The sequence below is a fragment of the Lycorma delicatula genome, chromosome 5, assembly GCF_047948215.1.
Source record: "Lycorma delicatula isolate Av1 chromosome 5, ASM4794821v1, whole genome shotgun sequence".
NCBI lineage: Eukaryota > Metazoa > Arthropoda > Insecta > Hemiptera > Fulgoridae > Lycorma > Lycorma delicatula.
Window position 1 is genome coordinate 98,519,986 of NC_134459.1, and position 72,089 is coordinate 98,592,074.

The 72,089-nt window shown below is 28.3% G+C and overlaps 2 protein-coding genes across 2 annotated transcripts; both read right to left on the reverse strand.

Moving 5' to 3' along the window:
- Positions 1 to 441: 441 nt before the first annotated feature.
- Positions 442 to 38,225, reverse strand: LOC142324487 (trypsin-like). Its single transcript, XM_075365312.1, has 6 exons — positions 38,138 to 38,225; positions 23,591 to 23,721; positions 17,394 to 17,482; positions 13,184 to 13,418; positions 3,902 to 4,048; positions 442 to 883 (listed from the first exon to the last, which is right to left on the reverse strand). The coding sequence occupies exons 1-6, from the start codon at positions 38,178 to 38,180 to the stop codon at positions 719 to 721; spliced, it is 810 nt and encodes a 269-aa protein (XP_075221427.1). The 5' UTR covers positions 38,181 to 38,225; the 3' UTR covers positions 442 to 718.
- Positions 38,226 to 40,870: 2,645 nt separating this feature from the next.
- Positions 40,871 to 57,974, reverse strand: LOC142324486 (trypsin delta-like). Its single transcript, XM_075365310.1, has 6 exons — positions 57,846 to 57,974; positions 54,658 to 54,788; positions 51,600 to 51,688; positions 48,722 to 48,959; positions 43,196 to 43,345; positions 40,871 to 41,260 (listed from the first exon to the last, which is right to left on the reverse strand). The coding sequence occupies exons 1-6, from the start codon at positions 57,889 to 57,891 to the stop codon at positions 41,099 to 41,101; spliced, it is 816 nt and encodes a 271-aa protein (XP_075221425.1). The 5' UTR covers positions 57,892 to 57,974; the 3' UTR covers positions 40,871 to 41,098.
- Between the last annotated feature and the right edge of the window lie 14,115 nt (positions 57,975 to 72,089).

Here is a 72,089-nt window from a genome sequence, read left to right on the forward strand (position 1 = left end):
TTCAGGGGAAGTAATGTAAATAATTTTGAAAATAAACTGCTAAAAAGATCACAAAATAGGGGAAAAAAATTGAAATAGTTAAATAGAAACTAAAGAAATGAAGGAAGAGTTGAACAACTAAAATAGTACAGGTCCTTTGGAGCATTTTCATCATAGGATGGGAAAGTATAAGTGAAAAAAAAACTCAGAATATTAACGGCTAAAGAAGTATTAAATAGTGAAAAATATATCATTGGTGATGTAAAAATCAAAGGTTAGTTGAAAATAGAAGTATGGTACAAGAGACAGTCTCAGATCAGTTAACGTTAATTAAAAAATTTCACAGGGAAAGCTATTTTTTTCTAAAAGCTTGTCTATTTTTTCTATATTTAACTTACCTAGTCATTTTTTAATCAATAATTTATTTATGTGCACGTTAACAATAAATTCATGAGTAAATGCAGCTGTAAATAATTATATTTTTTATTGAGATTTAATAACATATTTTTAAATAAAGAAGCAAATTAATATACATCATTAAATTATATGTGTATTTTTATACAGCTTTTATATTATATTTGGAACTCTTTGTTTTTTTTTATATACCAATTTAATCAGATATTCTTTTCCTTGTTATTTTTGTTATATTTTTCTTTAAGTAAAAATCAAGATTTCAAGATATTTATTAATTTCAAGATATTTTGATATCATTTTCTCTTTTCCATATTTGTTACTTTTACTATGGTGTAAATCTGATCGTTTTCTTGATCCAGTCTATGAATTTTGTAACATCTGTATATACTGGTGGGTTATTCCCAGAAACTTCAGATCCTGAGCATGCATAAATTGTAGATAATACTCCAATTAATCGATTATTATAAACCAAAGGACTACCCCAGTCATACTGAAACAAATATGAAGAATAAATAAATAATTATCACAGTAAACAATTTGTTAGTCTATTAATTAAACTTGAAAATAGAGTTTTAACAAATGAAATGGTTTGACCTATGAAGAAGAATAAGACAAGGAATAGAGTCTTATCTTCTACTTTTTTAAATATATATGTTGAAGATATGATAAAAGTAATAAAGAAGATGAAGATTTAGCACAGGAAGATAAAAAATCATTTGTTTAAGACTCATAGATTATATGGTGATCTTAGGAAGCAAAAAAATTAAATAGATGATTTCAAAATTAGAATACATGAAAAAATTGAAATGAAAGTGAAGTATATAAAACAATCAGTAAAAATCTACACCAAAGTAGGAATAATTGAAAAGGAAAATTAAACAGGTACTTGAGTACCATGTCAACAGAAAATTTACAAATGAAAATAAAACAAAATTAGAATAGCAGTGGCTGATGTTTTTTTTTTTTTATAAAGAATTATATAGTTAGAGGGAAGTCTGTATTTGAGGAAGCATATTGTGAAATATTATGTTTGGAGTACACTTTTGTATATACATTAGACATGGAAACTAAGGAAAAGGGAAAAAGAAAGATTTTTAAAATATGGATATGTAGGAGACTGAAAAAGATTAAATGGACAGACTGAGTAAAAGATGAAGAAATAACAATAAGAATGAACGAGAAGAAACGCTTCATCAGAATAGGAATATTAGTCTAATAGGGTTTGTCATGAAGGTGCAGAGTATAGAGGCTGGAAAAAATTTAAAGTTTTGGCAAAAACTTTTAAATGGGCAATTTAAAATGAGATGGGAGGTACACACCAGAGTTTACCTGGAAATAGTACAAAGGACCTACCCAAGATAACAATATGAAAATGATAATTTAAATATGACAAATACGTGTAAACTAGCTTTAATTTTTATTTATTTTTTTCTGTCATTAAAAGTTTTAATGAGTTTCTTCACTATTTTTTTCGAACTTGAGCCAATCATAACTTTATTTCCTTCTCTTCACTTTTCTTCTCAGAACCTCTTCATCTGTTCACTATGTTTTTTCTTCCTCTCCTACATCCATCTTCTTCCTATCATTTCTCTTTTTTGTTCTTATTCAATTTTCTTGTTCCTAATTTCATCCCTAAATTTCTCTCCTTGATTTGTTCTTCTGAGATGTTGAGACATTCCAGGTTGTCTTGTGTTTCTTTCATCCAAATAGACTTTAATTTACTTGCCTTAACGATGTTGAAAATTTTCTTAGTGAGACTATCACTCATCCTGCATAAGAGTCCATAGAATAGTAGATGTCTTTACCTAAACTTGTCGGTGATGGTGTCTTGTTTTCATATAATTCCTTTGTGGGTCATTTGATCCAGGTTCCGTCTCTGAGGACTGCACGAGGATTTTCCATTCTTGCTTCTCTATTTCATGACTTTTGGTCATTCTTCTGATTATTGTGGTTTCTGCTCCACACAAGGCCTCTGGCAATATATTTTTGTTGCAATGTTGTAGTATCGCATTCCAAGACACTGCTTTTTTGTTATAATGATTCCATATAAGCTTGTATGCCTTTTGCAGTTTGAGTATTATTTCTGTGTTGGATACTGCATTCACTTTCGTGGATTTGATGGTTTCTTCCAGATACTTGAAATGGAGAACTTGTGAGATTTTGCCTTACTGTATTTACAGCGGGAATTTTCCAGTTTGTTTGGTGTTCATATACTGCATCTTTTCATAAGAAATTTGGAGTCTGGTTATACAGGATATTTCATGCAGTTTCTCCAGTGCAAAAATGGCTTTAACTGCTGATTCAAAATGGCTTATAAAATTGCTCTTCAAAAATTTTTAAATCTTCATTTTTAGTAGTTTTTTTTTTTTATAAAAGCATTGTCTTTTGTGATGAAATTGCCTGTTCTACCTGTAAATAAGTATATAGTTTGTTAAATCATATATATATTTTAAAATTTAATCGGTGAACTTCATGTTATTGTTAAATATTACCAGTGATTTGGAATATAATGTGGAAATTCTGAAGGCTTATATCATGAAAAGATTAAGAAATATTTTTCATAGAATAATCCAAATTTTTACTTTCTGTTAAACACGATAAATAAAACCTCCATGAGAAATGATTACAGATTCATACTCGTCTTATTTCACCCTTTTAGGGATGGTTAAAATTCCCCAATCTTTTCCCAATGGTAGTTGGAGTTACTTTCTGAGACTACCTCTAGCTTTTAATACTATTGGATTGGAAATATGTAGCGGAAATGTGAAACCAGCCTTCACCAAGCTTTAATTTGTATAGGGTGATTTTAAGGAAAAATTGAATTGTTTTTATAGAACATTATAGTTACCATTTTTGCAGAATTTCAGTCTTATATCAACATAGGTTTTAATGATGTATTTTGTTTGAGGGAGAGATATAACTTCGGATCCATTTAATTTACTTTCCAAGAGTGGTTTTTAAGAATAATTCCTTAACAGTATTTATATTAATCTGAATATTGGAGTAAAATTTTTACTTATATTATTCCCTTAGGTATCAATTAGAAAACAAATAAACGAAAATTTTATCTTAAAAAAATTTCTTATAAAATATTGTCTTTGTTTTCGTTAGGAGTTTTTAATTTTTTTTCTTCTTTTGCATAAATAATAACTTTAGGATAAACCTTCTTATGAATGATGACGTCAAATGTCTGTTTCTTTACAATTTTTTGAAGTTGAAGAATATTAAAAATGACTCATAATATAAAAGATAAAATAGTCACACAAAACGTTTTAAATATAAATTTTATTGATTAGCCTTTTCAAATTATTTAAAAGGGTAAAAATTTAAATTTTTCTTAAATTAATTTCATTCTGTAATTTGAAAACAGTAAATTATGAAGATTATATTTATTTGTGACTATATTAACTTCTTATATCATTTAGTTTTTATTAAAAATCAAACAATTCAATAGAAAATATTTTTTTTTATTTCAAGATATGCTATTAATAAAAAAAAAGTTACTTACAGCACATGGTCCTTCTCTATTGAGTATATAAGTGCAAAAACTATTCTGTGTAAAATTAGAATCCCAATTATAATATCCTTTGCAAGTATCGTAATCCATGTATTGTAGGAATAATCCTTTCAAAAAGCCCCCATCTCTATTTGGCCCCTGTAAATTATTTTTTACTTTCTTAGAATAGATAAAAAAAATAAATAATTAAAAAACTTACCTTTTATAACATTACATTTTATTTTTCCATGTGTAAATTTATCTAATTTTACAAATATACGTGATATCAAATATACTCGTACATATCATCCAGTGTTAGATGGTTTTTTGCTCAGAATTCTTTCGGACAAAACTGATTGACTTGAAAGTTGGACAGCAATTAGGGTGTAGCTCAAGGAACAAAAGTTTTATTTTGCCGATGTGTGCTTTCACCCTAGAGGTGGAAACCATCTCTTCTCGGGAGTGGAAATTATTACATTAAAAATAACCGCAGAAATCGATTGAGAAATAAATTCTTAGAAAAAAATATTCGATAAAAATTTTTTGTGAAGTCAATACTTTTTGAGTTATTCGTGATTGAATATTGATTTTTCATTAAACAATTGAGCAGTTCTTCACGAATAACTCAAAAACCGTATGTATTATTGAAAAAATTACTATAAGAATAAATATAGTTTATAAAATAACTAGGATACTGAGTTTTTTTTTATTTCTGCAGATGCAATACGAACAGAGTTATGTCTCGTTGAAGATAACTTTTTGTTCACCGAAAACTGAAGTCGAACATTTCAACGTTAAGTAACGGAAAAACGAAAACTTATTCGAGGAAAACTTATATATAATTTTTCAAAATAATAAAATGAACTTTAGAATTATCTTTAGCAAAAGTCATTAGCATAAAAACTAACGGAGTTGTGGTAAGAATAAGATGGTTGTCTCGCTTCCGCAAGAATTGGAATTACATGTAATCCTTTTACAATTTATTTAAGTTCTAAAAATACTTTCTAGAACTTTGAGCGGTTTATAATGCCTAGATTTGAAAAAAGATTGATTCAAGTTTGAAACGTTGCAAGAAATCATAAATTATATTATAAAGAGTAAAGGGATTTTAATTAATTATAAATGCACAATTAAAACATTTCAAACTGTTGAAAACTAATTTTTTTTTAATTTCGTGATAAGGGGTGGTTATAAGGGTGAAACGTAGTAAAACATCATAAATTGTATTCCAAAACATAAAAGAATGTTTATTCGACATATTTAAACGTGGTTTCAATGTATGAAAAAAGTTTTTGAATTTTTTTTAATAAGGGGTGGTTTTCACCCCCAAAAACAAAAAGTACTCATAGAAACGTATAACTTTTGAAGCAAAGGGTTAAATAAGCTTAATTACAAATTTTCATAAAAATCGATGTTGTCCGAAAGAATTCTGAGGTAATACCCTATTTTTACCGTCAAACACTGGACTAATACAGGAGGTGTCCTGCAAGGTATTAGACAAACTAAGGGACTGATTCAGGGAATCAAAATAAACAAAACAGTTCATATGGAAAAATACCCTATCTCACTTTATTTTTCTTCTGTTTACCATTTTGTGGTTTTTTTTTTCAATAAAAAGTTCTTAAGAAGAGATGGAGGAATTTTAATAAAATTTTATGTTCAAGTACCAAAAAACAAATACAAAATATAAAAGTTTGAAAATTTTACTTAAGTTTTGTAAGTTTATTAACTTCAATCATATCTCTGCTGTTTATCAACTGAATTGAACAAAAGAGATATCATTTTATTCACAATAAAAAGCCTTAAAATTTTATCTAATAAAACATAATTTAATAAAACTAATATTTATAGAGCTATTAGTGAGAAAAAAATTAATCATTACCAACTTGAATCAGCCTCTTAATTTTGATCAACTCATCCTGGAAGAACTGTATACATATATATTTTTTTTTTAATTTGTGAATATTTTGGTTTTTTTTCATTAATTTTTTTTTTTTTTTAAAGAATAGTTAAACCAGTAAAATAAATATATATGTGTGTATTTTATATTGCTGCAATAAAAATGTAGTGTGCGTAACATATTTCTATTTTTATATTTAAAATTAAATCAAGTTTTGAATACATACTTTCCTTTCCGTAGATATCGGGATGCACAAGCAGAAATAGGAATGAGATGAACTTTTAAAATTCAGTTATTTCTTTAATACGATTATTACTTTTTAATTCACTGTTATGATATCATACAAAACAACAAAAAATTTATAATGTTTGAGAAAGATTATCAGAAGAGACTTTTTTTGGATAAATAGATTGTTAGTATTAAATCGGTAAAAATAATTCTTTCAAATGTCTGTTGCTTGTTTAGTACTGTATTTAGTTATATATCAAGTGTAGGAAATGCAAAAACATTTACTTAGATAACTTCATTATTTGGAGACATATTCTTTATAAATAATGAATTATTTGAAGATTTATTTGTCGAGTATAATCAGTGTGTATAACCTATTGTTTCACATCAGAAAGGGTTGAAATAATTTGTTTCTTTACATTATCTCTTCCTCCTTAACTTTCATATGCTTCTGATGTTTATAAAGCAGTCCATGATATGAAAGAAGCACCATGTTCAGAGGAGAGCGATGTTGTTCAGTTAATCATTGTGTGAATAGACTGAAGGTGTAACTTCAAGGCTTGAATATCATCTGTGTTATGTTGCTAGCAGTAATTACATCCAACAGTATATCAAGCTCAATGGGAAAAATACAGCAGGAAAATACATTATCTAGAAACCCTGGAATGGGATGCTTGCTGTTCTTGATGATGGTTGTGTCACTTTTGGAGTGAATATGATTAAGCAAAGTCGCCTAAAACCGTTACAGTTACAGCATTTATTATTCTTACTTTCTTATAACATATAAATTTATTTTTTATCCACAAATACACTACAACGAACAATCGGTTTTAAAAAAGTAATTTTCTTCAGTATTTGTTTTATAACTAAACTATGTTTTATATAAATTTTAACTAAAATTACGAGGTTCTGCTGATAAATTTTTCACATTAGCGTGCTACACGGAGACAAAAGGTATTATCGAGTTGGGCGTGGGAGCACATGATATCTAAAATCCCCCTCTACAAACCTGTGATAATGCGTTGAAATCCGTTTACAGGTTTTTTCTTTTTCAGTAACAGTTAAAATGGAGTCGAGTACGGCAATATGACAACACGGTTAAAACTGCGCGCAGTGACGAATTTTGAATATCAGAAAATGTGAATCCTACGAATATTTTTCATTGTTTAAAAGCGGTTTACGGTAGTGAAACTGTTGACAGGAGTACTGTGACAGAGCAATTTCGCTTATATGAAGCTGGTAAAACGACAATTGAGTACGCGGACGTAGAAATTTCGCGAATGTGAAGCTGGTAAAGCGACAATTGAGAACGCACCTCGCAGCAGACGACCAGTTCCTGTGACTGATGAGAAACATTAAAAGCAGGTGGACGATTTGCTTCAAACTGACCGGCGAATCACCCAGCAACGCATCGCTATTCAGTTAGGCATATCTAAAGAACGGACATATTATCGAGCCATTTGGTTAACGTAAAATCTGTGTACGATGGGTACCGCTCAAACGCCCTGATGGCTCTCCGCAAGATGAAGTTTGAGCCTATTCCGCATCCGCCATACTCGCCGGATTTAGCTCCCTGCAACATCCACTTCTTTCCTTATTTCAAGAGGAATTTCACAGGTAATCATTACACCACCGACGATGAGGTGAAGGAAGTTGTGGCCACTTGGATCCGAGAAAGACCGCCAGAATTTTTCAGTGACAGAATGCAAAACTTGTCACACGTTGGGAAAAGTGTATCAACGGGGATTATATTGAAAAATACATACTGCATTTTGTAGCTAAGGTATTATACTTTTATTCATTTTTTATTTCATTCCAATATCTCTTTTCATTCCCATTCTACGCATAAAGGGTTGAAACCCTTTTATGCGTAAATAAAAGGGTTGATAAATGCAAAATTTATCAGCCGAGCCTCGTATATACATAGATATGCACTTTTATGAATATAATCACACATTACACACTGGATGTGTGATATGTTATTAAGTACAGTAAAACTGTTAAGTTTTACTGTAGTTAGACATGAAAATAATTTAGATTAAAAAAACTCCTTGAATTAATAATTCCATATCTGTTCAATTTGTAAATAACATCTTCGGTGAGAAAGTAATTAAGGGTTAAAAATCGAAGACAGTCGATAAAAGTAAAAAAAAAAAAAATATATATATATATATATATATATACACACATACAAGAATATACTTGTATATATGAAGGATTCACACATATCTAATACATACTAGCTTTGACATTTAATAAATAAATAAATCTTTCGTTTTGATAGGTTCATAATAGTGCATTATGTAAATAATGACAGGAATGAGTAAATATTATAATCCAGGATAAAAAAGGTAACTGCCGTTGATCAAACGAAACTGTAGTAAACCTGTGATCAGAGTAGCACCACAAAATATATAATTAATTAAAAATAAAAATTTGATGGAATTATATACATATTAATATTATTTAACATATAAATATCTCCTTTTCGATCTCCGTGCCGGAATGGTAGCGTATTGGCCTTTCATCTGGAGGTCTCGGGTTAGAATTCCAATCAAGAATGACATTTTTCATACGCTACAAATTTCCATTTTCATATTCTCACTTACAAGTCTCTTTGTAAGCTTCTGTGCTGAAATAATTCAATAAAAATATTTAAAAAAATTTTAAATAAAGTTAAGATGAAAATACCCATAGTTAATTTTTAAGTACACTTTGAAAGGCAAGCAGAAAATTCAGTGTTTCTTTCTTTAATGTTTAAATTAGTATTATTTAAAGATCATGGCATAGGAATCCTGTTTCTATAAAAGAAAATCGTTTAATTATGTTTAAAATTGATCTAAATTTGTGAGAAAATTTTAAGTTGTTCAGTAATTTATTAAAAATAAAGAATATTACAAGGCGCTTTCTCATAAGTATTGCGTTTAATTACACGTGAGCAGTTGGTTTCTGGTCTGGTAGCGGTGGATATTTTATTTTGTAGGAATAAGTAATTTTTTTTTTTTTTTTTTTAGTAAAGACATATCCATAAAGATATTAATTTTCAAAATATCGATCTACATGGTTCATAGTTATCGGCGTTACACAATGATAGAAAGCCCATATTTGTACTTTGAGAATTCGTTCTGGCTTTTTAAGGGAGCTTCTAAAGATATACTTCAGACGAGAGCATACGTGAACATAATAAATATTTAATCTGTCATACTTAAATCTAATCAATGTAATGATATGATGTGATTCCTCGAGTACAAACATGTAACCGCGGCGTCGCACGCGAACTATGATTATTGTAGTAATTGTCGAATTTATAAATCGCTAACTGTACGTGTAAAATAGTTATTTTTGTGATTTATGAATATCCAAAGTATGAAGTAATGTATTCATGTGTCCTCGGTACATAAAAACAGTATTTGATAATTTTAAGATAAACATGTAGCAACACGATTCATAATAATATAGATGTAATCTTTACTTTTATAGAATAATCCAAACTATGTTTTTATATTCACATTTTTACACCAGCACCTCGTTATAAACTAATTTTTTTGGTTCTTCCGTTATCACAGCAAATAAAGACCTTAACTGCTCTTGCTTACTTGAGAACTGTCACATACAATTGCCGGTAAGAAAAGCAAGCAATTCGTAAATTTACACCAGTTCTACGTAAAGTTTAACATTGTGACTTATTGATGATCATTGCAAAACATACGTTAACTGGAAACTAGAGTTTTTTAAATTGAAGTGAAAGTAATTGACTCAATGAGTCCATAAAATTTTTCGATCTACTCCGCTAATGAGAAAACTGTACGTCATAATGATGGTGACTGAGAGGCGGAGCGAGTAATGCGTCACACTTTTGGACTAACTTACGAGCGTGTAAAGAAGTAACTGTATAAAATTTGTAATAACTCCGGTTCTTTTTAACAAATCGATATCAAAGTGGTAAATCTTCTGCTCAGCGCCGCTATGAGCTTGCCATATTTCATTGAAATCGGTTCTCTAGATTCTGAGATTAGCGTAGACAAAAACCAACAGATTTATTATATATATATATATATATATATATATATATATATATATATATATATATATATATATATCTGTGTGTTCCTGAGGGGGAAGATGATTTGCTTAATGTCAAACTTCGATTAAATTTTAAGTTGAAAAAATGAAAAAGGATTTCTAATCAACTATTGATTAAATTTCGTGTTTTAAAAACAATCTTCATTAGGCTAATTTGTTTAATAAATAATTATAATATTTTTCATGAAAAATATTCACGGTTAGCTTACATGGATTTTTCAGTTTTTAATAATTTCTTTTGTTAGTATTTCTAAATGATTTTCATTAATTTTCAGAAACTATTTCTTTAATTTTTTTTTTACTTTCAATAAAATTATTTTACCACCAAAAAAGTGTATCAATAAGAAAAATTTATATTTATTTTTTAATATAATGTAATTCTTTCTACTACTTATAAAATTACATTAATTTTAAGTCAATTTTTTATGTTAAAAAGACTTCATTATATTATTACTTTTTTAAAGTTAATTAGGGTATATTTCTTTATAAATAAGAAAGATGTAACATATTTGTCGATACGTATAAATAAGTACAATAATTTTAATTTTTCAGTAATGTATTAAAATGAATGTGTTACACCTAATATATAAAATAGCGTGAGACTCAAATTGCTGCACAATAAATCAATAAAAATATAAAATTAATTACTTCTAGCGGCATATTTACATTAGTTTATATAAAGTTTTACTATTTTTTACTTCCTTGTACGAAGTAAAGGAAGTATTGTGATCGCGAAAAGTTTCGGTTTTCAGACTTCAACGGAAATATCCATTTTGACCATCCCTGAATCCATTTTGACTAGTTTCGGCGTGACGTCTGTACGTACGTATCTCGCATAACTCAAAAAAGATTAGCCGTAGGATGTTGAAATTTTGGATTTAGGACTGTTGTAACTTCTAGTTGTGCACCTTCCCTTTTGATTGCAATCGACTTGACCAAAATTGTCCAAAAAACCCCAAAATCCAAAACATTTGGATTTTGGATTTTTTCTTAACTGCAGTAATAGACCCTCATTGATATCTTTTCAACTATGTATCATAAGTGGTACTTACTTTCACTGGTTCCAAAATTATACCCAAATAAAATTTTAATTAATGAAATATTTGGAACTTACAATGGAAAGCCACATCGGTTCAAATTTGACATAATTCATTTTTTTTTTTTTTTAACTTTTTTTTTTAATTTAAATATATTGATTTAATAATAATTATTAACCTGTGATCGTAAAAAAGTTTTACAATAAATAATAATTCAATAATAACAACAAAACAAAAAAAAATATGAAAAAAAATCAAAAGTTATTAGTGAAATAAAATTTTATGTTCTTTTAAAAATGTTTGTATGTAATTTAATAGGCGTACAAGGAAGTTACGTGGTGTCCACATCATATTTTTACTATTGCTGATAATGCAAATTTTATAGCAACATATTTTAAACGTAAATTAATTCATAGTAGCCATAATAATCTTAATGAATTTAATATTGATAATTCAATAAATTAGAAATGATGGACGGTTACATATTCAATTAGAAGGAATAATCAATATTAATATTTCCATTAATAATATCCTGTCGAAAAGAGAGCCCTCAGACAACCTTAACGCTTAGAATAGTGTTGTGTGTAATATCCTTGTACTGTAAAAACAGGCGATCAATTGATCAGCCATAAAAAATAAACTGTTATTACACTTTTTTCTTTAATTACATGACAACAGTGTCCTTCTTTTTCTTCTTCTCCATTTTTAAGTATCAAGTCCTTTATTGAATTGGTGTTCATCCGGGCAATTAAAAATTTTCATGCAACTAAAACGGAATAAAGAGCTGGTTGGCCTAGGAAATACCCTGCCTTTAATTCTTCAACTATTAAAAATCCGAGTTTAAAATCATAGCTTCCCATAATTTTCTCTTGAAGTGCAAGACATAGAATCCGATACATCTCTAGATGTCTAAACATATATAAAAAGTACTTCTTCCTTCTTAACAATCTAACTACCGTAGGTTAGCATCCAGTCCTTCGAATACTCCCTCATTGCAAATTTAGCTCTCCCTAATCTTATCCAGTAGTTGGTCGACACACATCTCAATTCTCTTTGCTTTTGATAAAAACTAAGATTTAACAGTGTACAGTAGCGCAGAGGAAGGTAGAAAATTAATTCTTCTATTCCTCAGACTTAAAATTAAATCGTGGATGCATAGATATTCTCATTGAGAGAAAAAACTGATCTGGATTTTTTTTCTCGGAAATGTCACATTTTTCAGAAATTGACTCAGAAGAAACGTCCAAAGAACATACAATATGATACCAGTCCAAAAGAAGAGTGTTAGCAGTGAAAATATTATTATCATGTGTTCTCAGGCAAAAAAGGTCAGTGGTTCCCGGATAAAAAAGGTCGGTTGAACGTAAATATATGCGAAGCAGAAGGCAGAATCTCACCATTTTTTCTCATGGTCACTCTGTGGCATTGAGTCACTCCTTGACTCCCATCCACCGACGTACACGGACAACTTACTACATGATTGCCATCGCGGGAAAATGTAAAAAACGAAACTCTGTTACATCTGCAATCACATTGACCCTGACCTCCACATCGCCAGCTCTGAAGGTAGTAAAGTCCATTTCCGGAAACCTTTTCAAATGCACGTGATCTGCAGATGGCCGAAAAATCCAGTCTGTACACCCGACCTGAAGAATGAAAACTAGGTCATGATACCATTCCAAGGAAAATACTCGAAGCCCCGTTTGCCAGGTATATATATTATACTTATGTACAGCTGTTACGGAGCTGGACGTGGAGTGTAGATGGAATTTTCCGTACGTGGAGATTGTCTACCTTAAATTATTAATATTATTATTAATAATAAAATTAATGACTCTTAATAATAATAATTTATTTATTTAAACAGGACTGACAAGCTTACACCCACTTACAGTTACCGATTGATGATAAATGAAGTTTTTAGAATGCCATCCCTGATCGGGATTCGAACTCGAGACCTCCGGATGAATGGCCAAACTATATCATTCCGCCACGGAAAACGGCGAAGATAATGTAATAAAATTTTTACGGTGATAAATTACTTACAATGTTACCAAATCCAGTAATTAATGCGGTTTCTTTGTTTTTGGGTAGCCATAAAGCAATACTTATTGGTCTGATTTTTATGGAATACGTTAAACTATTTATTAATTTTATTAAAGCAATATCATACTCTTTGTCTGTAGTATAATCAGGATGAACAAGAAACTTGTCTATTTTCATACGGATACCTTCATCGTAATTGTAATTGCTGCCAGCTCTTACGTAGGTTGGATTTAACCTGACAAATAAAAAACAATTTTATAGTTTAATTTTTTTTTCTATTTGTTCAAAAGAGCTAATTAAAAAATGTACAAGTAATTTTGAATTTAAGTTATAATTCTTACAAAACAAATTTAAATTCTTAACTTAAATTTTTGATTCATAAAGCTGGATAATGAGAAATTAAACACGAATATACCAGAAGTTAGGGAGTAAAGTTAAAAAGGTTGAAAGAATTAAGAGATCTGCATAATCAAGGGGAGATTTTATGCATAGAATAAATTTGGTACTATAAAAAATGATGATCATAGAATTAAAAACAAGTTCTCAAAAGTATTTTTATGGAGTATAACAATTTATATATCGAAATATTGACAATAGGTAAAGCAGAAACTAAATGATGAGAATCCTTTGAAATGTGTAATAGAAGGTTGTTTAAAATTAGTTGGATTGATAAAATACGAAATGAAGAATTCTCAAAGCAAATACAAGAGGAATGAAATTTGTGGTAGAATATTGTAGAAGTAAACTAGGTCGATGGGTCATGACAACCAGGTTTAGTTAAACTATATTAGAAAAATGTGTAAAATTTGTCGAAAAAATTAAAAACAACAAGTCCTCTGTCTAAATATTAGTTAAACTTGGGACTATTAATACTATACAAGATAATTTCTCATCATAAAAATTATGAATGTCTGGGTAGCTATAATTATTAATCAGTCTGTAGTTGAAATTATTCTATTTCATGCCGATTATTTAACTTACATTTTTAACATAGATAATATAAAATAAATGTTTAAATACCACTTTAATTATTCACCTATATGCTTAATCAATTATTAAATATACTCATAAAGAATTTAATGGTTATTAAGTTGATAGCTGACCTACCCAAATTGACACGTAACCTCGGATGTCACTTTAATTTTAATAAATAATCAAATTGAATAATTTTAATGTCATTATTTAGTAAATATAGTTGTTTCGAAGCTTCTTTTTTTTTTTTATTCTTTTGTTGAATTAAAAATTATCGGTAAATTATTTATTTGTAAAAAAGAAATTACAGATTAACAATTATGAAATTTAAGATATGTAACAAAATAGTAATTAAAGTCCAAAATCTGAGAATTATTTCAAGAAAATCCTAATTAAACAGTTACATCAAATTTATTTTCTAAGATTGCCTAAAAAATTACACGATTTAATACTACAGTAATATTAACTAAGGTTCTGGCTTTAAACAATTTGAGAAGTGTTGAAGTGGGTAACAAATTAAATTGTGAATTATAAAGTGTACTTCAAAGATACAATAGTGAAGTGAATTCTCATCGGTATATAACATTGCACTGTTTGTAAGATGTTTTGATTAGGTTGTAGTTTCAATCATGGTAACTGTTTATGAACAAACTCCTACATTTGATTGTTACAATAATTAATTATAAACTAAATAACTAGCATCAATATAGCGTTAAAAACATAAATGGTCTAGTTGTTTTCCCTGTTTTTATTTAGTTTCCTATCTAATTAAAAAAATAAATAAATAAACAACGTGTAAGTTAAGATTATTTTGCACCACTATTTAATCCAACTAGATTTTATGCTCATGTGAGTTGGAGGATAAAATATTCTAGCCTTGCGTCCAGTTTACTGCTTAATAATTTCTTACGGCTATCCCACAATTTAGGTATTTTTAGACGATGGTTTTCCAGTTAACGAACTGGTTATTAACTGGTTGTTAATTGTTGCTATTAACACAGTCTGTAACTTCAAAACTATTTTTATTTTTTTTAATTCCAAAAATAATTAAAACTAATCATTACATTAACTAGTTTCCCCTTACTAATCCACAGCCTTATTATTACAAAATAATATTATTTTTATTTTTTTTTTGTCTTCAGTCATTTGACTGGTTTGATGCAGCTCTCCAAGATTCCCTCTCTAGTTCTAGTCGTTTCATTTCGGAATACGCCCTACATCCTACATCAATAACATTTTGTTTTACATAGTAATATTATATATTTTAAATAATCGGCTAAAAACCTCTTCCATTAAATGGAACAGGGTAAAGTTTACAAGTCTCATTCCCCAAACCCTTTGTTTTTTCTTTCCTTTCCTACCACAGGTAGAATGTGTGCTCAAAACCTATTTCCAGTCCATCCAAACGTTCTAATGGACGGATCGGAGTTTTTTTATTCTAATCAAGATGACCAGCAGATATGTCATCAAGCCTAGACGGAACTTCAAAATTATGTACTTGTGAATAACCTCAGAAAGTTCCTCAGTTAAGTAAAAATGAAAATATGTTAAAGAATTCGCACAGGAGACTCAAGTTTGGGGTCTGATGACGTTTGATGACTTATCTGTGGATCATTCTGATCAGAAAAAAAGTCAGCCCGATCCATCCTGTAGAATGCCAACACGGACTGGGAATAGGTTATCCCCCAATTTTTTAGAAATATAATAATGTTTCTGTAGGAGAAAGTCTTGTAAAGATTTCATTACTAATTGTATAAATATATTATTACTTTCCCGGTGATTCATTTACACTGTGTAAAAGAAAGTGTATGCGACTCGAGTTAAAAGTTTGCATATCAGGATTTTTAAAGATCTTGACCTTTCATGATCTTCTAAAATAATTTAAAAACAATTGTCACAGAAAAATTTCGGAAGAATGTGTCTACGTACTTAATTTTTTAGCTTGGTATCTCCAGATTGGATAGTCCAGTTTGGATGTAATTTCGCTCGATTATTTCTGTATATGAGGCATTGATGGGATTTAATTTTGTTTGAACGTTTGATTAAGGGAACAGGAGATACGAACCGCATAGTAATTCGATGATTCTTAATGAACTAAGACAGTTTCTGTTGACATTTAGTCTTATTCAAATATCCATGAAGAGGAGGGACAAAAATCCATTTTTTCTCTTCTCTGATTAGACGATTCCGTTACAATTGTATGTCCCTTCGGCTATCTATTCTGGCAATTCATTCAGAAATGGAGTATAATAATACTTTTTTTTTCTCAGTTAGCGTTTTGATTGATATCTTCAGACTGGATTAAGGGTGTGGCTGGATATCCCCGTTTATGAGGAGTGCGATGCTGAGGTGTCGCACTTCCGATGAGTGAACGGGGACTCTTGGGGTGAGTAGGAAGAGAAACTGTAAAGACCGAGTCCCGATTGAAGGTCCTCTGTTTGGGGTACTTCTGATTTGAGGCAGGCAAATAAAGACCGAGACCCGGTTACGGGACCCCCTTGGGGGACCCCTGATTTGAAGCAGGCAATTAAGCCCGGCATGGGGTACCACCCGCCTGACCGGGTGGTACCCCATGCCGGGGACGGCATAGCCGGCTTCGGCATGGTCGCCCGGAAGGTTAAAGGCAATGGCACCCCTAGGACCGAGTGTGCTTCCGCGGCGGATCTGAGCCTAGGAGGATAAAAAAAAAATGGATTAAGCGATGTTTATGAAATTTTGTTCTTTTGGGTATAATTCATTGATCTTATTTAATTTGGGTAAATGGTCACCACATCGTTCCCATATTTAAAAAATTTACTAAAAGATTAGAATAATTTTTTTAAAAATAATTCTATACTTGCATTCATAATTTAATGTTCTTCTAACGCCCAAATTGAACGAGAGTAATGAAAAATAATTGGTAAAATGCTGTTGGTAAGATATATTTTTAGATTTTATTGATTCTTTTAATTTATTTTGTTTTCTTTTATCTCTTTAAAGGCGACTTTAAAGCACATTATTGAATAAAATTATCATAAGTGCCATATATTTGGTTTTATTAAGAAAAAGGTTATTAATTAATGTCCTCCCTCTCTCGACTTAATTCATATACTTTTGTTATTGCTTTCTTTTCAGTTATCGAAAAACATCTGACTTATGATTAAATTAGGAAATGTTATTTGTGGTTTGTAGGTAGGATTATATACAAAATATTAAAATTAAGTCTAAACCAAAAGTTAACTTAATTTTGTTTACTTACCATTCAAAAGATGCAGTTGTGACTAGCCACAGACTGTTCAATATTGTTGCTGATCCGAGTGGCCCTCCTGTGTTATCTAATACTGAAGCCTGAAATTAAAGAAAAAAATACTAAAAAACAGTCGTATAGTAAATTATAACTGTAATTATTTGATTTCTTTAATTAAAATATTAGTTACGTTTTTTTTTTTAAATATAGGTGTACAAGTTAATAATCTAAGACATACACGTACGTAACGTTTGATGTAATACACGTAAAATAAATTTATATTTGAGGTATACGAAAACTTTAATTTCTTCACTTATTTATAAATGTAAGCTACAACGTACAAATTATAAGAAAGTAAATTTATTAGGGTCTATGTACGCATGTATGTTTAATTTTGTTTTATTTAAATGTTAACTTTCTCTAGTTTGTTTAAGTGTTTTAACCAACCAGTATATCCTAGTTATATTTTATTTAAAATGAAATTTCAGCCGTCTTTATTTCAGTAATATACGTAGATAATAAAATTGTTATTTTCTTACTATTATTATTAGCTTGTGCTTAGTTACAATAAGTAGGCCTTTTTAGTTATATACCTACTTTTCTGTTCTTTTTAATTATGAACAAACAAAAATAGAACGTGTTCATTCATTATTGTGTGCGCATACGCACATATGGTTGTGTAAGATACTCTGTATATTAAAGTGAATAACACCAATTCTTTTACTGTAAATAATTTTAGTGTTGAAAACATGTCTATATGTTTCATTAAAAGTAAGATAATTTTCTTTGTCCGATGAATAAATTGGTTTTTAAATAATTAAGCGTAATAAATTTTCAGGTTTTCCAGTATTGTTACAGTTCTTCAGCAAGTCATCTTTAACTCAGTTGAAAGGTAATCCCCGAGTTTAATAATTTATAATTTTATCGTTTTTATTTTAAACACTTGTTTTTTATTTTAAACACTGTGTTTGTTTAATGTGTTTATTTTAAACACATTATACAGGTTTTAATTTAACACCTTACTTATAATTGTTATTTTACTGATAAAAACATTTCACAAAAATATAAACAACTATAAATACTTAGTTTTTAAAATTTTTTTTTAACTTTTTGCTGTTCACATATCACTATGCAATCTGTATCTATGTTTTCATCTTATTAAAAAGATTATATTTATAACGTTAACACGGCTACGTCAAGAAAATTAGACTTTGTCCTCAAAAACACTCAAGGTAAAACTATCCCGTCGAATAGTTTTACGTAAGTTTATAAAGGCAATTATTGAAATTTTGAGTTCTTAGGGAGAACTACAAAAAATATTAGTACATTAAATAAAAAAAGCTCATTATAAATATAAAAGATCAGAGAAATCGAATGCGGCACAGTATTGCCTGAAAGCCGATCGCAAAATTAATTTATTTGAAATGATAATTTTAAAAATGCACCTAACTGGAATAACAAATTAGAAACTAAAACTATCAACGGTAGAATCACTAAAATTGTTAATGAGATCATTGTTGATAACCATGTTACTGACGCACCTATCATTGCTGATAAGATTCAATTTTAAACTTGTAAAAGATCCGTGTATGATAGTTTTCAATGGTAATGTCATTAAACTTACTCTTTTCCTTATAAATTTATATTCATTAATCTTTTTGATTGGTTTAATGTGCATGCTTTTTTTATATTTTTGAGCGAAGAATTTGTACAAATTATATCAACCAATAAAAGAGAGAATCACTAAAAATCTGGTTAGCAACCTAGAAAGAATTTTTAAATAGTTAATTTTTTTTTAACTAGACTTTATGGTTTTTATTGGGTTTGGCTAAAACGACAACATTGTTAGATTTTACCTTTTCAACATATAGTAAACATCGTTTTTTAGTAACCTCCAACCGATTATTTTAGGTCATTATAACCAATGGTCACAATAATCGATGTTTAGGTAGCTTAGTGGTACTACTTTAATAAACCATCTACACGGGTATTGTAATATAATAATAACAATATTTAAAAATAATTTATTTCCGCAAAAATATTAAAAAAAAAAAAAAACAAACTATGCAATAATAAATACAAATACGTTAAGAGTAAAAGAAGATAGAGAAAAATTGTAAAAATTACTTTTTCTGCAAAAAGTCGGTTATTTTGCTTTATATCATTATGTTTTTTGGCCGTAATTTTTTTTCTAAATTTTTTCACGGTTCTTCCACATCACCGATATTGTCGAATGACCTACGTCTAATTCTTGGGCGATATCCTTATTAGTTTCGTCATTCTTTAACCTCCTGATAATGTGTGCCTTTTCCTCTATTGAACGTTTATCGTGAAATCATAATTAAATTACCATTAAATGAATTATACACAGGATACATAAAATAAAATACTGCACCCTCACGATACGCTCACAGCAAAAGTTTAACAACTGAATATGACTACTTCAGTTTACAATAATCTGGTACACAAAGAAGTTTAAAAAAATAACTACATCATATATGTAAGAAAAAAAGAACCGTTAAAAGTAATTTAACCGAAAGTATTTACGTAGTTACAATTTAGATATACTGAACTACGTTACTGATGAGTCACTTCTATCCGTCATTATAAACAATAAAATGTTCATTGTAGGAGAAAAAATAATTCATAATAACCGATATGTCACTACAACCGATTTCATTATAAACAATGTACATCCTGTGTTTATGTATTAACAGCATACCAAACTAACCAAGAAACAAGATTTTGGTTATTATATTCGATGTCACTATAAACGGTACTTCCTGTATGCAGGTTAAAAGGAAAAGGTGACTCAATTTAACCGTCAAAATATTTATGTAGCTACCATGTAGATATACAGTAAAATCTCCTTCTTCGCGGGTTTAGAGATTGTAAAAAAGCCGTGAATACAGAAAACCGCGAATGTAGAACGGAACTAATAATCGTTTAAGGAAGAATGGTTATAAGTTCTTTGTAAAATGTAAAAACGTCATGCGTACTTACTTAGGGCAATGTTATTGATGAAATACAGGCGGCACCATTAATTATAAGCACTGATTTAGTACAGTACATAGGTACACCACACAAAAATATTTAATAAAATACAGTATATTTGCTGGTAAACACTTACCGAACTGTTTAATTTAATAACTCACTACAGTTCGTATAGTATGTACTGTATTAGAAAACTATTAAATGTTCAAATCTTACTCGGTAATTGCCTAAAAAGTCAAGAACCAGCACTACAGTACTACTTGCATTAAAACTAAAATTACTGTAAAGGTAATTTACAAAACTAACCTACAGTATTTTGGATTGCATTTACGAAAATTTGAAATTTTCTTTGTCTCGCTCGTGTTTTTAAATTCGTATGAAATTCTGTGTATTCTTGCATGGCATCTTCAGTTTTGCGCTTAAAAATTAAGCTTCTATTCGAAGATGGATCTGCATTTAAAAAAAAAACTGGATACGATCATAAGATAGTGTAATTCCTTCGGTAAGCGTTTTGACATTTAAATGTTTTCCAGGGATCGTATCTTCTACCTCTTCACGTTCATACTCCACCTGCGCCATATATTTTTTTAAGATTTTTATTTTTTAATGTCACTAAATAATGTAATGTACGCGAATACGAAAATCTTTAGCCGCGAATATAGAAAAGACATCGCAAAATATTTCACCGCGAATACGGGAACGCGAATAAGGAGATTTCAGTGTATTACGTTACTGACAAGTCACTTCCGTCCGTCATTATAAGCGATAAAATGTTGCATTGCAGTAGAAAAAATAAGTCATAATAACCGATGTAATTATAAACGATATGCATACTGTATTTATATATTAACAGCATACCAAACCAACCAAGAAACTAATTTTTGGTCGCTATACCGATATGTCATTATATCCAATGTAACTAACTATAAACGATACTTAACTGTATTTATACTATAATGGTATATAGTACAATAAATAAAGCTAAGTACACTGATCGATTTAAATATTGAATGTGTGAGTTTTCCAGATTTGAGGTTTCATGATATCCTCTAACAAAAAAAAAAAAAACAGAATTTTAATTTCCAGATATTCCAGAAGAATATATAATCTCTTATATAAAAGAGAATGTCCTGACTGATTCACTGACTAATAATCAATGTACAACCAAAACTATTATAGGTAGAGACTTGAAATTTTCAGAGAACTTTCGTATCTTTAAGTGGGCGTGCACTAAAAAAGGATTTTGCGAAATTTTGATTTTAAGGAGTTCAAATCGATAAAAATTAATTTCCTGTTAACAGCGCTATCTGCTGGACGTAAAAGCAACATACGCTAAACCAAATATTTTACGATTCCATTGCAGTGTTTCTGATATGTGTGTCCGCTGTAGATTAAAAAACTACTGGAGCGATTTATGCGCGGGGAAGAAGGGAGAAAGGGAAAAATCGGAAAAGGTAAAAGGGAAGAAGGGAAAATGGAAAAAAGAAAACAGGGTAAAACGGGAAAAGGAAATGGAAAGGGAAAGAAAAAAGAAAAGAGGAAAGACGAAGGGGGAAAAGGAAATGGGGGAAGAGGAAAGGGATTAAATAAATTTAAATAAAATTAAATAAAATAAATAAATAATTAAATTAAAATGGAATTAAAAAATTAGAATATGTAAAGCAAATAATTGAAGATGTCTTTTATATTGAACTATTTTAATTCATTCATAAAATGGATTGGTTCTACAAATATTGTTCAATTATCTTATCTTCCTTTTTTTTTTATTTTTCTTTACTTAAGTTTTGGGCAATAATTCATTGTTTATCGTATATTCTTCAGTATTTTTCATAAAAATTTTATTTACCGTTTTATAAGGATTTAGTGAAAATTTAAATATAATATTGCTGATTAAATATTTTTTTTATTTATAAAATAATAAGTTTGCTTTTAAAAAAGCATTGCGAGTGAAGCTACATCTGTATTGTGAGCAAAGTCGCGACGGGGTACGCTAGTACCTATATAAATACATGTATATATATATATATATATATGTATATGTTACTTGATATCTCCAGGCTGGATGGTCCGATTTGGATGGAATTTTGTTTGATGATTTCTGTATAAAGAGCATTGATATCAATTAAATTTATACACAATCGATCAAGGGAACAGAAATTTATGGTTCTTTATCTCAAAATTTTGCTCAAAGAGAGCAACATTTTTTACATAATTTGAAGATCCTTAATTATGCAAGAAACTTTTTTATTGTGTTTGGTCAAATTCAAACTTCCATAAAAGAAAGGAGCAAAAAACTCTTCTTTTTTTTTGTCGTTTCTAGACATGAAGTTATATTCTTTAACTAATTAGATGATTGTAATATAGCTAGTTTACTACTTTGATTATTAATTTGGGCAATTCCATTCAACGAATTATAGACCTAATGTTTTTATATTTTTGTAAGTTGTTTAACTGGCTTACCGATATTTTATGAAATTTTGTGTGATGACTTCTGAATATGACTCATTGATACCATTTAATCTTGGTTACAATTGGTCAATGAGTAGGAATAAAATGACTCTCAAAGTTTTACATGAAAAATAAAATATTTTGTTTTACATAATTTTTTACTTGTATTACTTCCATACTTTAATGTTCAACTTAATTTTCCACCTCTGGTAGTTTGGATTCAATGATGAGCCCTTGGCAGCTGGAATAATTTTGCAACTTTGGTCAACTGCGGTTTTTATTCTTATTTTAATAATACTTGTTTTATTGTGTTTTGTAAATAACTCTTATTTATCTGTTAATGTTCTTTATTTCTTTGTTTTTCCTCATTTTCTTTTCACATATTTTTTTATTTATACCTTTCCTTAGTGTCTACTGATTATGATTGTATAACAACTGAAATGACTCTCTAGATTTAAGTTTTTTATAAATGGTTTTTGAAGCATAATCCTGTTTTTCAGTTTAAGGAGAAAAATATTGAAGACAATTTGATTTTTGTTTCAATATGTTCTTGTTATATAAAATTAATGATAATTTTTTTAATGTCAAATTTTCATATAATGTTGTACATTTCACTACACATATACATGCATATTATTATATGTGTAGTGAAATGTAAGCATATTTGCTTATATATATATATATATATATATATATATATATATATATATAAATTTTAACTTTTTAACCATTAATTTGATATTATATCATAATTTTATGAAACTTACTATATATTTAATGTCCTCAATTTTCCTCTCATACCCTCCAACTATTTTTAGTGGTCCCTGTAAATTAGTTACTTCAGAGGAGTAAACTTCTGTATCAGTTTGATTAGCATCAGCTGAAAGGAGTGTAAAAACTGTAAAAAAAAAGAAAATTATAAGATAAATTCAGAATATCCAAAAATAAAAACAATATTATTTTTTAATTTTAGCACGGGTCATATTAAATAGTATTATTTTTTGTTTAATTTCTCGATTTATTGTCTTACATGAGTAGATACAAAGCATATTCCCTGTTTAGATTAGTATATACAATGTTTTTATGTAAAATTGAAACTTTTGGTGTGCAGGTTGTATCTGATATGATTGACTTGTATTAAGTGCTTGAATGTGATTGGAGAGATTCCCAGTATCTAGAATGATTGGTGAATATTCTTTGGTATGATTCTAATGATCAAGGTAATGGAGGATACATTACTTTTGCATTCTGCTGTCCTAAATTTTGTTTTATTTTTTACATTAGTTGTAAATATATTTCTACATTCTCCCACTTTTTTGTTTTCTCTTTGTTTCCGTTTCTGAGGTGTATAATTTTATGAATTAAGTGGTATAGATTAATACATATATGAGGGTAACCCTGATTTTGTTACGTGAAGTTTTCTCTATGATGATGCTATTGTAGTTTAATACTGTTGTTTTCTAACACGATCTCTTGAAAACATTTGAAGACACATGTTCATTTAACTTTTAATTAACTTGTTCTGTATGGCCAGTTCTTGATACTCGTTTAGTTTTATTGTTGTGTCTCCTAGTGTATTGTGTATGCTAGCATATTACATATTCTTGTTACATGTAGCCTATTAATTCGATTTGTTTTTTATATTATCTAGATTTAAAGTTTTCTGTCTAATGAATTTTTATTACAGTGCCTTGTACTGATTGTTTTACCTTAATTATAATCTTATCTCAGTGCTGTTTCATTTGCTGGCACTCATAATCATGTAGGCTGATTAAAAATGTTAACATAAACTTGCGTTAATCATCATTAATTATGATGGCTTTATAATAACTGAAATGGCAATTATCGGCAAAGAGAATTGCATATTCTGTTATGAATGTACAATATTTTCTAAAGAGAATACTTTTTTCCACTCTACCCCTCGGGCTGGATCCACAACAAAGCAAAACAGCCCAGAAGGTTGGTTGGCCACTCAAACAGGCCTTCCTGTCCACTGGCCATAAGTCTAGGCTAACAGGTAAGCCCGTAATAGAGAATAGCTACTTATTCATAAAAAATTATACCTCCACCTATATAAAACCATAACAGAACTGTTTTCATGTAATTCATCATAATCCTTCGGCTTATAAAAACTGGTATTATTATTGCTTCCATTGATCTTTTTGATAAATTACTGAAGCATTAAAAAAAATTGTTCCTACCAATTTATTTAAAATCCAGTTAAAATATTTTCTTTTACAGAAAATTGTTATTCTGATAATACATTTAAAATAATATTACCAAAAAAAAGTTTTAAAATACTCTTAATTTTTTGCAACTGTTCAACATGTAGGTACATTAATGTGTGCTCAGATAATTTTTATTTAAGCCTTATGAATTTGAATCATTTTATAATTATTTTTCAGATTTAATATCATCATATATTTTTACCTTAATATTATTTCATGTATTTTAAACAATTAGCATGCACTTTAATCACATTTTATTTCATAATTAAATGAATATTTTATGATACTGCTCTGATCTTATTTTTATCATGGTTTTCCTTTATCTATCCATGCAAGGTATTTTTCCATTTTTTATGTGTCGACTAGCTTATTTACCCATTCCGGACACAATCTGTTAATATATTATTATGTTAATATATTATCTGAATATATTCACATAAAAATCTTAATAAAATTTTAATCTTAATAAAATTTATTTATTTTTTGTTTTTAGCATAATGTTTGATACTTATTTCTTTACATACGAATAGACATTGATATTTTGTATGTTTTCTTGTTTCCATTTGCTTCTCTTTACTTCTGATTTTACTATACTTTCTTTTAGAAAATATATCTTGTATCTGCGTCAGACTGTGGCTGTTGGGTCACCAAGTATTTATAAATCAGTTGCTTTCTGTTTTTCTTATCTACTACATTTTTAGATTGTCTACTGATTGTAATTCATGCTTTTGTTGTTATGAATATTATTTCTTCTTCTGTACTGAATTGGTGGTATTACGAATACACTTATATTGTATTTATTTCTTTATGTTGTTGTTTAATTTGTGTATGTTATTGATTTTGTTTTCAATATTATTTGAAGATATTTGATATTTCTGTTTCAATTATTGTTCCGTGTGCTACTTCTATTCTGTGTTACAGTCTAATTATTTATAATAATCCAAGGTATCCATCATTCCTTTTATGATTTTGGTATCTTCTAATAAATAATATTCTTGCTTCTTTTGTATTCTTTTGGTTATGTGGTTAAACTTACTTTTATCTATTCAAAAAAAAAAAAAATTTGTCTATACACTGAACATTTATTTTAGTTTGAGTAGATGATTCAATAGTTGGTTTGTTAATGTAAGAATTCTGAGATTACCCACATAAACCAGATGTGTTATTTTAAATGAGTGAAGGCCTGTAAATTAAGTACAGGTGAGAAAGAACCTGAGAGCATTTGAGGAGTCTCCTTGGAAAATTCTTGATCTGAGCTTATATCTGATATAGCTTTGGTGTTAGGGTGTCTGAGGCTGCATAAATTGATTTCCAGTTTCGTGTGTGTTGCCAAAGAAACTGAATTAATTGAGAAGAGATTTTGTATATTTGTAGTATTGGCGAGGAATTGGGCACACTTCATAAGACATTTAATATTTTGTGTGTACAAGGTAATGAGATTATTGGTTTATTCTATCTTGCTTCATTATTTCCACATCTATAATTAGTTGGTTCTTGTACATTTTTATTTTTTCCACTATGTGATAGTTGGTAAGCAGCTGATTGGCCAATATTTAGTGAATTTACTGTGTCATTTTATTTAGTATAGCAGGAATGGTAAATTAGAAATCTAATTTTTAAAGATTGTGACAAATACAGTGTTAATGGATGTTAGGAACTTTTTTTACTTTTCTATAATTGTTCTTTCTACTTATACGTAGAGGCAATTAGTATTTTTTTTAAGATGTGTTGATCCTTTTTCGGGTCTTTGTTTTATTGTGCCACTCCTCTGTAGTTTTGTTCAAACTGGGGGTAATTTTCTCTAGTGTTATAGGGATATGAAACACTTCATATATCCATACATGTTACTTTAGAACATTCAGTCTTTTCCATGTTTGGTGGAATATCGATTGTTATGTGTTTTTCATTTTCCAGTAGAATTTCTTTTAATATATAATTTTTTCTACCATTTTCAAATACTGTTTGTAATGTCAAATGCTGTTTTTGTTAATGCTTATAACTTTTTTTGGTGTCAAGGTGTTCTGTTGTTTCCTTGGTTATTTTTTTAATGCTTTTCTTTTTTTCCAATGGTTTGAATTGTGAATATTATCTATGTCCTATTTCTTTATAAATATAAAAACATATGTATTTTTAATTATTAAATTCAACAAATTTGTTATAACCAAAATAGAAAATAACAAGGATAAAAAACAAAGTAAAGCAGCATATGATAAAATATTATAATTATTCAATTTTTTTAAGAATCATATTTTAATTTACTGATTAACTCATATATAAATGTAATTTATAATTTAATATGTTAATTTTAAATAATATATAATTTTAATTTTAAATTCTATTTTCTTGTAAAAAAGCTGGAAGTTTAAATAGCAGTCTAAAACTTCCTTCCATAAGTTTTTTAATTCTCAGTATTTTAGTATGACCCTGTGGCTAAAATGGATAAAATGTTGGTTGTAAATTTATGTTATGTGTATTTGGTTGCTTATTAGAGAGAATGGCTTAACCTGAATAACGAAATTTGGTGTAACAGTTTACATATTAAGATGGTAATTATATTTTTTTATATAAGATGATGAGTAAATATAAAGGGGGTGCCGTATCTCAAAAAGGTTTAGATTTTACATTTATGCATATTTATTAGCATATTAAAAATAATTTTTTTGAAATTTAATCAAAATATTGTTGAAATGTTAATTTTTTTTTTTTTTAAACCCCACCAACACAAAAATTCTGTTTTCTACAATTTTTACCATTTTAAATGATTGACATCATTTTTAATTTATTTTTTAATTAGGAGTTATCACGGAAAAAGAGGGAAGATTTAATACAATTTCTACATTTAAAAACAGGAGTTAGCTTTTTACTGTTACAATCGATTCACTCACTTGAAATGTTTAATTTTTTTTTAACTGTAGGAGCATTGAAGTAGGAATGGGTTTTTTAACATTTACGCCTGAAACAGGAAATAAATTTCCAATTTTTATTTTTATTTTAAAATACAAACTTTTATAAATAAATATTAAATTAAATTTATAATAAAATATTGTTAATAAATTCAAAATATTTTCAATCATCTACGCTAGTCTTATTGACTAGCTATCTTCAAGTAATGATGCTGGTGTTCTTACATCTGCTTCAATTTATATTACAGCTGATACAATATTACCAGTTGTTTTGGATATGATTTTTTTCAAAAAAATGTTATATTTAAGTTGTATCTAATAATTCGTTATATTGTACAAATTTAATTAATGAATTTTACAGCTAGGTGTATTTCCTTAAGAATTTCGTTGTTATACCCCATTTTTTCTAAAATATTTTAAAAAATTATAAAAAAACAACTTTTAAATTTTCTCGAAAATCAAACCGAATTAAAATGTTTCACCGTGATTTAGAAAAAAATTGTCTACTGACACAGTCATTTTCCAGTTTTAGGAAAATATTTAAAAATTTTTGTTTTCGATTTCATTTAAGTATTAGTTTATTTATATATTTTTTTTTTTTTTTTAGTAATACCTCTTATAGTCCGGAATTGTTATTTTTAAAATTTAAAAAACTGATATATTTGTTTTGGAAGAATGAGTAAGAAAATTTATTTAGTAATTTATTAACTTATCATTAAAAACAGCAAATATTATAAAACGGATGAAGTGATATTTAAGAAAAAGTATTACTAAATAATTCGCATCAGTTAGTGATATGAAAACGGTAAACATGGCAATAAAAATGTTTAACCAGCACCTTGGTTTTACTTCCTTTTACAAAGTAAAGGAAGTATTGTGATCGCGAAAAATTTCGGTTTTCAATTTTCAACGGAAATATCCATTTTGACCATCCCTGAATTCATTTTGACTAGTTTCGGCGTACGTACGTATGTATTTCGCATAACTCAAAAACTATTAGCCATAGGATGTTGAAATTTTGGATTTAGGACTGTTGTAAAATCTAGTTGTGCACCTTCCCTTTTGATTGCAATCGACTGAACCAAAAGTGTCCAAAAAAGCTCAAAATATAAAACGTTTGGATTTTGAACTTTTTCTTAACTGCAATAATAAGCCCTCATTGAGAGCTTTTCACTGGTATATCATAAGTGCTACTTATTTTCATTGGTTCCAGATTAATATCCAAATAAAATGTTAATTAATGAAATATTTGGATTTTACAAGGGAAAAGCACATAAGCACATCGGTTCGAATCAGACTTCATCTCCTTTTGTTAATTTTTTTTTTTTAGTTTGAATATATTGATTTATTAATAATTATTAATCTCTGTTTGTAAAAAAAAATACGATAAATAATAATTCAACAATAACAATAAAAAAAAAAGTATCAGAAGTTATTAATGAAATAAAATTTTATGTATTATTCATTTTAAAAAAATGTGTATATGTAGTTTATACGCGCACAAGGAAGTCATGTGATGTCCACATCAGATATTTTCATCAGTTCATCGTAACAGTAATTCACAGTTAAGTAATTATATAGTCGTTAACAGTAAATTTTTAATTCCATACTAGTTATTTAAATTTTTTTTAAAATATTATTTAGACTTTGTTTTAGTAATGGGTATTAATAGGTAAATTTCGTTTTATCAGTACGAATGTAATAATAGTCTTAATTTTTAAACATAACGATTAAATAACGTATTACTTGAAAAATTATCAATAACTAGGTAGTTGTGCCAAAATGCCTAAATTAAACAAGAAAATTGAAATACAATTAGCGCATACTCAACCTTATTGCACGTTTTATATTGTTGTAAAATAGAATTAGATAAAAAGTAGACTAAAAAGATAATTTTCCAAGCTTTTGTGAAGAGAAATTTCACTTTGATATGAAATTTAGTTGGTTGAAAACAGAAAAGTGTTTGGAGAATAAAATAAGTACCATCGATTTTTTATCAGTTTTACGAACCAAATTATTAAGATTGAAATGTATCGTTAAATTTAACGACTATTAAATGCGGTTATATATGCTTATATTTTACTTGTTGCATAATTTTAATTGGTTGTTTCTGAAACAATCAGTTTACCATCAAAAAATAATACGCAACAGTTATTTAAAAAAAAGAGATGTAGTTATAGTACAAAAGGTTTATTAAAAATTTATTTTTAGTACGTTTCTTTATAACTGTTAACAGTTTATTTTTTTCAAATGTTGCAAAACAAAGCCATTTTATGAGAAACAATAGATACTAATATTATAACGGTACGATCACCGTGAGTATGTATGTGGGTATAATAATTGCATTTGCATGTTAGAATACCTTTTTAAATAACTTTAGTTAATTTTTCCTTTTTTTTATGGATATAGGTGAAGTGAATAATCGGCAATACTGATAAAAAAAAACTGTTGGAATGAATCGGATTTCCGTTTTTATTTAATCTTGAAATCGTACTCAAAAAACCATTTTTCCACTTTAACTGCAGTTCCTGTAAACCGACTCGCTTGAAAATCGATAGGGCTCTATTCCCAATAGGTTTACATAAATCTACTAAGTTTAATCAAAACCAGTTAAGATTTGCGTCTAGTAGAAAGGACAAAAAATGTTATACATACATAAGTATATAAACATGACCGGGCGCAGTAGCGATTTGCAAATTCTTTGGAAATTTGCTAAAAACTGTTCATAATTTTAACTTTTTTTTTATCACGGAACTAAATAATTCATTTTTTTTATATTCCAATAAATATTCATCACGTTAAAATAAAATGGTTTAATCCAAGGAATAATTAATTTGATATTTTCTTTGCTTTTATAAATTTTATTGAGTGTAATAGAATTACATTCTATTAGCGTAGGCAATTCATAAAAAACATTTTGTTTATTAAAATATGAATTATCACTCAAGATAATAAAAACAAAATTCGGGAAAATTAAAGTCGAGAAAAACATAAATATCTAGGAAAAGTAATCCAAAAAATCGACTAGACGAAATGTGTTAAGAAAATCGATGAAATAAAATGCAAATGACTTCCCGATTAATCAAAAATCTTTAAAATAAAATATCGATTTCTTACAATGCAAAATTAACATCATCTTATGAGATCTAAATGTCTTTACGGATCAGAAACTTTAGTATTAAATAATCAAGGAAGATTAGAGAATATTTTGAAAATTTTAAGAAAAATATTAAGACCGAAATGTGAAAATCAAATATGTTTTAAGATCAAGGGATGAAATTTATAGAAAGTTTGAAAACATAATATACACAATTAGAAAACACAGAATAATATTTTACGGTTATTTAAAGATAATGAATAAAGAAAGATTTTCAATTTGTTTGATAATCTCAAAAGTAAAACAAATAATGGCTTATAGAAATAGAAATGGATTTCCAAATTTCCAAAATCCTTTTCTCTTATGGGAATAAGAAAATTTAAGATTGGGGAATTTTTAAGAAAAAAAACATAAATGTAAAAGATTTAAAGTAACTCAAAGCGGAAGAGGAATCAACAACACAACCTGTTATTTTTCCCTCTCCTGTTGTTTGCTCACAAAAGTATACAGAGAAAAATTTTAAAACATGTTGACAGAAATGGCAGAAGATTAAAGCCTCAAGAGATAAATGAAATTTCTTCACGCGGTTCAATGATGATCAATTCGAAAAGAAGAAAAAAACACGAATGACTAAATCACTATTTCGCCTTTTTTTCGAGTGGTGATATATAAGCCTCAACAAAACTGTTTTTAAAAGAAAGTAAACAATTATTAACCGCTTTAGACTATTAAAGAGCTGTTATTGCAAAGTAACTGTAATACAGGAAGTACTAATCACACTTAGTTTTTCTGATGCTAATGATGAACAAAACACATCCCCCTCATATGGTTAAGCGGGCTTAATAACCAGCAGTAAATTTCTTTGGGTTTAGCATTCTGATATACAGTCAATTACTATTCGTTTTACTATAACGAAGCTTAAAAAAGGTTGGTAGGCTAGAAAATTTAAAAAGGAAATGGATAGGATGAATGTGGATGTAGTAGGAATTAGTGAGGTTCGGTGGGAAGAGGAAGGCGACTTTTGGTCAGGTGATTTTAGAGTAATTAACTCAGCTTCAAATAATGGGCAGGCAGGAGTAGGTTTCATAATGAACAAGAAGATAGGGAAGAGAGTAGAATATTTCAAAACGCATAGCGATAGAACCATTGTAATAAGGATAAAATCAAAACCTAAACCGACAACGTTTGTTAACGTCTATATGCCTACAAGCGCCCATGATGATGATGAGGTAGAATGTGTATACGAAGAGATTGATGAAGCAATTAAACAGGTAAAAGGAGATTAAAATTTAATAATAGTTGGAGATTGGAATGCAAGCATTGGAAAAGGCAAGGAAGGAAATATAGTGGGTGAATACGGGCTGGGCAAAAGGAATGAGAGAGGGGACCGACTTATAGAGTTTTGCACGAAGTATAATTTAGTAATTGCCAACACCCAATTTAAAAATCATAATAGAAGAATATACACTTGAAAAAAGCCAGGCGATACTGCAAGGTATCAGATAGATTATATCATGGTTAAGCAAAGATTTAGAAATCAACTCGTTGACTGCAAAACTTACCCTGGAGCAGACATTGATAGCGACCATAATTTGGTGATAATAAAATCTAGATTGGGGTTTAAAAACCTGAAGAAAAGGTGTCAGATGAATCGGTGGAATTTAGAGAAGCTTGAGGAAGAGGAGGTAAAGAAGATTTTTGAGGAGGACATCGCAAGAGGTCTGAGTAAAAAAGATAAGATATAAAATGTAGAAGAAGAATGGGAGAATGTTAAAAAGGAAATTCTTAAATCAGCAGAAGCAAACTTAGGCGGAATAAAGAGAACTGGTAGAAAACCTTTGGTTTCAGACGATATATTGCAGGTGATGGATGAACGTAGAAAATATAAGAATGCTAGTGATGAAGAAAGTAAAAGGACTATCGGCAATTAAGAAATGCTATAAAAGGAAGTGCAAACTGGCGAAAGAAAAGTGTTCAGAAGTGGAAAGAGAAATGAACATTGGTAAAATAAACGGAGCATACAGGAAAGTTAAGGAAAATTTTGGGGTACATAAATTAAAATCTAATAATGTGTTAAACAAAGATGGTACACCAATATATAATACGAAAGGTAAAGTCGATAGATGGGTGGAATATATTGAAGAGTTATACGGAGGAAATGAATTAGAAAATGGTGTTATAGAGGAAGAAGAGGAAGTTGAGGAGGATGAAATGGGAGAAACAATACTGAGATCTGAATTTAAGAGAGCATTAAAAAATTTAAATGGCAGAAAGGCTCCCGGAATAGACGGAATACCTGTAGAATTACTGCGCAGTGCAGGTGAGGAAGCGATTGATAGATTATACAAACTGGTGTGTAATATTTCTGAAAAAGGGGAATTTCCGTCAGACTTCAAAAAAAGTGTTTTAGTCATGATACCAAAGAAAGCAGGGGTAGATAAATGTGAAGAATACAGAACAATTAGTTTAACTAGTCATGCATCAAAAATCTTAACTAGAATTCTATACAGAAGAATTGAGAGGAGAGTGGAAGAAGTGTTAGGAGAAGACCAATTTGGTTTCAGGAAACGTATAGGGACAAGGGAAGCAATTTTAGGCCTCAGATTAATAGTAGAAGGATGATTAAAGAAAAACAAACCAACATATTTGACATTTATAGACCTAGAAAAGGCATTCGATAACATAGATTGGAATAAAATTTTCAGCATTTTAAAAAAAATTAGAGTTCAAATACAGAGATAGAACAACAATTGCTAACAATTACAGGAACCAAACAGCAACAGTAATAATTGAAGAACGTAAGAAAGAAGCCGTAATAAAAGAAGCCGCAAAAAGGAAGTTCGACAAGGATGTTCCCTATACCCGTTATATTTCATCTTTACATAAAACTAACAGTTAATGATAAAACAAAAATTAGATCCGGAGCAACAGTACCAGGTGAAAAGATACAGATGCTAAGATTTGCTGATGATATAGTAATTCTAGCCGAGAGTAAAAAGGATTTAGAAGAAACAATGAACGCCATAGATGAAGTCCTACGCAAGAACTATCGCATGAAAATAAACAAGAACAAAACAAAAATAATGAAATGTAGTAGAAATAACAAAGATGGACCACTGAATGTGAAAATAGGAGGAGAAAAGATTATGGAGGTAGAAGAATTTTGTTATTTATGAAGTAGGATTACTAAAGATGGACGAAGCAGGAGCGATATAAAATGCCGAATAGCACAAGCTAAACGAGCCTTCAGTAACAAATATAATTTGTTTACATCAAAAATTAATTTAAATGTCAGGAAAACATTTTTGAAAGTATATGTTTGAAATGTCGCTTTACATGGAAGTGAAACTTGGACAATCGGAGTATCTGAGAAGAAAAGATTAGAAGCTTTTGAAATGTGGTGATATAGGAGAATGTTAAAAATCAGATGGGTGGATAAAATGACAAATGAAGAGGTATTGCGGCAAATAGATGAAGAAAGAAGCATTTGGAAAAATATAGTTAAAAGAAAAGACAGACTTATAGGCCACATACTAAGGCATCCTGGAATAGTCACTTTAATATTGGAAGGACAGGTAGAAGGAAAAAATTGTGTAGGCAGGCCACGTTTGGAATATGTAAAACAAATTGTTAGGGATGTAGTATGTAGAGGGTATACTGAAATGAAACGACTAGCACTAGATAGGGAATCTTGGAGAGCTGCATCAAACCAGTCAAATGACTGAAGAAAAAAAAAATTACTATAACAGTCAACGGGGAATCACTTCATTCTTCATCTTTCCTAATAATTTTTTTATTAGATTTCAGTTACTCTTGAGAATGTCTATTCCATTTTTTAGAAAGAAATTGTTTATATTTAGGTAGCGTATAATCGTTTCACTTACTACCCACAGCAAACCGGTTTGATCGTCCAGACTTTAATCTCACAGATTACTGTGATAAATAGTGTTGTTTCAGGAGTGTTGTTTTTTTTTTTGGATTTTGAGCTTTTTGGACACTTTGGGTTTAGTCGAGGTGCTCAACTTTTACCAAGGTAAAGGTCTAGTTGTGCAAGGTGCACAATTAGATGTTACAAAAGTCATAAATTCAGAATTTCAACATTCTATGGCTAATCGATTTCGGGTTAGGCGCGAGATACATACGTACTTACAGACTTCACGCCAAAATTAGTCAAAATAGATTCAGGGATGATCAAAATGGATATTTCTGTTGAAATCTGAAAACCGACATTTTTCAAGATTGCAATATTTCCTTTATTTTGTACAAGGAAGTAAAAACAGGATTTATTACCCCAATTTATTGGTTTTCATCCCAGATTTCTCTAAAACTACTACAAATACAATTCTGGGACCTATTTTATTCGTTATTTTCAGATCAAAAACCACAAGAATTCACCAATTCTGCTTCTTAATTAACATCCTAAAAATTTCAGCACGACCTCATTTCACTGCGGTAGCTGAAATCCGGGCGAAATCCTTCACTAGCCGTAATTCGCAAACGAACATTTCAGGACATAAGTTTATATAAATTTTGTCCATAATTTTCACGAGTAGAATAGGTTATAAAAGCGCCGGGAGTTGTGATACACTCTGTATCTTTCAAAAATGTTTGAATATTTTCACTCCAAAAATTAAAAAATCTGATAAAAAGAAATTTATTAACTTTAGTAATACTTATTCGGGAAAGTTTCATCAGTATTTTCACAGGGAAATGAATTTTATCTTAGAAATCAGGATATTCAAGATAGGTTAGGTTTGGAATAATTTTAATGGATAAACATTATCTTTCCATGTAACGTTTCAGGATGTGTTGTTATCTCGGAGATAGAACATTGTAACATACTCCAAAAAATGTTTTGTTGTGTTTTACCATATCTTGTGTAGGAATTACATGATGCTAGTGGCTTAAACTATTAACTCTAAATAATTTATGATTTTTTTTTTTAAATAAATTTTAAATAATAGTGACTGTATTGGTAATAAACATTTTGTTACTATAAAATTTCGTATTATAATTTATGTTAGACAGGGTATTTATAAGTAATAAAATGAATACTTTAAAATTAAATATAAAAACGGTTTGATTTATTAAATATTACTAAAACGAATTGTGAAAAGAATTATGCTTTTATGCATTAAGCTAAAATGCTGTTTTGTAACGCTTCAGTTTTCCTTTAAATGCGGGGTTTGAGCTTGAACAATAAATTCATTTTTTTCAAAACGATTATATTATTTGTGAGAGTTTTATTTTAAAATAAATGTCCTTAATTTGTCTCTTTTTAAATATTCTCTCATTTGTTTAGTCATCATGCATATCTTTGAGGTAATTTATTTCTTGCCTGATTATGTCAAAGTTACCATTTAGGCTATTTTTATTTTTATGTTTTGTTGACTCTGATATTATTTAGAATTATTCATTTTAGTTAATTTACGTAAAAACAACAAGCTAATATCTAAATTCAGTTTTCCTTTTTTTAGAAATAAATTTTCGTAATTTATGAATAATCCTAAACTAGACTCAGATTCGAACTCAGAACCTTATAAATGAAAGCTAGGACACTGCCACCATTTTGTTCCGAAGATCGATTTTAAGGAATTTTATTCTTATTTTTTGCTGATAAACTATATAATTTGTTCCTTTGAAATAATAACTAGGTATAATATAAAGAAATAAGACGATTAGATGTGTAATGTAATGCGAAGATATGTTTTGAATTTTGGAAAAGTTTCAACTTATATAAATAACAATCTTAAACAATTTTTTTTATAATTAATAAAAATTACTCGAAGAAAACTCCTAATTATTATTCATATATTTAAATGTGGAAGGATAATATATATTTTATTTCTCAATTATTGTTGACAAGTAACTTTCTTTTTATACTAATACAAATTCCTTTTTTTTATAATTTTCTTTAAATATCACATTTTTAAAAAATTATATTGTGTCCGCAAATAAAAAAAAAAAAAATAGTTAATATAGTTTTAAAATAAAGAAATTTTGTGTTTAAATAAAAAAATTCAGTCCAGTATTAAATAATATTATATTTACATAATCTTAATACATTAATCGATAAAGTTATGTAAATTCATAGGAGTGATAAGTGTATAATTATATGAAGACTGCATTCACCCTTCTTTTTTTAAATATGCGATAAGTTGACATCTCTTGGGGATTTGAAAGATACTAGTTAATCTTGGAAAGATGAAAATGGTTAGTTTATACATAAAACTTTGAATGTAGCCATTCAAGAGAAAATTTGACCTTACACATAAAAAGTAACTTAAATCTTAAGAGAAAATCAGTAATAAAAATGTGATCTGTATTTTTTCAGATAGTATCACCATTACTAGTTTTTAAAAATTAAGTTTTTAGTAGATTAATATCAAAGCTTGGGCTTACGTTCAAAGGAAATGCAACATCAAGAGAGTACGCTCTTTTTTTCATGTAATCTTCATAACCAGCACATCCTTCATATTACTTTTCTTTCATGTTTGAAATTATGTTGCATTATGTTGATAGTAACCAAAGGTTCAAGGCTAGTGCACTTATAAAAATATGTATATTGTATACTCCTCCTACCATATTAATACCGTTTATTTTCTTTCGTATTCCAGTTTTGAGTTACAGTACGACAAGTAATATTAAGTTGATGTCAAGTTTTAAAGTAAATTTTGAAAGAAAATACTCCTGCCTTACAATCGTAAAGCTATAAAATATTTCTAAGTTTAATATTAAAAAAAATTTATATAATATTTTAAAGGTAATTAAATATATTCTGATTTGATTTTAACTTTTTTATACTCTTAATAATTGTCTAAATATCAGTAAATGTCAAATAGATGTCTGAATGTTTACGTTAATTTGTACTTATAACGATTTAAAATTCTCGGAAAAGAGTTAGTGTTATTTATAATAAATAATATAACACGGTATAATTAATATAGAAGAAGATTGAGTGAAAATAAAGTTGAATTTTTAATATACAAATACTTACTTACCGCAGGTACTTAATATTGTTTTTCAACTAAACTTAACATTATTATAAATTGATTATTTCTAGTTAATAGATATTTAATTATTTACCTTTAATAAATAATATTATGAAAATACAGCTTTTTGAACACATTATTAAACAATACAGTCTACTGTGAATAATTACAACAACATTAACTTTCTGATGATAATGAAGAGATGAAAATTATGCATCTTTATATATTCTTAAATGTTCCAATGTAATCAAATTTTGATAAGTTTAAAAAAAAAAATTAGTAAAATCGTAACTTCATTTAATTACCTTGAGGAATTAATTATGCTATTTTATACATAACATATCTTATTTAAGTAATAATGATAATGTATGTAATACTAAGAATCCAATGATTATTTCGGTTGTAGAGGAGATTTTGTAATCGTATAATTTTATATTTTTTGATAACAGTGATTTATACCCATATTTTTTAAATGTTTATAGTTCTATATATATATATATTTTTTTTTTTTTTTGTTGAAGGTAAATGCAATGTGCTTAATATTTTTTAATTATACTTGTAATAAGGAAAACTTGTTAATTTATTAAAAACATTATTCATATATCATTCATATATCATTTTTTTCAAGATCACTTTGTTGGCACGTTTTGTTTTCAATTTTATTAATGCATACTTTACTTCAGTTTTCTTTTTTTTTATATTTCTTTAAGGAAAAATTAATAAAATAATTATTCGAATGAAGAAGTGAAAAATATATATCAGAATATGAAACTCTACATCTTAGCTCTATCAATCAATTCAAATAGCTTAGCTACTGAGATAAGTATTGATTAAATCCTTTTTTGATTCCTTTAGGAATTATATAAGACCCTGTTTTGGAGCCCAACTTCTATCAGATTATACAAATAGTGTCTTACGGTTATATATGATGATAGAATACAAAATATATGTATATATTTATACATTGTCATATATATGACAATAAACTCTTACGTTCATGTACGACGACAGATTTCGTCAACTCATCGAACTATAGTTTTACTTCAAGGGTAAAAGTTAATTATCAAACATCTGTAATTTATAATCGCTTTCCCATGAAAATTAATTTAGTTTCCACCAAATTACAGTACCGTTGAGACAGCCATAAATCATTTGAATTTTATTCAATATTATTTCCCATGTTTATTTGTCGGTTTGCATTTATGTCAAATAATAAATAATAATTCTATCATCTATCCTAAAGTTGGTCAATACTAACAATTTTTTAAAAAATTAATTACAGATGACAGTAAGCTACTATTAGGCGGAAATTACATCTCTTAAAGATGGTCTACTCTAAATTTGATCTCTAATATGCCTCGTGTGATTAATATCCATAACGTTAGATCTTAAAACGTTGTTAACCAACACCTTATGTGTATATCAGCATTTATATCTTTATGATACTTTAAACACCTACCACTTTTTCCTTCATCTAGGACAAACCACAGTTAGATTTTGTATGTATCAACGTTCATTATAATTTATTTTTGCCTTATTTAATTTAATTTTTCGGAATACACTGCCACTTTCTTTCGGAAATCCTACTTTAATTAATTAAGTGATGGCAGTATTTCTTGGTAGTATTTGCTTTTTTGTTGACAATTTTCTCATTGGATAAACAAATATTTAATATTGAGTACGAGAGCGCGGCAAACTGAGCGAGAAAGTTTTATCTGTTATTCTTGTGTTGGCTTAATTACAACCAAACAATAGAAATGGTGGTTACTGAACAGTACTAGCGAGTCAATAACTTAAAAAAATAACATGTCTAACTTGATACTAAACAAACAAGTTTCTTTAGAGATAGTAAACACTTCTAACTCTCTCTCTCTCTCTCTCTCTCTCTCTCTCGATTTCAACACTAACTACATGGTTAAAACTAATTACACTTTAAAAGTTTAAAAGACTGCGTGGAAGTTTCCAAGCAAGATTTATCAATTTTTGTTAAATATGTTAGTTTTACGTAATCCGATTTCAGATTTCACATAAACAAAAAAATATCCTGTAATGTTGTAATGTGTCAAAAAGGATTAAAATCAACTTAATATCCAAAATCAAGTAATTATTTTCATAACAGCTAATACCCATTAGGAACGTACGTTTGATGCATTATTCGATTCTTCTAACATACTCAATTGTGAGAAAACACACAATTAATTTTAGTTTTTATTATCTTGTATAAACATATATACACCTAGAGTGTTAACAGAGTATGAAACCCCTTAATAACATTTTAACCGTTTAATATAAAAAAACTGAATTTAGCAGATGTTCCTATCGTATATATATATAAGTTTTTTTTTTTTGTATGAGAATATCCAATCGTTATATCCCAGATGCCCCATATAAGGACAACCCAAAAATTTTAAATGAAAAGGTTAAAGTTGTTATTTTAAAGGACTTTGAGAAGCAAAACTTTTGATGTAAAAAAAACGAACTAACGGTTCCCATACTTTATTAACACCCTACTCTGTGTATCTGGCGCCCGCGCGCGCTTGTGTGTGTGTGTGTGTGTGTGTGTGTATGTGTAAAGGTATATATGTATATGCATACACCAATATACATACATATAGAAGGTGATGTAATTTATTAATTTGTTCCGGAAAGCATAGCTTCCATTTCTTTACATCAAATTCAAAGTGTGAAACAGCCGAAGAAAATGAAGTGGATGTCGTTATTAAAAAAAAACGTTTTTCATAAAGAATGAAAAAATGTATTATATTTCATTTTTATATTTTTTGTATAAGTTGTTTTTTATAACACATTAACAAATTTGTTTGGGCTGCATACAGACTGTTATCAGTTTTAGATGAGAGTCATAAATATTTATACCTAAATTATTTTAAATGAAATCATTGTAGTTATTCATGTCGTATGATATTTTTATTTTCATTTTATGTTTGTTACAAACAATCAAATATTGGTATTTTCTGTTTCAATTTTATATTTATATATAAGTGAAGTAGGATATATAAATATATATACACATCATTTTTTTTTTAATTTGTGTAGTTTATTCAAAATCAGAATGTTTTTTTATTGTTTGTTCAATCCACTGTCGATACTTTGTTATATCAGCATATACAGCTGGATGTACTGTTCCACCACAGTCACAAGTACCGGAGAACACTCCTATTAGTTTATTATTATAAACTAATGGACTTCCAAAATCTCTCTGAAAAAAAAAAAATATTTTACCTCTATATTATGTAGACATAACAAAATATCATTCTGTTTCCAATATAATGCAAAATTATTGTAATTACCTTTATTCCAAAATAAATATTGTTAATTAATTTAAAAGTTTCACCTAAAATAAAATTACTAAAACTGTATAATTTATTTAATAAGAATATTTCCTTTGCGTATCACAATTTTTTGACATTTTTAAGCATTCTTAATCTCGTTGTAGGAAAATTTCTACCTGATACACGTTCTTCGTTTATCAATAACCCTGAATGATTAGTGTCACCAATCAACCCAGTTCTTCATTTAAAATTAATTTGCCACATCCTTCTTTATTTCCTGAATCGTCTTAAATTTCTTCCTTCTGAGTTTTTTAACATACTTAATTTTCAACCGTTATTTTATAATATCGTATTTCAAAAACCTCCGTTTTTTCCTTTCTGGTGCTGCCAAACAGTGCTGCATTTTGTAAAATTAATTTTAGCCGTCTTTTTAATTCCTTAGTTTTGTAACTTTTTCTCTGTATAAAGGCTTTCCCTTTCTTGAGCTAATCTGTAATCTTACTTACAATTTTCATCCTTTGTAATTTTACTGTTTAAATAATTATATTTTTGATATATCGTATATACTTATTTCACCATTTTATTCCTTTTTACGTCATTTAATAACATATTTTTCCTTTTATTTAATTTAAAATTAAATTTTATTTCATTTCTCTAATTTGATTCCGTACCACTCATCATTCAGTATTTCTTCTAAATCATTTTTATTTTCATTAAAGGAACAGTAGTGCCATCTTAACCTATGGTAATTTCGTTATTACTCATTATTTATAGACTTGCTTTATTTTATCTTTTATTATACTTTTATACATAAATTAAAATCATTAACTCTAAACTTTCCAAATTCTTAACTCCATACTAGTCAATATTATTATTTTCCACATAATTATTTTTTTATTTATTTTAACATTCCAAAACAGTGTAATTTAATTACTTGTTGCTATGACTACAGCCAATACCGATAGCGGGTTAGTCCACCTGTGGATTAAAATCTTGGAAGGGAGAGAAGGCTGTACTTGATTGACTGAAATGTAAGAGAAGAATAGTACTGATGAGCAATGGTAGTGGTGGTGAATTGTTGCTATGGCTTTGGCCAATACCAATTGAAAAACTCAAAAAATAGTTTCCCCCGCCTATAAAATTATCTACACTCAACGCTGTACAATGCAGAAGCAATATAATATAGCTACTGAAAGCAAATAATAGTACTTGTCCAACTATAATAAAATTATATATAATTTAATTCAGTGTGAAAATTATGTTATCATATTATGAGAATATCCTGAAAGCTGGTTTCACTTTTTTAGTTTGTCATATAACCAGCTTTATAGTCTAGTTAATACTTTATTGGTTTACTAGGCTAATATTTATGGGATGCTGGCTAACGGTATTCTTCACTCAGGATTGTATTCGACAAAATAACTATTGGTAAATGTAAAAATTGGAAACGTAGAATTAGTTTCACAGTTATTGGACTAAATATTACTAATCAACCAGAGATTAATGATCAAAGGGATTCCGGAATGTATGTTATCTATATTTAAACAGCATTATATTCCATACTAGAAATGCACACGTTATTTCTTTACTATATAAATTTGTATTAAAATTATCTGCATTCTGATAAAATCGATGCTGTAAGCAAGTTAAATTTTCAAACAAAACCACGTAGATCGATCAGATAAAATTATTTTTACCTAATCAATAATGGGTATTCATACACCTACAAGTTCGTATCTGAAAGATTCCTGTTACTTATTATAAAATAAATACATAACAAAGTTAAAAAAACAAATTAAATGTTCCAAGGTAGTAAGAATTTAATATATAACTATGATTTTTAAATTTAATAATATACGTACAGCACATGGCCCAGCTCCTTGTGTAGATGTACAGAAACTGTATTTTGTAAAACCAGATACATCACTGTAACGAGGTTTACATTTTTTAAAGTTAACGTAATTTACCGTAGCTTCTTGTAGTATGTTTGTTCCAGCTTCTATGTGTTTATCCTGAAATACATTAAAAAAATCTAGAGTGTAAATTATTTTAATTAGATATTTTTTTTTTACAAGAGATGTAAAAAAATTATTAGTTTTCCTTAGGAGAGAAGATAAAATTAAAAATTTTACACCACGAAAGTTAAGCAGCATGAAATTAATATTAACGTTTTACGTTAATTAACGTAATTTAAATTTATATGATTACCAGATGTGTTATTAGATTTAACTAATAATAATTATTATTGGGGAAAATTTTTAATAACAACCATCATTTTGTAAACCAGCATTTTGTAAATGTCGCTACTACTTTGGTATCCCAGGATTATCTACTACTTTTAATGTATTTAGCTTAAAGGAAGTTGTAGAAATGAAAAAAGAACACAAACAAAAATTAATAGCTAATTAATTTTTTGTTAACGTAATTAACAAAAAGAGACTGAATTGAACCGTCTTCTGAAGTATTAGTTTAAGAGTGTACACTTTTATATCCGGCCGACCCGGAGCCCTGCGCAGATTCCAAGGAGCTCATTTAGTGACGTAGAGGTAAAGTAAAACGTATACTTTACCAGTCAATTAAAGTTAGACTTGTGGAGTAGTTCTGTCCCTTGTAGTTTAGGGGAAGCATGAAGTTACCAATTTTCTCGTAGTTCAATCTGGCATTATGGATAGTGATCTCTATCTCACATCTTTGTGAGCTAGTTACCACGCCAAAAACAAGTTGGTACTGGGCTAGGTTAGGCCTCTCGTTAAAACTGGATCAGAAATTTCATGATGTACAAGGATTTATTCAACGCTTAAAAAATAAATAGAATTTTAAAAATATAAGTAGAAAAATAGTAAAAATTATAAGCGGTTTAAAAAGAAATGAGAGCTATTAGGAATATAAAAAAGCTGGAATTAAAGAAAACGAAGTACTGCCTCAGGGAGTACATATCTTATAATAGCGAGGACAGATTTATTCTTTGTAAAATTTAGAAAAAAAATTCATTTGTTGAGAAATTTTTTTTGAACGTCTTTTTCTGAGTCTATTGTAATTATTTTTGTCTGACGTAATTAATTATCAGAGAATAGGTTAAAAAATAGATTTTCTTGTAATTTTTAAATAAATTGAAAAAAAATTATATAAATCCATACATATTCCCAGTCACATAGACACAGAGTTTTTAAAGAACTTCGTTTTTCTTAATTGGTTAGATAAGCTAATTTTTATTATTTATGACTGGTTTTACGTAAAAGTAAAGATATTTTAACTTCAAAGAACATTTTTTTAAAAATTATTTACCGTTTTTTCAATTGTAAACAATCTTGGTTATAAGTGTTTTTAATAATTTTAATTTAGCATATTTATCTATTATTACTTTATTACTGTAATTCTTATCATTTGATGAAAGGTCAATTTAAAATAAAAAGTATAATTACGAGATCACTTGTGTTACGAGAACACTTGTTTAAATCTCGTGTGTATTCTTGACATATATATAATAAAAAGACGTATTTTACTTAGGAATAAAATCTTTATTAGTTTCTTAGGTTAACCAATCAACTATATAAACTTATAAATTAAATACACTACGTTTCATTTAGAATTCTCTAAGCTTCCTTTGGTGACAATACACAATCATACACACATCATACCAAGTATGTAAGAGAATTTTGTATGTGCGTATGAAAGTGTATTGTCACCTGAGGAAGCTTAGAGAATTCTAAGTGAAACGTAGTGTATTTAATTTATAAGTTTTTATAATTGATTGGTTAACCAAAGAAATTAATTAAGATTTTATTTTTAAGTAAAATTCGTCTTATTATATTTAATTCTATCCAATCAAGAGAAAAATAATCTTAAATAAATTACAATTAAGTTAATATTCATATATATATATATATATATATATATTTTATACAGCGCTATCTGTTGAACGTAAAAGCAACAGATACTATACTAAACATTTTACGATTCCATTTCAGTGTTTCCGATATGTATGTCGGATATAGACTAAAAAAACTACTGGACCTATTTACGCGCGGGGAAAAGGGAGAAAGAGAAAAAGGTAAAACGGGAGAAACGAAAAAAAGAAAAAAGGAAAAACGGGGAAAAGAAAAACGGGTAAAGAAAAAGGAGAAAAAGTAAAGGGTGAAACAGGAAGGGGGATAATAAATAAGGAAAGAGAAATGGGAGAAGAAAAGGGAAATGGAGAGGAAAAGGGGAAATGAGGAAAGGGAATATGGTAAAAATGAAAATGGGAAAAAGGAAACTGTGAAAAGGAAATGATAAAATTGGGAAATGAAAAGTGAAAAGGAGGAAATGAAATGGGGAAAGGGAAAGAGCGAAAGAATAAAAGAGAGAAAAGGAAAAAGGGAAAGGTTAAATTTTGTCCCGTAATGTTGTGAAGTATTAATATTTATCAAACTTTCAATTGTGTTCATTTAATCTGTATATATATATATATATATATATATATATATATTTTTTTTTGTCTTCAGTCATTGGACTGGTTTGATGCAGCTCTCCAGGATTCCCTATCTAGTGCTAGTCGTTTCATTTCAGTATACCCTCTACATCCTACATCCCTAACAATTTGTTTTACATATTCCAAACGTGGCCTGCCTACACAATATTTTTCCTTCTACCTGTCCTTCCAATATTAAAGCGACTATTCCAGGATGCCTTAGTATGTGGCCTATAAGTCTGTCTCTTCTTTTAACTATATTTTTCCAAATGCTTCTTTCTTCATCTATTTGCCGTAACACTTATACATTTGTCCCTTTATCCAACCATCTGATTTTTAACATTCTCCTATAGCACCACATTTCAAAAGCTTCTAATCTTTTCTTCTCAGATCGTCCAAGTTTCACTTCCATATAAAGCGACACTCCAAACATACACTTTCAAAAATGTTTTCCTGACATTTAAATTAATTTTTGATGTAAACAAATTATATTTCTTACTGAAGGCTCGTTTAGCTTGTGCTATTCGGCATTTTATATCGCTCCTGCTTCGTCCATCTTTAGTAATTCTACTTCCCAAATAACAAAATTCTTCTACCTCCACAATCTTTTCTCCTCCTATTTTCACATTCAGTGGTCCATCTTTGTTATTTCTACTACATTTCATTACTTTTGTTTTGTTCTTGTTTATTTTCATGCGATAGTTCTTGCGTAGGACTTCATCTATGCAGTTCATTGTTTCTTCTAAATCCTTTTTACTCTCGGCTAGAATTACTATATCATCAGCAAATCGTAGCATCTTTATCTTTTCACCTTGTACTGTTACTCCGAATCTAAATTGTTCTTTAACATCATTAACTGTTAGTTCCATGTAAAGATTAAAAAGTAACGGAGATAGGGAACATCCTTGTCGGACTCCCTTTCTTATTACGGCTTCTTTCTTATGTTCTTCAATTATTACTGTTGCTGTTTGGTTCCTGTACATGTTAGCAATTGTTCTTCTATGTCTGTATTTGAACCCTAATTATTTTAAAATGCTGAACATTTTATTCCAGTCTACGTTATCGAATGCCTTTTCTAGGTCTATAAACGCCAAGCATGTTGGTTTGTTTTTCTTTAATCTTCTTTCTACTATTAATCTGAGGCCTAAAATTGCTTCCCTTGTCACTATACGTTTCCTGAAACCAAATTGGTCTTCTCCTAACACTTCTTCCACTCTCCTCTCAATTCTTCTGCATAGAATTCTAGTTAAGATTTTTGATGCATGACTAGTTAAACTAATTGTTCTGTATTCTTCACATTTATCTGCCCCTGCTTTCTTTGGTATCATGACTATAACACTTTTTTTGAAGTCTGACGGAAATTCCCCTGTTTCATAAACATTACACACCAGTTTGTATAATCTATCATCAATCGCTTCCTCACCTGCACTGCGCAGTAATTCTACAGGTATTCCGTCTATTTCAGGAGCCTTTCTGCCATATATATATATATATATATATATATATATATATATATATAAATATAAATATACTCAAATCTGGCAATAGCGAAGCATTTCCGGGTTCGCTAGTAAATAAATAAAAATAAATATGTAATATTTTGATTTTACTTATTTCTACCGAACTAGATAAATGTAATTAGCTAATCAATATTTTTATAATATACTCATACAATACGTGAACACCCAAGAAAATTCGCGATTATATAGAATATCCAGAATATTTTTGAACAATCAAAGCATAAGATGATTGGTTATGTGATTAATAGACGGGTACAGTTACCAAGGCAAATTATCTGTGGAAATAAAGTATCTGTGATGTGGCGAGGCCTAAGGTCAATAAGTATAATATGCCCCGTCCGTTAATGGTCGATTAAAATGAACAGTATAATAGCTACTTACCAAAGTTTAGAAAGTATAAACATGTAGATCCGAAGTATTTTTACTGGTGTATCTGAAGCAGTATTGGAAATGTTAATAGTACAATGTTGGGAATAGTGTAACCAGAAAGGATTTTGTAGGTAGCAAGAATCCAATTCTAATTTATACATATCCTGTGTGGAAACTGAGTTTTTTATCTTTGGTGACTAGTACTAAAATATAACTTACGAATAAATATTTTACAGATATTTGTTTAAATCTTCCAGGGTATAAATCAAGGAAAAATATCCAAAATTTAAATAAAAAAAACAAATCATCTTAGGACAAAATTTAAACAGTGTGCTATAAACATTTTTTTTGATGCTTGTAGCTGTTCTGAATTTATTTTTCTTGAGGATCTAAGGAGCGTATAGTATGGGAACCATTACTCTTATATTAAAACACCAAATTTTTGTTTGATATGATTACAATAAAAAATTCGTTGAATTGTATCAGGATTTAGGATTACGTTTCAGCTAATTGAAACACTATGAATACTAACACTACTACTGAACACTACTATTGAATAGAAACACTACTATTGCATATATGTATAGTATAATTTTGTAATTAGAGAACAATTCAAAATTACTGATTAAATCTAAAAAAGGTGAAAATCTATGAGTAAAACAACTTAAATTAAAATATGAGAAAATAGCCGGCCTCCGTGACGCGAGTAGTAGCGTGTCAGCTTTTCATCCTTAAGGTCCCGGGTCCGAATCCCGGTCAGGCATGGCATTTTCACACACGTACAAATCATTCATCTCATCCTCTGAAACATGCCTAACGGTGAACCCGGAGTTAAACCAAAAAAAAAAAGTACAGTGAAAATTTCTTTACGAAATTGAACGTGAGGATAACTTTCAGGCTATTCGTAGAGTAGTATGATAAACTAACTATTAATTACAATTAATCAGCAAGGTTAATTAATAATAGTCAATAATTTATGATACCATACTATTTTTTTAAAAATAATATATAAATTATGAGGTAGAAAATATAATTTCAATTTAACTTACCCAACCCCATCCACTAACTATGGTTTCAGTATGAGATATAGGAAGTTTAGAAGCCAACTTTATTCCTCTGACAGTTCCAGAATATGGAATGACTTGTGAAAACTTTAGTAACGCGATGTCATATATCCACTCTTGGGCGTAATGTGGGTATATGTAGTATTTTTTTATTCCCACAGTATTACCTTCCTTATTTGCATAAGAACTTCCAAATCTCACGATAAACGAACTTGCAGGTGCCCTGTAAAAAATGCATATATATATATGTATATTATATGTGAAAATAGAAAATTCTATAAATTATTTTAGTTTAAATATCTAACTTATGGTAAAATTAAGGCTGATGAGAGTTGTCTTTTATTATCTTCATGAATAAAAATGTAAATCTCCATGTAAATTGATGTAAATCTACCAACCTCAATCCTAATGCATATACCATTCTGTTTTAGTACAAAGAGGTTTGTGTTATAAGAAATAGAAAACGACTTGCATTTATATTAATGAAACGCGATCGTTCAAAAGTCATTACAAGCTAATTAATAACAACTTTCTCAGCGGAGTTTCTGGTAGCACTGTAGTTAATGGATACCGTCATAAAAAGCGTATGCTCTTAAATATGTAATTGAATAATATATTTCATCTATGTTGTGTGTCCTTTTTATATAATAGGTACAGTTTTATCTTCAGATTTAGTATGATTATTATTATAACATATTTCAAGTTTAACGAGATTTTCATGTTTTTGTCATTTACGTATGTGTCATTTTTTGATCTGAGATTCTGTTATTTGTAGTGATTGTATGGATTTCTTGTTTCCGAATGAACGTGTCTGTCCAATGTAGTGTGTAAATCCTTGAGTTTAATTTTAATCCCCCTGGATTCATAAATTCTTTTTTAGATTTGTTTTATTTATATTTTATTTTTAAAACGACGCTTTCAAGTTACTCAATTTGATTATACACTTAGGGGTATTATACACTCAACACCCATTATTATTTGATTATATAATCAATGAATAATCAACGAAAATTAATAATAAAATAAAAACATGTTCCATTAATCTGAAGGCCAGACAGTTAGAATTGTTTAAATATTATGTTCTGACATGCCCTTCACTGGATAATTTTATCTTCTTCTCATCGCTATAAAAAACTGCTCATAAATTCACAAATCCTTCATCGATCCTCTCTCATATCGATGCGAAATTACAGCTAAATTTATCGAAAATTAATTCTACAGTTAATCAAATATCTAAGTATCTTTATGGGATACACTAAATAACCAAAATGACATTGTTTTTTTTTACCATAACTAATTCTGCTGCTGAGTAGGATTCATTGTTTCTCGATAGAAAAAACATTATTGCTTTTATCTATGGATTCTAGGTTTAATTATAACTATCAATTTATTTAAAAAAAGTTGAAATACCAAACATCAATCAGTTTGTTTTCTCTGAAAGTAATTATTATATTCTTGATACAGCCACACCTGTGATAAAAATGACAATAGTAAGACCAGATATCATCGACATTTTTGAAAACTTGGTGATGTACCAAAGTATATTAGTAAGTGAAAACACTTACTTAGTAAAGAATACAATGAAGAAGCACACCTCCCTTCCCGTAGTAAATATGGATGGACGTTTATTATTTTTGAATAACATTATTGTTTTTAGAAGTTATTTATGTGTCCTGTAGATATTTTAGAATCTTTTGGTGTTGGAATCTACCTTGGCATACTTCGCCAAGATCCTATACCTATAATCTTTTTTTAATGATATAATTATATATATATATATATATATATATATATATATATATATATATATATGCGTACTAGAGTTCCCCATCACGCTTTCACCCGCAATAATTTTTTAATTGCAAGTTTATTTAATTAGTTATTTATTATTACAGATTATTTAATCAAGATTTTTTTTTAGATTTTTATTAGATCCTGATAAAACCTAAATAAATTTTTTTATTAAAAATATAGAAGGAATGAATAGACGATAAACAACGAATTGTTGTCTTAAATAAAGAAAATGAAAGGAAGATGAGAAAATTGAACAATCTTTGTCAGACCAATACATCTTATTAATGAACTGAAAATATCCAATATAAACTGATAAGCAAAAGCCCAATGAAGATAAAGAAAAAATGTATTATAATTTCCAATCTAGCTTCCCTATCGCAGCTTCACCTTTGCTATATAGTTACTTGAGTTTCCCTTCGGTGTCAGGGGGATATTTTTTTAGTCGATCATGGCTCGCTTCCCTCGGCCTTCTCGTTTAGCCAGAGGGCACTGCACCTTGGACCCCTCTGTGTTCATTAACCTCATGCTTGTGAGAGTTGTAATGATAAATAAAAATAAAAATCTGTTCAATTTATAAAAAACATCAGTATATTGTAATTTCTTCAGAGCAACAGTTAAGTCTATACAGGACCCGAAAAACTGAGTGATCTAAGATTGTATGTTTCAAAAAAATCGGTCTACATCTTAAAAATTTTAGTCAAACTGGTTATTAGTCTAGTATTATAATAATAGTCCATTATTAATATTAGTCCACTAGGAGGTTCCCTTTAAATTCGGATTTAAAAATAAATCCTTTCTTAGCGTTGAATACCGTAAGAATAACATGAACAAATTTTCATTTGTTTATCTTCAGTAGCTTTTGCTGAACGTTGACGGATCAGTCAGTCCAAGTTGCTTTATATATAATGTTTACATACATAGATTATATATTGTGTCTATATATATTTTTTATTTATATATTATTTAAAGATATAACTTTATATCTTGCTCAATTGTTCTATGCAAATAAGAAGTAATTTTGTCTGACAAGAGTATAATTATATCTTATAATATATTCTAATTCATCTACCAGAATAAATTCCATGCTGCAGTGACTGCCCATTTATTATTAAGTATTACAACTGATCCAACAAACGTACCGTTGTGATGTAGTGATCCCTGAAACAGAAGAAAGGGTATTAAAAGTGACAATAAAACCCTTTTTTTCAATAAAGACCTGTTTTTTCAATAAGATCATTTATTAATCTTTTTGTAAAAGATCATTTAGGTTTAAAAATTTTACAATAATAAACGAAGAGAACTCTACGTTATTGGTAATATGGAATATATTCTAATGAAAGATTAAAAACTTTCTTAAAAAATATTTTTAATAATTTATTACATATATATTACTAAAAATATTTTAAAGATGGTTAATATTGTTAAAATGTATTTTAATGAGATATTAAAATATTCTGTCTATGAGATAGTTAAAATATTCTTAATAGTTATCTTACTGCAATACTTCTGTCAAGAAAGAAAAAAGTGGATTTTGATTTCATCTAATGCTAATAAAATTTATTAATCATGTCGTGTTTTGGAATATATCAGTTAAAGATAAACCTAAACCCGTTTAAATTAAATTATAGTTGTTAACATAATGGGGTAATTATGGTTTATCATTCTTTCAAATTCAAAAAAGAGGATTCCTTAAGGAATTCTGTAACTATTTTTGGATTACCTCAGTAGTATTTGAAGGAAAAGAATTTTATTGCTAAATATTTTCTGAGCAGATCAATGAAAATGGTTAATTAATATTTAAAAGCAAATATAATTCTGGGAATTGTGTTTGGGATAGGCGATCCGATTTTCTGGAAAAAATTTGAAACATTCAAAAATAGTTGTAGGTTAATGAAAATATTAATTTCTTGTAATAAAAACTTGTAATTAGTTTTTAAACTTTTAACTCTCCAATTACTTCAATGATGTTTCTATAATTTTTTTTTTACGGAATTCTTATTTTATGAATGAAACAAATTGTTTGGATCATGACGTAGTTTACAAAAATGTGACATCAATTTTAAATAATATTACATCTATTGTTCCTTCTATTTTCTAGATTCTGTTTCAGTGTTACAACTTGATTCGTTATACGAAAGTGAAAAGTTTGGAGGGTACCGTCGATTGAAATTAAAAAAAAAAAAATAACTATAAAATACATTTGATTTTATTAACTTCAGAATTTTTTAAATTCCTTAAGTTTTTATTTTAATTAATTTACTTTTTTGATTCCCTTGTATTAATCCATACCTGAAATAAAGTGTAATTAATAAAAAAACCTTAATTATACTAACTTAATATTACATAGCAAACGAATTTTCCTCCAAAATTGAGCAATAAGTTTAAAATATTTAGAATTATCAGTATTAGAGGAGATTGATTGCCATTGTGCGTTCATCAATTAAAAGGTAATGTTGCTACAAGAGAAACTGTATTTATAAATTTAAATTAATACAGTTGTAGTCGCAAACACCTTCCTAAATCAAAATACTTTTATTACTTCTGAATCTTCTCCTTTCATTCAAAGATTGTTTGTACCTGTTATGAGCTCATAAAACAAATTTTCTTTTGTAGATAATTATGCATACGTGCATAATTGATGATTATACAATTATCCATAACTATGCATGCTGTGATGTATGATACCCAGTCGGAATATTAACTGACTGATATGAAATTACACTAGGAATTTAGATACAAAATAAGGAAGAGAATACTGTGTATAATGTCATATAGCTTGTCATAATACATGTATAATACTTCAATAATCTTATAATTCAAAACTATAACAAATTTTATATTTACAGACAATTTAGAACCCCATAATACAACTAAATACTGCTAAACTGTGCTAAACCAAGCTAAATACTGCTAAACCATAATACCCCCATAATACTGCTAAACCGTGAAATGGGGTTTAGAAAATAAACTGAAGGAAAGTTTTATTTAAATATTTTTAAATTTCAAGTAGTTTTTTTTTCTTTTAGTAATGCTAACAAGGGCTAAGAAGGAATCATCCTAAATTAATACGAAAATTTTTTTAAGATTTAGAAGGATTAGAAAGCAATTTTTTCCTCCACCATTTAAATGTCTCTTATAACCTCATAAAATCAATATATAACCTCTTTTAAAAATATATAATCTTTATTAATATAATGATTCTACAGTAACTCTGCACATATAGAAGAATATTCCTTCCCCCAAAACTCTTCCATCCATAATTCTATCTGAACATTTCACTGGCTTAGTTGTCTTCCGCACTCTAAAGGTAATTTTTCCGGCTGGTTTATTGTAACTGCTTTGAAATGGTAGTTTTTCCTTTGTCCTAATTTGAGAATTTTAGTCTTATTCCAATCTATGCCGCTAAATGTGATGACTGCAGTCCCGAATAATGAACTATTAAGTAGTAAATTATGTCATATTTACAACTTTAATTACATTATAGCCTAATTTTTTTTACAGTATTTTAAAGAAATATTAAAATAATATTTCTCCAAAAATGTTATTTTCTGTTACTAATAAATAACACCTTGATATTAATCTACTAAACTAATCTACTAAACTAATTTAAATTTACTCCAGCAATTTGGTAACGGCGGATTTGATTTTTTACACCTTACGTAAATAAATAAAGTCTACATAAAAGCTTACGTAGATCTTTATGATAGTTAAATCGAGCATCTACATCTTACAATCAGAATTAATACTTGTAATTTAATCCTTTCGTTAACCATATTGCAGTTTTTAACATCGATTTTATGCTTCTTATTCTACCAAATAACGAGGACTTAAATTTTAAAAATTATATTTTACGTAGAATAACAATTTCAACAAGTCACTTTATTCACACCAAGGGTGTTGCAACCAGTATTATATAATCTAGATTCGATTAAGTATTTGAAAGTGTCCGCATTTGCTATCTCAGTTCTCTTTGTCTATTTCACACTATCTCTTACTTACTAAAGACACTGCTTCCTAACACGTTATGTTTCTCTTGTAAACGACACTTTATTTTGTAATATATTCATACTTATAACTGCATTCTAAGCAAAATAATAGTAAATAGAATAAAAATAAATTTTACTTACAATATATCTATGTTTATTAATTGTGGTATTAGTTCCTCCGGCTATTTTTGGTATAAATTCGTCATCCACTATCGGTAGATCTTCTTTAACTCCCGTAATTGAATCAAATGGGTGAATTTCGGTTGCTAAAGCTTAATATAAAAAATTAGAATAGTAATTTTATAATATAAAAATAATACTATAAATAAAATAATCTTATTTTAAGATATATCAACATGAAATAACATAATTTTAGTCCTGCAAGAAATTATCAGTGATTTATGCATTTATTCAGGTGCAAAAGTTTAACGATATTTTTTTATAGAAATTTTTTAATTGGAATTCAATTAAAAAATAAAATCAGAAGTATGCATATCAATACGTTCTGTTTTTAAATAAGTTTTATACAGTAAAATCTTGCAGTGGTTTAGGAATATTTTACGATTTAAAAGTAAATGAAAATCAGATACCAGGTTTTATACGAATAATCTAAATATATTTTTTTCTATAGCTTTCCTTACGACTATATTAAAATTAAAATTTACTGCGATTTTGCATATTTAAAAATTACCAATTTTACATTCATATCTAGACATTTTTTTATAGATGTTGGTCTTAATTAATGTATGGTTAAATTATGTTTTAGAGGAAACTGAATGAAGCAAAGTAATTATGGTTATGACCTTTATTTTTGGAAACTTGGCGGCGAACTAAATACGTATCCAAAAAGTTTTCTTTAAAAAGCCGACAATGAGTTTAATAACTTTTGGGAAAGTTAAACCGGATATTTATTCTATTGAGATTTCATGATCTAGTGGGAAAAATATATTAGTGACTTATTAATGTAATTTTTAATCACTTAAATAGAACAAAAATGTGATTTTTTTTCCTTCAGAAACAACAAAAAACAAACAAAAGTGTTTTTTTTTTCTCCCGCGAATTAATAGGGCTTTGAATAATACCAAACAACATCAGAAGATAAGCGGCATTGAATCAAGTGAAAAAATTTACCTCCTTTTTACTAAAATTTCAATACATAGGACTTATATGGTCTGTATTTTCTTGCCCTTTGTCAGAAAAATTGATAGTTACTAAATAGTAAATGACATCAAGCCCTCATATACATAAATAATAATGCCAAATTTTATTAAAAATTCACTTTTATTAAATTATGAAATTTGACTTTTATTAAAAACAAACCAGACCCAAATGTGGCAAAGAGCTGTTACATTTCGAAATGTATCTGTAATTTTAAAAGATCAGATACTGGCCGCTCTATAATGATTGTGGAAAAAAGATCGACAGTTGACTTTTCTCCATAATAATTAATCTGTTAACCAACGTAATTTCATATCTTCACTGAGACTGTTTTTCAAAAAACGGAAAAAACACATAAAAGTATTACCACAATTTTTATAAAACTTCAACACATGTTTGATATTTTCGTTACTGAAAGATTTTTTAAATATTTAAATTTGTGAAAAATTGAAGTAATCGATCAAAGGTCCTAAAACGAAACCTTGCTTATTGTTATTATTACAGACAATAGTATTCCTGTAAATACTAGAAACTATGTTAACAATTCCGCCAGAATGTAGGTTATTATTACGCCCAACCTGTAACATTTGTTTAGTAAGGAATATGAAGCAAGAAAAAAGGCAATCATAAAAAAATATCTTTCTGGAATTATTTAATGCTCAATTTTTTTTCTTTTAGAAAAACCAATTGAAATAAAAAATATGAAATATATAATTAAATATGGAATATTTAAGATCTGTAAAATGTTACCCGATTATCGTACTTCTTATATAGTATATTGTATTGTATATAGTGTATAGTTTAACTAAACAGTCGGTAAAATAGAAATAAAATATTTAACGTGAAATAAAAGATTATTAACAACAGGATTTTAAAGGTGTTTAATTTTTTAAATTTTATAATAGAGGGCTATTAAATTATAGTTGGATTTGTCTCATCAATTAACCCTCACAGTTAAAAACATTTTAAAAAACTAGTAATTTTTAAATATATTCATAGAAAGATAGTAAAAATATCTAGGATTTATTATGTAGAAAAATATTATTGAAGAAATAATTTTATAAACTTTTGAAAATTATTTCTTAATAATTATAACATTTATCAAAATATTTTTATTTATGTTCTTAGCCGATGAGAAAGCTATTTCGGCTGTTAATAACAATCTATTTGTGACCTCAAGTAATTTACGATCCGAATTAAGTTTAATCAACAGGTGGCTGAGTACTTGGGAGATAAGGTTTAATCAAGCCAAGTCGAGTCATGTAACATTGGAAATGAGAAAAGGAGACTGCCCGCGGGTCCACCTTGATAACATTTTAATCCCGCTTACTGAAAAAGTAAGGTACCTGAGTCTTCACCTGGATCGTCGTTTGATGTGGAAGGTTCACGTGAGGGGAAGAGAAAGCAACTTAACATGAAGTTTAAGGAAACGTACTGGTTGCTGGGCAGGAAGTCTGAGTTATCTTTGTCTACTTTTATATTCAGATATTTTGAGACCAATATGAAAATATGGCGTCCAATAATGAGGCACGGTAACCAAGTCAAATTTTTGAATAATACAGCGATTTCAGAACAAACTAACGAGGTGTATATCTGAAGGTCCGTGTTTTTTTTTTATTTCTAAAAACAGTGAAATACAGGAATATTTGGGTCTACGATACGTCAAGGAAGAAAAAAAACGTTTCAGTTTGAATTATGAACTTCCACTAAATGACCGCGTTAAACACTTTGTGGTAAACCTCCTAGAAAACAGTGAGGATATTAAAAGATTTAAGTGGCTACACGTCCTGGACCTTAGTAACTCCATAGTGTAATAATTACCCCAGCGGATTGTTATTCATTAATCAGTCGTTCATTCCGTCCCTCTCTGTTTCTGTTTTCACTTTTTTATTTTGGTTAATTTTTTTTTTCTAAGCGTTTCATCAATCTGCTATTTTTATGATTCTTGTTTTCTACTGTACGACTCATAGAACAATTTTCAAAACTGTGATGTGAACGGTCTACGTTCTACCCTCAGAAGTTTTACATAGTACTAGTATATAATTTTTTAGGAATTTCAATGGGAATTCCTTTTTAATGTACATATATGTGATACAGTTTACTTAATTAAGGCTTCTACAGAAATATAAGTGATCGTAAATAAAAATTTGAAAAAAAAATTATGTACTTACAAACAGAAACGAAACAAATCAGTGAAAAAAACTGGAAAAATGCCATGTTAGATTAATTTTGCATTAATAAATGAATAACTGATACGATCTCTTTAAATTATGTGGATTGTAGTGGTAACTCAATGAGGTGTTATTCACAACTAATGTTATATTCCACAAAAAGATATTTATAGTGCTTTCAGAAATTTAAAAAAAAAGATTGCTCGATTAAAAAGATTAATAAATATTTAATTTCTAATTTAATATTTAATTTTAATTAATTTTCGATTGATTTACACCCTTTTAGTTATTTAACAACCTAACATAGTTAATTGGATTATCATATAAGAAAAAAATATTCTTCAAAGAGCAAATTGTGATAATAAATAAGAACCTGTCATAATTCATCATACTTTATTCATGATATAGTATTTAAAATAAAAATCGTCTGATGAAATTGTTCATCTTATATTTATAAAAAATAAATGAAGTGGATATTTTATCATCATTTTCATTAGCCGCATTAGATAACACAATTATATAATTATAATCGATGTTATGATGCAAGAGAAATTGTTATTTTTTTAATAATACTCATATCCAGTACGATGTTTAATAAATAAAAGGAGAACCGGATAAACCGGATGGGTTTACATGATAATTCCAAATCTTCCTGCTTTAATTATACCAGCAATTTGTATTTCACCATCTAATGATTCAGTGTATCTAATTAACTTTATTATCCGGTTGGATGTAGTTAAACAACAATAAATTTGTAATCTGTTAAATTCACTATATTTCATTAGTTTGATAATCATTTAATATCACTTATTCTCTTAATAATAATTTTTTTTTTCGTACAAAAACTTAATTTACGTATATATTCATAAATCACAAAAAAATACGAATAATTATGAAATAACAATTACAGAATATCTTTTAATACTGTGTTTTTACTGATGGTATTATGAAACAATTTTTTTATTTTAGCCAATGGAATGCAATTAACGATATTGTCCTGCATTTTGCTCGAAAACAGGATAGAATTTGCTAACGAATAGTAAATTATATCAGATTATTTATGGATAATGTGGCAATAAATTGTAAAATATTACTTACTACATTTTTGAAGCCCACTGAGAGATCATTTTATAAATATGGCTTATAGTGACTTCGGAATCCATGGTGGTTACAGCATTTTTTGCAGTTATCAAAAATTGTACACTTTATTGAAACGTAACTGCATATTTCTAAACATTACCATATACTCTTTATACAAATACACCTATTATTTATATATATTCAGTGTTAGTTAATAAATTATGGCAATCCTCAGATAACATTTTAAGAGTTTAACAAAAAAAAAATAATAAAATTTAGCAATCCACCTACGTCATAACGCTCCATTTTTTAGTATGAGACCACGACACATCTAGTTCTAAGGGGACACCTCAAAAATTTTAAATAAAGGACTGGGTTCAACAGATTATTTAAAAATATATTGAAAAGAATTTAATGCAAAAACTTCGGGTTACGAAGGGCCCAACCAAAATGGTGGCCATTTAATGTCTTTCATATCTAGTTTCAAAAGTAAGCCAGCCTACAGTAAGTACAGTGGTCTCTTATACCGAAATACGAAACCATTACTATTTTTAGTGTTTCATTGTTTTATACTTATTTACCACTTACTGTAAACAACCTTAGAAATTATCTGTAAAAAAAAAAATATATAATGGATGTCATTTTGGTTAGGGTTGTATAGGTCAATGATTTTATGTCAACATTTGTTTTACAAACAATTTACATTTGTTTATCCCCTTCGTTTAAAATGTTCGAATTTTCTCCAAAGAAGTTCCCTGGATGTTTGGGAGATCACCACAAAGGTTCTCACAAAGTGCGTGCGTGCGTGTGGGTGTGTGTGTGTGTGTGTGTGTGTGTTCATCGCCATAAATAAAGTATTGTACGTTACCTGATACGAGACAGAAATTAAATACGTATTCTATGGAACAATAATAAGTATCTCTTGCCATGTTTATTCTGAAAGCAAGAACTGTTTCGTATTGTTCTCTCTCTCTCTCTCTCTCTCTCTCTCTCTCTCTCTCTCTCTCTCTCTCTCTCTCTCTCTCTCTCTCTCTCTCTCTCTCTCTCTCTCTCTCTCTCTCTCTCTCTGTCTGTGTGTGTGTGTGTGTGTGTGTGTGTGTGTGTGTCTGTACGTTACTGATACGAGACAAAAATTAAATACATATTCTACAGAACAATAATAAGCATCCCTTGCCATGTTTATTGTGAAAGCAAGAAACGTTTCCTACTGCAATCTTCACCAAACATTATGAACTCGCTAAATTCTCTTAAAATTCTGAAGGACTTAGCTCTTTCACCTGATGTCTGTTGTCCAGTGTGTCTCTTGCATAAATACTGAATATTTTGAAGATGAAGTAATTTCAACACTGTTTTATTCATCTTACTGATGAAAAAAATTATACAAAAAAAAAAAGAAAATTAAGATTTTCCAGTTATTACAAATCGGTGATACATTAAGTTGTATTTTTTTCTGTTATTTGTCATTTGATTGATTAATGAAGTTCTCCATTTCTTTCTTCGTGTCAGGGGAATTACGTCGGGAGCACAGGTTTTAAAAGCCTAGTCTCCCGCGGTCGGACCCAGAAATGGGTTTTAGAACGCTGGTCCAAACGGATATGGAACGCTATTCACAAATCCATCCATAAATATAACAAAACTTAATACTTATAATCGACACTAAAAATAAACCCTTGAAACACGCCCGATTATAGAATCATACAGCAGCCACGGACACTGTCCAGGCTGTGCGATTCGAAGGGAGAAATTTGTGAATTTCCCCACTTTTGCGTTCCTTTCCGTTCCGTTCTTCGTATGGTATTTCTCATCGTCATTCTATGTCAACAACAAAAATAAATGATCTCGATATATGTAGCAAATGCTTAAAAAATCACACGAAAAACTGATTATACATAATATAAAAACAAATTATGCACTTAGCATGTAAGGAAAAGATTAATCTTAATAAACGTGTTAGGTTTGATCCAAAAAAGTAAATAGATTTTATATAAGTTTGTATAAAATTACTGTACTTATACGTTTACCTGTGCTAAAACGGTTATTGCGATAAATAATAAGTATGGTTTATAATAATAATAATTATTTATTTATAATTAATAATAATAAATATGATTAAGAACGACTTATAATGTAAAAAACTAAACGAGCATTTTTATTGTTAGCGGAATTAATACAAAAATTATTTTTATTGCAAATGTACAGCTTTTCTCCTAGTGATAAAATTGTAAATTGTTGTTACTCTTAAGATTTTTTATTGGTTATCATTATTTATTTATTTATTCTATTAATTAAACAAAAATAACAAGAAATATAGATCTATTTAATTATAAATTGATTTAGTAATTTTGTAAGCGATAATAAATTTACGACAGTTAAAATTTGTACTGAGATTTAATATAAGAAACTAAGTTACTACTCAGTACTATTAAATACTGAGTATAATACTCAATATTAACGTAATACTGAGTATTAATATAACAAAAAAATTAAACAATCAGGAAAAGTTGTATTAGAATATCATCACAAAACGTTTAAAAAGTTTATATTAAAATTATACTCTCTCACAATGTAAACTATCTAGCTGTTAACCTCTTAGATAATCAGGAAAGAAGTAAACAATTAAAACGGGTAATTTATTGGACTTAGGAACCTATTAGTGATTTTTCAGTATGAGGCCCCTCTTCTTAGGTTGTACGTCATCAAAGTATTTAAGTTTATGTGTATGGTCATTTATTTTCCTAATGTTATTTGTTCCTAAGTTACTTTTTTCTTTTTACGTGGAGATTTTATTCGTAGTATGGACATTGTTTATAATTCATTAATGGCTGAACTATGGCAATGCTTATGCTACCTTTGATTTACTATTCGTGTCTACAATGTAATTAATTAAGGTATTTCAAGGGAAACTCATTTATAACGTAATTACTGTGATGGAATTTACTTGTGGTTTCTATCTACGAAACCGATTGCAAATATAGTTTGAAAAAAAAAAAATAATAATAAATAAATATATATATATATATATATATATATATATTATATACCATTAGTTGAACTATCCTTATAGCACATTTTTTTTAGGAAAATACTATAAAAAGATGTTTTAAATTCATAGGCTGAAATAATGAAAAGTTATAAGTATTTAAAGAATTATATTTTTAGTAGGAATAGTTAATTGTCCTTTTAAAGGTAATTTAAACTATAGGGTAAATCTTCTTTTATATTTATAATAATTGACAAAAAACTATGCAGAGTCCCTCAGTCCCAACCACTGGACCTATATCGCCAATTTTTTTTTACTTTTTTTTTAATGAAAGCTTATGACCCTAGATATATATATCATCAATGGTCGCCTGCTCCTCCGTCCTCCATTATTTTAGACATATTTCAAAAACACAATTTCACTGTGTATTTCTTATGTGGAAATTAAGATAAAAACTTGACGTAGTCCTTTAGCCCCAAACACAGGACCGATTTCGTCAGTCTTTTTTTAAATGAAAGTTTACGTCTCCTAGATATGTTATCAATAGTCGACTGCCTCCTCCGCCCCCAGCGATAGCACTGCAGTAATTTAAAATAATTTAAAGTAATTTTTTTTTATTTCAAGTTGGGTTTTTAACAAGAAAAAATTCGAAAATTTTAATTTGTTGGATAGTGGGATATTTTCATGTATTGCTTTATTCTTTTTTAAATGTTTTATTTCTCATTTAAATTTCCGTAATACGTTTTTTAATTAATTTAAATCATGTAATATTTATCTAATTTTCGATTCTTTTCAGTGCGTTATTATTGTCTCAACATTTTTTCCCTTCATTCGGTTTTTCTTAAAAATTCAATTAAAAAAAAATATGAAGTCCTTGAACTACAAGTTTACCACCTAGAGATTCTATATTTGTAGCTGAATCTCGTTACTAAAGTAAAACATTTGAATATAGACTAAAGCATACACTGTTCATTTTAAGCGTGGCACTATTTTAATCTCGTAAATTAGTAAACGCATGGCAAACTCTTTCTTAGCTTCTGAGTGTATTAAAAAAACATTTCCGGTATTAATCCGGTATGAATCTAGGGAAGTCTCACATTTTTAATATTTGCTATATGAGTACTGTATACTACATGACATCTTTTATTTCTGTAGATAAAATTAAATAGCAGAATACCATCAAATATGTCAATATTTTTATGCCATTACTTATACTACCAAAAAAGAAAAGAAACATAAAACAAATAAAAATATTTTTCGAGTTCTGGAAGAAAATTATTTGTTTTACTTGTTTAATTTTAATTTAGTATGATTTTATAATAATTTTTTTTATAGTTCTATAAATTAATTTACATCCAATAGGCCTGCTATCTCTCTAATTAAATACGCACACGCGTTTCGAATTATAAAACAATATTTATTAATGAGAACATAATGAATAATTATGAACAATTACGAAAGGAACATTGAAAAGAATATTGATAAAAACTCTCCACTTCGTCACTCCAATCCTCGATTGGATAGTCGGCTTAAAATCGATATCTAGAACGTTGGGATACAACAAGGCCTATAGCATGATATTTTGTTTCTAACATATTATTGTGTAGCAGTTATTTCATTAAGCACTACTAATAGCTTTCGTTTTTTGATGAAGTGATATTTTTGTATTAAGCTAATGAAAATATATTTTTTTGTATTATTTATATTCCTCCAGCAAGATCTCTAATCACTTTCATAATATAAACTGTAAAATACATAAATAATATGTAATGTAATACTTACATTAAAGGAACTAGCACATTATAGAATAATAGATGAGTTCCTTTCACACATAATAAATTAAAATAATTTAATTTGTAATTATAATACAAGTTCAATGCAGCAAATTAAAATTCCCTGCAATAAATATTCTTTGAGAAGGGTTCCACCACCTCTAACTCACTTGTACCTCTTCCTTAGCTGAACACTAAAAATCTTTTAAAGATTTCCGTTGCTAGAATACTATGAAAAAATATAAGTATTGTTCTACGTTTATTTTGTCATGTTAGTTTATTTAATTTTTATATCAAATTTACCCAATTACTATTACATTTCAAAATCATATATCTAAGTATTAGCTGTAGAAGAGAAGGCAATAAATTTTACTTGGTTTTCTTTAACTTTCAGCAACTTCCTTTAAACTGTTTCCCGCTTGGGATCCTAATTTTGAGTAATGTTCTAATCTCGGGTTATATCAGTCTGGCGCACACACATAAATGTGGGTTGAGTTCAACTTTATTTCACTGTACACTTCATTATATGTAGCTTATAAAAACATTTAACGCCACCAACGCTATATGTCAATCTAATTATTAAAATACTGTCACAAAATATCTTACACTTTCTTCTTTTTCATTATTGTTATCCTTCATTGTACATTAGTATTACTAGAAGAGTAAATTAATGGAATATTCATTTTGATGGAATATGTATATTTTTTCCTGGAAAGGATCGTACATTGACTTATAATATTCACCTAAAAGAAACTTAAGTGATATTCAAAGAATGTTACATGAGATGAAAGATGAGGATTAGAGAAGGAAATTTGGATTTGTATCTGAAAAACAGAAAAATTGTACGTAAGATGTAGTTATAGATCTGACTGAATTCGTTGACATCCATGAACTAAATTAATAAATCAGATAAAAATTGGGGGATAAAACCAAGCTGGAATGTTTGTATTGTTTGATAGGTATGATTATATCTGCAGTGACGTTTTCGTAGTAGTGGTGATGTAGAAATTTTCAGATTTAGGCTGAAGTCTCTATCATTAAAACTATCACCACTCTTCTTTCCTTTTACATTTACATCTATATCAGTTTTTAATATTTCCATTACCTCTATAACAGAATTGTAGCTCTCGTCTTCCAATGGGAAAATTCTGGGTTCGAAACATGGTCCTTGACATTTTTTTACACGCAACAAAATTTATTTCTTATCATTAAAAAAGAGATTGAAGGTAACTGTAATTAAGCATATTTCTGTAGCTATCGGATTACCAGAAAGGGAATAAATAGATGAACCAGAAATTCTGTCTTGAGAGGATTACCACGGTTAATTAGATAAATTAAAGACTATTTAACGAAATTCAGTTTTTAAGAATATGTTTGAAATAAACGGATATAATATTCGGTATTTGTTACGTGGTAATTTATTTTTAATTTGAATTTATGAGTATACCCACACTTCCAAAAACAATTTTTTTTATAATTGGTTATATTGTACAGAAACCTAAGGTAAATTTGATTATACATAAACACTTGACAGGAAGTTCCCATCAAAACTCCACAATAATTAAAACTATTATCAAAACTTGTGAGTTCTGATACTAAGGCAACTGAATAAAATTTTATTTCTTCTAAAAGGCTTTGAATTCTTGCAACTAACCACTGCACTTTGTGTATTATATATGTTGCTATATAAATCTAAACTAATAATTCTTAATTGTATTTTATTTATTCAAACTTATTTAAAATTAAATCTATCAAACTTTTTCGTTTGAAATTTATAAAAAGTTCACTAATAATTATGTATCAGCTGGAGTAGGTTGGATTTTCATAATTAAGCTATGGACATATCATTTAAAATTAAATTAAAATATCAATACTTAGTATAATTTTATAAGGAATCAGATTTTAATAACACCATGAGTAGATGATTTTTTAAGATGTAATTGTAGTAGATAGAATACGCTTTTTGTCTACATCTAATGATTTCATTTACTATTAAATTCTCTTTTATGATTCAATAGATTTTATTTAGTTGATGGTTTATTCAAACTATCTGACTTTCATTTAGAATAGAATAGTAGATTACCGGAGCTACTTAGTTGTTTCTTTAAGGAATAGTTCATATTAGGGAATGAAGTTAAACCTTTTTATTTTTTCCCCGAAATATTTTTTTTTTCGTAAATGGAAAGATTTTTTTGCATGCTTTTACAGGAAAAAATTATACGTTTTTGTGATTTTAAATGAAAGTAGAAAATATATATATATAAATATTTAATATAATTATTCAAAGAATCTTTAATATATTTTTTCTTAGTTCAACCTTAACATAACAGAACTAATTCAGAAAGAGTGCTAGTACTAATTTGTATACTCCAATGTAATTAAAAAAGCTACATTAAAGGAGAAAGTATGATGATTATGTTAATAACAGTTTACAGGGCTATTTGCAAATCTTTATGTTTTAGGGTTCAATTAGTAATCTAGACCAAAACACATAAGTATGTAAGTACAGATGTATATCGCATTGTTATTGGCCTTACATCTCACATTGACCAAACTGATTTTTTTCAAATTTGGCTCCAAATAATTCTATACATTGGGCATTGATCATATTTTTTTTCAAAACTCGTTGGGGGATATCGCAACCTCTGCTTTTATTCCTTTACTGTATATCTCCCTTCGGTTTAAATATTTTTCAAAATGTTTTTGAAAGTTTATACTTCATAGATAGACTATTAAGAAATGTTTACGATTCTTTTTAATTATAAACACCCGACTTAAAATGCAGAAAAGGATTTTTGAAAAATTGTATCTTTTTTTTATTTTAGCCCTTATTGAAGAGGTTGTTAGGTTAAGAGAAAAGTTTATGTACTTAAGCAAATTTGTTAAGCTTCTTAACCTATGTATGAATATTTATAGAAAAATCTTTCTTGACATTATTCCCCACCTCTAAAAAATACTTATATATTTTTGTTTCACGGCTCCAACCTCTTTAACTTTACTACTAACAGTCGGCCGGGTTAGTCATGTAACACTGAACCAGCTTTTTTAATTTAATTTTATTTTTATTTTCATAATACCACTTGGTATTTATTCCATTTAAAAAAAATCTGTATTTCTTGATTCCTATGTAATAGTTTGTCATGGCCATAAAATATATTTACAAAGTAGGTCTGTCTATTTTCTAACCAATCCGGCTAAAAAGAAAACAGTATCTTCGTAAATATTTCTAAAAATTTGTACAGATAAAAATTAGTTCAGGAGTAAAAAATTAAAAAATGGATATTTTTTTGAAATTAGGGTGGTTCTATAAACCTCATTTATTAAAAAAAAATAATAATAATAACTATTTCGATCAATTTTAATTAATATTTATTTTTATTTTTAAATGTATTAATTATATATTTGTTTGAGTCTTTATGAAGCTTTTTCTCAATAAATAGCTCTCTAAAAATAGAATAAACATGAGATAGTAGGAGAAATTAAAAAAATATACATATCATTTGTTTTTTAAACTTTAGCGGTTGAAATATACAATTAATTTAATTTGTTTAATAAACTAAATTAATAAACAATTTTTTTCATGAAAAGAATGAATTTTATTTTAATATAAAGTCGGATATAATTTACAGTAGCAAATCATTTGCATTTTTGTTATAAATAAAGAATTTTTTTAAAAAATAAACTGGTAGTGGGCGGAAGAACTTTGTGTCGTTTATAATTATTCCAGTTTTTATTTTATATGTTCACAATAGTTACTTGATGAGTTTATTTTCACTGAAATGCTTATGTTTACCGATAATGCTAAATAACTAATCCTACCTTTCTTTTATTTTATAAATTAATTGATTTTAGTGTATACCTTTGTACAAATATCTGCTGTAAAAGCATACATAAATATTTTAATAAAATGTTGCACTATAAATAACTTATGTAAGATATATGAAATGAACATATTTAAATAAATATTCTAAAATGTCATAGTTTAAAGGACTTTTTTTAATACATTCCGTTTTTAATTATTTCATTAATATAATTATTTTTAACATAATCATTCATGTATTTAAATTTAAATAAACAACATATTAAAAATCGATATCATTAACTTACTTTCTTCATCAGAAATTAAACATTATAAAAAAAATCTATTTTATATCGTATATCACTTTTTTTAATACATTTTCAACAAAAATATACTGAAGTAAGACAATCAGGAAAAAATTGATTGAAAAGAAAATGCTAATATATGATCTTTCTTTTTCTGTTTCCTAACCATCTTAAGGTATTAGTTCAGAGGATGAATAAGGATGATTTGTATGAATTTAAATTAAGTGTAGTCTTGTATATTCTCAGGTCGACCATTCCTGAGATATGTGGTTAATTGAGACCCAAACCACCAAAGAACGCGATCCACCTATCCATGATCTAATATTCATTCTGTATAAAAGTAACTGCCTTTACTAGGATTTGAACCTACCAACTTTTGAGTTCGAAATCACTGATTTACGATGACGAGTTCACCACTAGACCAACTTGGTGGGTTCCTAATATATGATCTACATAACGTAAAAACAATTCCGTCGCAGTAAATGGGCAGATTTCCGATTTTAGTTAAAAAAGGAAGAATGTTACACTGCAGTATTGGTTTCTGAAAATAATATTGCTTTCGGTGTTCTTTTTTCTGTTTCATGTTATGTTAATTTCATGTATTCAAAACGATTAAAACATCAAAACTGATTTTTTAGACACCAACCCCTTTTCATACAAAGTCACATTTTAGATTTATTGTGAGACTAAAGCACTATAGCGAAACTTTTTAACCGAATTTTCGAAGATAAGTACTGTATTATTTTCTTTTGCATGGTTTACCGGGAGGGGGGGTTGAAAATGAATCTTCTTTACCCCTCCCTAATGAATGCTCTTTTAACAGTATTGCTCATTGCACTCAAAAATCTTCGAAATTATTAAATCAGTTTCATTGAAATAGATATGCTATAGTAGTGTAACTAAAGTATTCGGTCATGTTTCAATTCTTACGTATACGTATGCATATAAACATGACCTGTGATTTCCAAATTCTTTGGAAATCCGGTAAAAATATCTTAACTTCACATATTTATAAGATGTGAATTATTAAAAAATAAATAAATCTTAAATTTACCTTATGCTTTTATACTTATATGAATTATATAAAAAGATTATTATTATTTTACTGACTATTTATACACAAATAGAAAAGACCTCATGATGTCCCTCATTACTAATTATATTTCCTGTAAAGCTAGAGAACTGAAATTTAGAATATTTTTTCTTAAGGGAGAAAAATTTTTTTTAAATAATATTTTTGATTAAATCTCCCTATGGGGTTTATTGAAAAATAAAAATATTTGAGAATGGTTATTGAGAACTGAAAACTGTTTGTTCAAGTGCTATAATCATAACGATGTTAGGATACTTGACATGAGTTGCAAATCACTCTGGAAAATAACAAGTTTATTTTTAAAACAAAAATCATTCCACGCCAGGCTCACTTGATAAAGTCATGAGTGAAGTGATTTATATATATTTAGATACATGTGTGCTTTTATATTTAAAGATTGTATTTTTTTCTTATTTCTTTTAACTTTTTATTTAGTTCATTATTAGAAATTAAGTTAACGCCTTTATAGTTTTTCCGCAACATTTTATTAGATATTTCTGTAATCTGAAGTAGTCCAGAACTCTATTCTTGCAGTTCTCGGGCAATAATAACGTGTCTAATTATTTGCAACATTGTTGTATACAACTTTCTTTTTTTTTTTTATTTAAACGCTATTGTTCTCGATACAATTACAAAAGTGATAAGGTGAATAGTAATATCAATCAATTAATTAGTACAAAGTGTGAACCAAAGATTTACCACCTGTTAAACAATTACAGAATTCAAATTTGCGTGCAGGGGAAACTGACCTTTAATTCAATGCACATAAGTAAATATTAGTTAAATATAAGAACACTGTTACCAAATTTTCATTGTTATGTTAATTTTTCACACTGATTATTTTTTTTTTTTGTCTTCAGTCATTTGACTGGTTTGATGTAGCTCTCCAAGATTCCCTATCTAGTGCTAGTCATTTCATTTCAGTATACCCTTTACATCCTACATCCCTAACAATTTGTTTTACATATTCCAAACGTGGCCTGCCTACACAATTTTTTCCTCCTACCTGTCCTTCCAATATTAAAGCGACTATTCCAGGATGCCTTAGTATGTGGCCTATAAGTCTGTCTCTTCTTTTAACTATATTTTTCCAAATGCTTCTTTCTTCATCTATTTGCCGCAATACCTCTTCATTTGTCACTTTATCCACCCATCTGATTTTTGACATTCTCCTATAGCACCACATTTCAAAAGCTTCTAATCTTTTCTTCTCAGATATTCCGATTGTCCAAGTTTCACCTCCATATAAACTAATTGTTCTGTATTCTTCACATTTATCTGCCCCTGCTTTCTTTGGTATCATGACTATAACACTTTTTTTGAAGTCTGACGGAAATTCCCCTTTTTCATAAATATTACACACCAGTTTGTATAATCTATCAATCGCTTCCTTACCTGCACTTTACATGGTCCATGAAAAGATTAATTAGACTCATTTATCTGTTCTTTAGCGAGTGGATTTTAACAGTTACGACTCTTTTGAATACATTTAATGCTCTGATGTATGTTAAATTCTCAATTTCCCGTACACAAAAGTAGCATGTACCAGCTCCGCTACCGAAAAACTTGATTTTTAATAAAAAATCATAAATTGTGGTTTTTTTTTCAAAATATGCTACATTTTTCTTCTGCTTAGAAATCAGGGATACTTGCCGTTTATCTGATTTTTTAATTTGTTTTTGTTTGCAGTAAATCGAATATCAATGGTTACATCATTGAAAGCAGGTCATTTGTATTTGCATTTTTTCTGAAAAACTCTTTTTAATTTATTCCACTAATAAAACCATTTTTACACCTGTAATGTGGATGTTACAAAATGTTTTTTTATAAAGACACAGAAACTGAGTAATTTAATTTAAAGTTAATTTTAATTACATTAAAAATAGAACTGTTGTTGACTTAAGTTTCAAAGGATGTATTTAAATACCAGGATAAATTCTCAAGTGACAAACACCAGGTATGTAGATAGTAATAAAATGAAAAGTGTAGACGAATTCAAAGTTGACTTAAGGCTGTAAAGGTAAGTTTAGAAAAATTCAGAGAAATTTTTACGGTGTATATAAGAGGTAATTTTGTAGCCATGTTTTCATTAAATCTGCAGTGAATGAAATGGTTTAATAATGAATTTATAAACAAACTTATTACATTTCAGTTTTTTTGTTAACCACAAGTTAATGTAAGTTTCTTACATCAATGATGAACGTAGGAGTAATTGATTTGTTTCCATATTTTCTATATTTCAATTTTATAGTAATAAGAAACTAATAATAACTTCATTGAAAAGAAATTTGTTCATTGAACCAATACCTGTAAATTTTAATTTTTGAGAATAGTAAGTGTATTAGAAAAATATATGAAAGAAAATATTCTCTTAACATGATATTGATGCAAGCACCGTATATAACATGTTTGTAAGTAAAACATTTATTTCATTTAAATTCACGTAAATTAATCGTGAATTTACTATTCTTTTTTTTCGTCGGAGTAGGGGAAACCTTTTATAGGCACCATGTGGTCTCGTACCCCCACAGTAGTGTAGGTCTCTTCCTTGCGAGCCTACACACTAAAACTTCTCCTCCTCTACAACATGGATGCCGGACCCACCTTACTGTTTTATCACAGCACCCCGTATGTCTTATCTCTATCCGCACCTCCATTGTTGGCCTAAAAACTTATCAGGAACCTACAATTTTTTTAACCTCGACTTTGGGGCCGGGGAACTGCCCCAAGGAAGACACAGAGTTATTCACCCCTAGACATCTTCCACCAACTTGGTATGAATGATCTTAACCAGCATGTGAACATTGCTTGCTACGATCGTTCGGTCTGTAACATAGTTCCAATGATGTCTAGGTTAAAAGCACATTGAATTCTCTCCTGCACGCTTCCATATGCTGCAGGAACCAATCGCAAACGAACACCGTGTGTTTTCCGGTATCCTCCTCCCGTAATAATCGCATTCAAAATTTACTTACAAATATTGACGCTCTCGTGATGTAATAAAGTAAATGACACAACCGAATATCGAAATACTTAACTACGATTCATTGTAGTAAATGATTTTAATTCTTCAATAAAAGGTAGACTAATTGTCTATTGAAGGAGTTTGATGTCTGAAATATATTAATTTATTTAAACGAGCTATATTAAATTTGACTTTAAGGGCCTGATGAAATTTAAAAACTTGATCAATAAGATCACAATTTTTCAAAATT

Excerpts from the sequence above, each read along its gene's own strand:
- LOC142324486 (XM_075365310.1), bottom strand. The coding sequence starts at position 57,891 with ATGGCATTTTTCCAGTTTTTTTCACTGATTTGTTTCGTTTCTGTTT. Across the intron at positions 43,346-48,721 it reads TAGTTAGTGGATGGGGTTGG|GATAAACACATAGAAGCTGG; the intron begins GTAAGTTAAATT and ends AATGTATTTCAG. Across the intron at positions 41,261-43,195 it reads AAGGAGCTGGGCCATGTGCT|AGAGATTTTGGAAGTCCATT; the intron begins GTACGTATATTA and ends TTTTTTTTTCAG.
- LOC142324487 (XM_075365312.1), bottom strand. The coding sequence starts at position 38,180 with ATGTGTTCAAAAAGCTGTATTTTCATAATATTATTTATTAAAG. Across the intron at positions 17,483-23,590 it reads TTGAGGACATTAAATATATA|GCTTCAGTATTAGATAACAC; the intron begins GTAAGTTTCATA and ends CTTTAATTTCAG. Across the intron at positions 884-3,901 it reads ATAGAGAAGGACCATGTGCT|TATGACTGGGGTAGTCCTTT; the intron begins GTAAGTAACTTT and ends TATTTGTTTCAG.